We start from the raw sequence: 72,089 nt of genomic DNA on the forward strand, positions 1-72,089 counted from the left end.
AATTTTTTGGGATAGGGCATATGTGACAGGAAGATATTGTGATTTATCTTTACAAGATTTGGATTTAGAGAAAAATTCTATCACAATCTTGAATAAAATTGGTGAAGGAATATTGCATTTGAAAAAAATCTCCGTGGATATCGATTAAAACCCTAATCCATGGCCTATAAATATATTTAAACGCGTAGGGTTTTGGGAGGCCACACAATTGAGAATACACAGTCACAAACGGTGAGAGTCAGCAATTAAAATTCGAGTACGTAGAGATACACGTGAGGAGAAACAAAGCAGAGAGGTCCTGTACATGGATCAAGAGAAATCGTGAGTGCAGAGCTTGAATAATACTCACGGCCAAAACAGGGAGTACACATGTGCTCTGCCACAAAGAAGATGGCCACTTTTTGATCACGTGGAGAGGGAAAAGAAAAGGCTCTGGGGATTTTACCACGTATCTTCCTTAGTCTTAATCTCTCGTAGCGTGTCCAACGAAGTTCCAGCGGGTTCTTCTTTTCTTGAGACAGCACCGCCAATCATCCCACATCAAGAATCCAGTCCAGTGTTGACGAGATCCGTTGCCACCTCGTGGACTATCATAGCTCGCCATCGCAGGGTTAACCCGCAAGTTCACTGACCGTTGCTCGCCGTCCCGAAGAGCCTGTTACCACTCGACACCACCCCGACGAGTTGTTGCTGCCCGCGCTCGCTGCCTCACAACAAACCCAGGAGATCCAGCTACTGCCGAGCGACCTCACCAGCCGCTGCAACCCGAGTTGCTCTGCTTGACGCCGCCTGGAGCCACCCCACTACTCGCCGCCCTTGCCGGAGTTCCCCTTTGCCGGACCGATCGACCCGTTGTCCTTGGCAACCCACTACGAGCGAGCTGTGCCCGGAAAAAAGAACAAAAAAAGAAAAATCAGATTAGGTAGTTTTTCTTTTATTTTATTTTTATTTTTATTATTATTTCTTTAATATTCTGTTTTAGTGGAATTATTCCTTAATATATTATTGATATCCCAACATGAAATAGTCCTTCAAGCTAGCGATTGACAGTCCGATTTTCGTGCCCGAAATCCGACTCGCAATCTCTTACAAAAATCGACAATCTAATCTTAAGCCCGAGATTCGATTCGCGATTTAATTTTAAAATTGATCAACCCGATCTCATATGGGAGATATGGTTTGGATATCAACATTATCTTGCTTGATTTGATGTCGTGGTATTTAAAAATTTTATTTTCGTAAAAGAAAAAATCAAAAAAAAAAATCTTAATTAGGATTAGGTTTGTTGTTATCTTGCATATTTAGGATTGCAATCTTATTACGAATTTTTAAATAAAAAAATCCAAAAAAATAAAGTGCATTCATTTAGGTTGTTAGTTTTTTATTTGAATTGCATGTTTAATTATGTGTTAATTTTAATTTCGAATTTCTTAAAGAAAAACACACAAAAAAAAATCATTGTGCATATTAGATTAGAATTGCATGTTTCATTTTAAATTTAGATCATCTTTTTTAGATAAATTGCATTTTAGATTTTGATAATGTCTTAGTTTAAATTAGGATTTAACATGACTTAATCCCTAGTTTAAATTAGATAGAATCTTAATCTAGCTAGATCATTTCAAATTTCATAAAATTTGTCTTAGGATAAATTAGTTGCAATTTCTAGGATAGATTGCATTTTTAAAATAAAAAATGTCATTTGCATGTCATATAGAATTAGGTTCATGAAATGCACGTCATTTTAGTGATTATTGTTAGGTTCATTTCTAATTAGAAATTGTCCATCATTAGATTAGGTCATTTAATAAATGTCGCGTGACATATAGCTCGCATATTAAATTGTATGTCGCATGTCATTTTAGTTAAAATAATCTTGTACGTCATTGCATTGCATCACACGTCATTAGAATTAAGTCATTTTGGTTAATTTAGATTGCATATTTAATTATTGCATGTTCATTAAGAAATCACAAAAAAAATTATTCATTCATATAGTTTAGGACATATTGCCATGTCATATCATTTCATATTAGATTAAAAGCATTGCATTGCATATGGAGTATATTTTCATTGAAAAAGAGAAAACAACAATTGAGTAATTGCTTGTTAATTAGAAACCATATCTAGGGTTGTTGATGTGGATTTTAATTTAACTCTGCAGATGCTTTCGTTGCTTTGAGATAAGTCCTGCATTATTTAATTGCTTTCTTAGGTGTTAAATTGGTGGTTTGCGCATCTGCATGAACACCTCACATGTTAGGGAAATAGATTTAAAATCAATCCAAATTGCTTGCCAAACATTTTTCAAAATAAAAAGAAAGGTACCGAAAGGGCGTTAGAGAAATCTAACGTAACCAAGTCCCCGTACCCTTAGTCTCTAGTTCGTAGGAGTAAAGTAAATCTCCCGTTACTTTACTAGGGTTTCTAATTGACCCACCAAAAAAGATTATTGGCGACTCCTAGTTAAAATTCAATTGCATGTTAACAATTCAAACCTAAGTCGCGAATTGGTATGAGCTTGGGAGAGCCCGAGTTAAGTCTAGACTTAATAATCCATTAGCCAAACCATAGGTGGTTCACCCCCCGAAAAAAATTGGTCACGACACCTACATTGAACCCATGGAAGACATAACCTTTTTTACTTTCCCACATAAAACCAGAAAACTTCCCCCACAAAGCCTATTTCGCCCGCATCCTTAATGGATGGCTGAAATTGACTGCCCTCCACAAAATCGGTTCGTGTAATCCGTAATCTTTGCTTTGGGTCTTGTTAGCATCCTCATCTTGCCTTTAATCATCTGGGTATTTGCAATCGTCTGGTTTTCTTTCGCTCGGCTAGATGAATGGAGTTTGGAAGAATGTAGTCGAAACTAGTGTTTCTGGTCTCTCCCCCAAAATCTTGCTTCGTTTTGTCCTCTATTTATAAGGCAGAGTAAATGGAAGAATCTGGAGGGACGGATAATCGTCTAGCAATTCTTTGCCGAAAACTGGGTAACTTAAGGACGGAAGTTGATGCCCCACCACGAGAAAAAGTGATTTCTGAGGAGATTCTGGACGAATGTAATCGTACAGTGTTTAGGAAGCTGCATTCGGGAGGAAACATCAACTATCAAGCATTTCTCAACACAATGAAGAAAGCGTGGAAGGTAGATTCAGTTACCTTTGCACAACGGGAATTGGGTATATTATCTTTCACCTTTGATTCTGAGATGGATAAAGAAAGAGTGTTAGCGAACAGTCCATGGTCTTTTGCGAGTAATTTATTAATACTTAAACCATGGGAACCCAACAAACCTGCCCAATGTTATAAATTCAACAACTGTGCTTTTTGGGTTCAAGTTCACGGCCTTCCTATTGAATGGTGTTCTGAGGAGGTAGTTTCCCACATAACTCAAATCTTAGGTGGTGTTTAGGAAGTTAAAGTGGAAAAAAAGAAGGGAGTGGCTTGTCAGAAAGTGGGAAGGGCAAGGGTTGTTCTAGACCTGGATACTCCATTAAGTCCAGGAACCTTATATAACCTAGGAGATGGAAAGGTATGGCTGGATTTTAAGTATGAAAGGCTACCTCGCTTTTGCTACTCTTGTGGTAAAATTGGGCATTTCGCGAAAAATTGTGATGAAGTTCCCTTTGATGAGGTCAAATATGAAGAAAAGTTTTCAAATCGATTTGGGCATTGGCTTAAAGCAGAGGCCAAAGAGACTAGTCCATTTTGGCAAATATTTTATGGTGATAGTGTGGAAGACAACGAGGAAGAACAAGTAGCTACTGATATACCAGCCCAAAACACCCAAATAGTTCTTTTTACAGGGGAGCAGACAGCAATAGAACCCACATTTGAAAGGGCACAAACTAACTTTACCACTCCAGGGCACCAAGAGGAACAACAGCAGCACACTGGAAAATGTCCAATGAGTGTTGAAGTGGCAGAACAACAGAAGTTGCAGTCTCAGAAATTTTCATCCTGGCCAAAACAAGAAGGGTAAAAAAAAACCAACCAGGGCTCTTAAATGTTCACCGGCAAAGAAATTGAAGAGGTACAATCCTTATAATTCTATCCCTACAGAGTTGGCTGACTTTGATGAATCTAAGCTCTAGGAGACACTTGTTAATATTTCGAATTCTACTATGGGATGGGCTTTGGTGGCTAGCCCTAACAAGCCACCGGGTTACAAATGAAGATATTGTGTTGGAACTGTCAGGGGTTGGGCACACCTCTGACAGTCCAAAACTTGTGAGCCATTACGACTCATGAAAGGCCCGATTTGGTTCTGTTAATGGAGACTAAAAACCAAGAAAATGTAATTTCTCGTATTATAAGACAACTGAAATTCAGTCATAGCTTTGTGGAGAACCCAATAGGAATTGCAGGGGGTTTAACGGCTCTATGGAATGAGGAAGTGGTAGTCAAAGTGGAATCAGCTTCCCAAGAAATGCTAAATTTGGTGTGTGAAGAGTATCCCAACCGGAACAAAATGCTGCTCACTTGTATTCATGCTCCTAATAATTTTCGGGAGAGATTAAACTTGTGGGAAAAAATGAGGCAGGTCAGTGTATCAGATGCTTTACCGTGGGTTTGTTTGGGGGATTTTAACGAAGTTCTCTATTACTGGGAAAAGATGGGAAATAAAATGGCTGAAAACTATCGTATGCAGGCTTTCCAAAAGTGTTTAGATGAGTGTTCGTTGATGGAAATAGATTGCAAAGGATGTGCTTTTACTTGGTCAAATAATAGGGAAGGGACTGACCTTGTTAAGGAGAAGCTGGATAGGGTGCTGTGCAATTTAAATTGGAGGCTCTTGTTCCCTCAAGCGGAAGCATATGCTCTCCCAACTGTTGGGTCTGATCATAGCCCTTTACTACTTGCGTATAGTGCTGAACCTGTTAAGAAAAGAAAGAGATTTCGATTTGAAGCCTTCTAGATTGATGATGCTGAATGTAGAGATATTGTAAAACAATCATAGCAATCTCCTAGTCTCAATGAAGTCGGTTTGGGGAACAAATTGAAGGCTGTAATCCATGCATTGTGGGAATGGAGCAAACAGAAATTTCCAAACAGCCATCTTCGCATTAATGCCCTCAAGCAAGAACTATAATCCCTAACAAATTGTGTGGACCAGACTCAAAATTCAAATAGGGCTCGGCTTTTAAAGGAGGAAATTGAAACTTTATGGAGAAGAGAGGAGATGTTTTGGGGGTTAAGATCCATAATTAATTGGTTGAGATGGGGAGATAAAAATACGAAATATTTCCATGCAGCAACTATCCATAGGAGACAAAAAAAAAAAAAAACAGAATTTCTATGCTAAAGAATATGGAAGAGATTTGGATAAGGGATAAACAACATCTTCAGAGTCTCACAATCTCATTTTTCAAAGATTTATACACCTCGGTGGGACCTAGAAATTGTCAACCGGTACTTGATCAATGTCCCACGCTAGTTGGAGATGATATAAATGCATGTCTTGTGGCAGAAGTAACCATGAAAGAAGTTCATGATGCTGTTTTTCAACTAGGTGCACAAAAAGCTCCAAGTCTAGATGGCTTAAATGGAATATTTTATCAACACCATTGAGATGTGATCAGCAGGGACATATTTGAGGAAGTTAGGGGGTTTTTTTGCTCGGGGATCTTAGAACCAATCCTAAACAAAACCCATATAACCCTTATCCCGAAGATACCCAATCCATAAAAACTTGACCAATATCACCCCAGTAGCCTTTGTAACTTTGCATACAAGATTATATTGAAGATTATGGCAAATAGACTTAAAAGATGGATGTTGTTGTTGATTTCAGGGGAACAAAGTGCTTTCGTCAGTGGGAGACAGATTCAAGACAACATATATATATATATATAGTACAGGAGGTGCTACATCAACTAAGAATGAGGAAAAGGAAAAAGCATTTCCAAGTAGTATTGAAATTAGACATGCAGAAAGCCTATGATAGAGTGGAATGGGATTTTCTTGAAGGATGTTTGCGGAAAATTGGTTTTTGTGAAAAATGGATCACCTAGGTTATGCATTGTGTTACTACGGTCACTTTTAGAATCAATTTCAATGGGGAGCCTCTTCCATACTTCAAACCTTCTCGAGGTATCAGACAAGAGGACCCGCTATCACCCTATCTTTTTATCCTAATAGCAAACTGTTTGTCTCATATGATGGGGAAAGCTCTAAATGAGGGGAGTATAAAAGGAATCTAGCTAAACAGGTTTTGTCCCACCTTGACCCATCTTTTATTCGCGGATGACTATATTTTTTCTTGATGGGACCATTCGGGAATGCCAAAATGTCTCAGTTGTTTTAAATTAGTACTGTTATGCATCTGGGCAAGCTATAAACCTGAACAAATCAGGTATTTTCTTTAGCAAAGATTGCCCTCAGTTATTGAGAGACAATATGGCAAGAGAATTAAGAGTTCCAGAGTTGAATCAAACAGGAAAATACCTAGGTATCCCCTCTGATTGGGGAGCCTCTAAGAAACAGATGTTTGCATGGATATTAGGTCGGGTAAACATGAAAATGGAAGGATGGAAGGAACAAATCATATCGAAGGCAGGCAAGGAAATTCTCCTGAAGTCGGTCATACAAGCATTACCACAATATGCAATGTCAGTTTTCAAAATCCCAGCATCAGTTTGTAGAGCAATTGAGAAAAAAAATAACCAACTTCTGGTGGAAAAATAGTGAAACAAGAGCTGGTCTGCATTGGAAAAAATGGGAAATCCTTAAAAACATAAAAGACATGGGAGGAATGGGGTTCAAGGACTACTTATTGTAAACAAGGCTCTCCTAGGTAAACAAGCTTGGAGAATGGTTAAAAATCCAGAGGCATTATGGAGCAAACTCATAAAAGGGCTATATTTCAGTCGAACAGACTTTTGGCATGCAGAGAAAGGTACCAAGCCTTCATGGGGATGGCAAAGTCTAATTATGGGTAGGGATGCGATATCAAACTCAGTGATGTGGTCAATCGGGAATGGAGAAAATGTTAATATCAGAACTGACAGATGGGTAAAGAGAGGACTAATCGGGGGGCCTGAAAACATAAATGATCCAAAAAAGGTTTCTGAATTGATGAACTTCGAAGAAGAGAGGTGGAACGAACAAATTCTAAACGAACTCTTTGACAAACAGACCACTCAGGAGATCCTTGCTATTCCCATTAAACGACAAGCACCAAATGATGAATTAGTATGGATAGGAAGTAAAGATGGGACTTTTACGTAAAAAAACAGCTACAACACTCTTAGAGAAGAGACGACAATCAAGGCAGCAGTTGAACACCCATCTTCCTCCTACCAAACACCAAAAGCACTATGGAAGGCTATATGGAATATGTAGATTAGCCCTAAAATCAAGATATTTATATGGAATGTCTATCAAAACGCCATCCCATCCAAGGAGAACTTATGGAAAAGAAATATATTACCTGATCCAGTTTGCACCCTTTGCCAAACAGAAGTTGAAACAGCTGAACACATTTTTCTCCTTTGTCCCTGGACTGAACTGGTTTGGGATAACCCGGAAATCAAAGTACAGATAGTTAAGCACAGAAACTCGAATGGATGCATGGTTGGTGCATTTTGTAGTGAGAGGCACTAACTTACCTCCCTTGGAAGCGATTTCTAACATTCTTTGGCAAATTTGGAAGGGCCGCAACAACTTTACATTCCGGGGAAGCAAGCCGAATGCCTACAACATTGTAGATCTAGCTCGGTTTCAGCAGAAAAGTTTCGAAAAATGGAGCGTTCAACGTACTCAAGCAAGAACTACAGGGGAAAACGACTCACCTCAGATCTGGGTTCCTCCAGCGGTGGGCACGCTTAAAATCAACGTCGACGGGTCGCTGAGTGAGGACTCGACAGAAGGAGCTATCGCGTGTGTTGTCCGAGATCACACAGGCGCGCTCGTGGATGGCTTCACCAGATCTGTTCGAGCGGTTTTTACCGCTCAATTGGAAACCCTAGCCCTCTTGGAAGCGCTGAAATACATCCAGCGTATGAGATTGAAAGCTGTTTCTGTGGAAACCGACCATCAAAATCTAGTACGATCCCTTAACACCACTGAAGTCTTTAACTGGGAAGCACGTGCACTTTTGGCAGCGTGCAAAGATCTTCTAGCAAATCTACAGCTTGTGGGCCTAGATTTCTGTTCTAGAACAGCAAATTCGATTGCTGATTGGGCTGCACGTAAGCATAGGAAGAAATCTTTACCGCCCAATTGGGTTTCTTTTCCTCCCCCGGCCCTCTGGGCTTTACTTTGTATCGACGCCCCAGTCTTGGGCACTGTTGGAACTACACCAGCTATGATATAAATAAATAAAAAACCATCTTTCGACCAAAAAAAAAAAAAAGTCGGTGTTCTTTTCCAACATGGAAAGTTATGGCCAAGGTCAAAGCAAGTCAAGAATATTGACAAGACAATCTTTTGAATTGCTCGCAATGAGTGTGAATGTTAAAAAGAATTCCGAGTGTTTCCAATTCCTTTTTTCCACGAAAGACATGCCGCTTTTTAGAACAATTGTTAGGGACTTTGAATTATACTCCTTGAAATCCGCATTTATATAAGAAAAGAAAGCACATCCGCATTTCACCCAATAGCAATACTTTGTTCAAACCCAGATGGTTAATCACATTTATTGCAAATCCTTATAGTTCCATCAACCATCTATGCACAGTTCTTTTGTTGAAGCCGTCAAATAAAGAAAAGAGTTGTCTGAACTTTTGTTATTTCCTTTTCTTCCACAAATTCTTCTTTTCCTTTTCTTATCTTTCGCTTATTCTCAATTCCATGAGTAATGCCACTGCCCTCCTCCTTATGTGATAAGAAGGCGAACTTGAGCAAAGATGGGCTGATGCAATGCAGAATCGAAATGTCGATAATGGTTAGGCACGGAAATAAGGCGAGGGTCGTGTGAGTCGTGGTGGAGGGGGGAGGGGGAGAGAGAAAGAGGATGATCCCAAAATATTTTGGATAAGTTGCTGTTAATTAAGCCATCAATTCAGGTGTGAACGAGAATAAGATAAATGGTGACCAGTGAGGATGGTCCCCCATTGGCGTAGTATGGGGGTCATTTACATGGTCAATTGCGTGAGTTGCATTCTCATGTTCAGCGATCACGTTGGTCAAAGACAGTACTTGATGGCCCTTCGAACTCTGAACTTTATGTGGCCCTTTAGATATCGAGGAATTAAGGAAATATGCGTGTAAAGTCGCTTTGCCTTACCATTATAATCAACCACCAACCATCATAATCGAGTAAAGAAGTCGGAGATGCAAAGGAATATATTTGGAGATGACATTCAAGACCTCGATTTCTAATGAATGTGATGGATATAAAGCGTGCAGATTATATTATCACATATCATGAAAATACTATGAGAAAATCATGACAATGAAGTGAAACTCTAGTCCTTTCTAATTAATCATTTCTTCAGATGAGGAAGAACTTCCATTCGTCTAACCAATAAAACCACATATACATATGGATAGATTAATATAGACGACCATCCTTATTGAGAGGATCAAAACATAATTAGCCTCAACGAGAATACACCATGTTTACTCGTTGTTCATTGATGATCACCCAAATTCAGCCCGAGTGATAGACCTCCCGGTGGATTTGTTCGATTCCAGTCTCCCAGTCCTACCGGAGCAGAAAGCCGGTTGTTGGGGCAATTCAAGAGTAACGGAGTAGCTGTTCAACTCATGGACTATGTCCGCCATTGTGGGTCTACGATTTGGATCTTCCTGAGCACAGAGCAAACCAATTCTGAGGCATCTAGCAACTTCGGCAACTGAATACGTCTCTCCAATGGCGGGATCTAACACCAACAATGGCGTACCGTCTCTCCAGTTTTTCCAGGCCTGAAAATAGTTCATTGAAAAAATTTCTCAAGACATCGAATTTGCTTAGTTTAGCCATTTTCATTTTAGTTAAAGAGTCGATTCACGCAACTTACATAGCAAGCGATACCTTCGCCTTTGTCAACCTGGTTGAAAAAACTATTCTTCTTACCAATAATGAGCTCTAGAAGTAAGACACCGAAACTATAAACATCGGACTTCACTGAGAATTGCCCATTCATCACATACTCAGGTGACATGTAGCCACTGCAAACCATTATATATTAGTAATATAAGCATAAATAAGCATAAAAAGCAAAGAACAAAGCACAACAACACTTACTAAGTCCCCCCAATTCTTTCGGTCATTGCTAGTGTTTGGTCGATCCCGAAAATCCTTGCCATGCCGAAATCGGAAATCTTGGGGTTCATTTCACTATCCAACAATATATTGCTTGATTTCATATCACGATGGATGATCCGAATTCGAGAGTCCTCATGTAGATAGCGCATTCCTCGAGCAATCCCACATGCTATGTTGTAACGTATCGACCAATTCAAGTGCTTGCTTTTTTCAGGATCTGCATGAATGCACAATTGAAAAGCAGGTTATTTTTGGTTGATAAATCCTCTTGAATGCATTCTATGCAAGGAACTAACTTTAGGTTGCAAAAGATAGGAAACATTCAACATAATCTGAGGCTAATCACATATTCGCCTCAACAGAAAAAAGCAATAGCTTAGTAAAATCTCAAAAAGATGTACCAAATAAAAAGTAGTCAAGACTTTTATTCTGCACAAACTCATAGACAAGCAGTTTTTCTTCACCCTCTAAGCAGAACCCGAGCAGCTGCACGATGTTTCGATGTTGAAGCTTCGGTAGCAATGTGACTTCGTTCTTAAATTCTTCGAAACTTTGTCTAGAGCTTTGAGATAGTCGCTTCACGGCTATTAGTAGTCCATTAAGAAGCGTACCCTGGAAGGTTAGTATTTTGATGTTTAAGTCCACCTGAGTAGCTTCTGACCACAACTTTTCAAAGTGGCGAAATCAAAGATCTTCAAGTTTTTTTAACAAAAAAGATGTTTCAAGTGTGATAACTAGCTATACCAGGAAAACTTCACCGAATCCGCCATGACCCAACTTGTTTTGACAAGAGAAATTGTTTGTGGCGGTTACTATGGTGGCTAAATCGTACAGCATGGACTGGGAGTTCGTAATTTCTGTTAGGCCTACGCAAAGAAATAACACCAGATGGTCATTTTATTAAAAGAATAGAAAAGTACATCCTGCCTACACAGTTTTATCATTCTGTCCAAGTAGACGGCGGCAGTACATATTTCTTACCGATTCGATCTCCTTGGATGACTTCATGTCTGTTGGTCGCATTCCTCCGACTGAAACGCCAAGCGAGGAAGAGAACCACCGTGGTTGAGATGACAGAAAGGGCGACCACGATGATTATCACAGTAAATATATTGCTTCCGACTGCATATGAGCAACCATATCTCAATGGCATCAGTTTATGGGATATGACTGGATGAGATTTCAAAATTACCATAAGCCAGAGCAAACGTGAAAAATGGAGAAAAAGAAAAAAGAGTACACTATGAGAGCAAATGTCGAGAATAAATGATGTTGAGAGAATGTATAAGAATATGCATTGACAAAGTAAAAGCATCCTTTTACGAATTGTGATCTAAATAATCTAATCTCACAAGCGGATACGAGACCCGCCATGTTCAATAGGACAAAATATTGATTTTTTTTTCTTCGTCCATCCTATAACGATTTTTTTTCCCCAGAAAAATCATGTTGACAGAATGTGTAAGTATTCGTGGAGAAAGATTTGAGGAAGAATATTTAAAAATTCAGCATCATAATCTCATTCTTTCTTACCTTCTACATTTTATTTTGTGCGTTAATTATTTACATTATTAAGGTTATTTTCACTTGTCAATGCAATTTAAAAATACTCTATACTTATTTGTGGGTGTCCTTGTTTGGATTTTAAGAGAGAGAGGAAGACAAAAAGAGAGTATCTAATGAACACGAAAGTATTTAATTAGAATAAAGTTAGATTTTCCTATGAAGTAAAAAAAAAAAAAATCTCATTGATGAACAAAAATGGTCACTTATTTTTTCAAAACATATTAAGGCTTCATTTGTTTCATAGAAATTGAAAAGCTTGGAAAACATTTTTCTAAAAGTGATCGTTTGTATATCTTAAAATAAGTAGTCAATGAAAATTGCTTTTCACTTTTGTGGATGATTTGTTCGTTCATTTTTATAAACAACACAACCGATTTTTTTATTTTTTATAAAGATGCTTTTAGAAATAAATTTTACCAAAAAATAATTAAATGGAGTCTTAATTAAAATGGTTTTTCTATAATACGAGAAGAAGAAGAAGAAGAAGAAGAAGAAGAAGAAGAAGAAGAAAAGAAAGAAGGTGAGAAATGGACTCGAAGGGTACACCTAGGGTATTGTGTGATTGTCGAATATCACCTCAAGGAATTCAATCAATCAATCTCGCTGTTTTCTTTGAAAAATAATTACATAATTTTAGGGTGGTTGTGACCCTCTAGGATCAAATTGATGGATCCGGACATCGATACGTGCTACTTCAAAATCTTGATGCAAGTGGAAGCCAAAAGAGTTGTGAGAAAGACATACGTCAAGTCGAAAAATGATCATTAGAGAAATCGGTTACATCTAGTAAAATATGAATAGATCTGATTTTCCCTGTTAGCAATTTGGACAGATCTCACTTTTCTCTCGCCCTCTCTCTCCCTCTCTCTCTCTCTCTCCCCGTTACCTTTCCATTTCCATTTACCGTCTTCACTCCACTTGACCTTTTTATTTTCTCTCTTTCCTGTTTTTCTCTTTCTCCTTCAGAGTGCCGCCCGACACAATTCGAGGGCCGACGACCCTGCCAGCCTAGGGCGAAGGTCAGGGCGCTCTCGCCAGATCTGGCGAAGCGATGCAACTTCAAAGCTCAAACTCCTTGGAAGCGAGCTTCATCGCGAAGCCACAGACACTGGTCCTGGCACCATGCACTTCCCAATCCCACTTCCTCTCTCCCATGGTGAGGCCGGCCTTGCCCAAATCATGGCAGCCGTGGGCGAGGCTACCTTTGCCCGCGGCTGGTGAGGCCATGGCGAGGCTGGCCAATCTCTTTTCTGAGATCGAAGGAGAAGAAGTATTGGGGAAGAGAGAGAGTCTTTTACTGTCAGTAACGGAAGGGAGGAGAGAAGGTAACGGCGAGAGAGAAGATGGAGTAATTTATACGTGTCGACCTACCTTGCCACATGTCAGACTAATGAATGGAGCATACATGAAAAATCAGACCTAATATAATGAAAATGGAGAGTCTGGACGGGGGAAGACAAGCTAGACACTCACATGTAACTTCAAGTCCAGTCACCGGAGCGGGAGGCGAAGGTGCCAGAGAAGGAGGTGGAGTGGCCGGCGACGGCAGGGCCGAGGCATTATAAAAGGGGTAGAGCTCGTATCTCAAGTTGCAACTCGGAGCGAGCAACCTCCCACCTTGCTTCCCCTGTGACAGATTAGCGCTCGCAAACTGGAGGCACTTGACACAGTCTGACGCTGTCAAGTCCGGCGTACACTGCGCGAGTGCGTACAGCTTCTGTGAGCTAGTGAAGTTTGCCTCCGCTGCCGCAACCTTCTTCTCTGACCCGCCAGCTGAAGCCCTCACGGCGATGTCTCTCAGGGTTTCTCCGAGAAGCTGCATGAACCGGGTTGGCTCAATGACGTTCCCGATGTCGTACAAAACCCGATCTGGCGATTGCTCCATGACGGAGAGGATGGACCAGTTTGAGTACCGCAACATGCACTGGTCGTACCATATTATGGAGACTCGCTGGTTCGGGCATCTTTGGAGGATATCTCGTTCTCCGGCGGCCACGCAGCGGCCGCACGTGGTGCTGTTGAGGTCGCCACGGCAGAGGAAGAGCCCGTAGGCCCGTTCTGGAGGGTTTTGGCCAACGTTGGCATTGGCGAAGCCGTTGGTGCTGCCTGGGGCGGCAGAGGAGAGGGAAGAGAGGAGGGCGTGGAGGTTGGATCGGTAGATGGAGTTGGGAGTGAAGAGGGTGGTGTTTGGGCAATCATGATATAGATATTCGGGTGCCGCCTCAGTACCAAAAACGTGGAAGAAGAAGGAGGAGAGACAGAGGGAGATGATGAAGCTTGAATTCATTTTTGGCTTGGCTGATGAATGGATGGGACTTCATGATTTATAGAACCATTTAACTCGCAAGATCCCAATTTTGGTCTTGCCGCACGTTGACTATCTTTTTCTTAACTTTTCTGCCTATTATATTGGCGGTACGACGGATGGAGAAAATAAGGAAGAGAGGGAGTAAATTTCGGGGGAAAAAACAAGAATGAAGAGGAAGAGAGAGAGAGAGAGCGTGTCTTCTTTATTCATGAAAGGGGAAGGAAAAGGAAAATGAGAGCATGACCATGTAAAACATTTTTCACATGCAACAATGAAAAGTAAAATAATCCATAGACCGTTGCAATTCAAGTGCAATAAGTCATGACCTTTTAATTGTACAAATGACTTTGACTCCAAATAGTTTGGATATAGTTAATAAGATTTGAATAGGTGACTTTTCAATAACTTAGTAATGTCCTCCATAAAAAGAGTGAGCAACAATCCTTTAGTATTTGATAGAATGATTTAGTAATAATTTTTAATCTACTATGAGAATAATAGTCTATTATAAAAAAATCAATTAATAAATTATTATAAATTATTATAGGGTCTATTTTTTCAATAATATGTGACTCTAATAAATTATTATTTTTACAATATGTCAAAAATTACTATGCTAGCAAAATCTTATTTGATATTAAACCATTAGAATTCTAAGCCCTTCTAGCGCGCGCACTAAGACAAACAAGAATGTGGGTCTTGTCCTATTTTGTGACTGCTCGAGTCGGACCTTTGGTCTTCTCAGACCAAGAAAATTCGCTACCAAATATATTATATTTTATTTGCATGCGTTACCCCCGAAAGGAAGCGTACTTTTCAAGCCAGATAAAAATATATATTTGTGTACTAGGAGACAGTGACGGGTATAGCTTGTTTGTGCGTTTGGTTCACTTCGGGAATCAAGTGTATTTTGCTCAAATCAATTGGCATTTGGCTAGTGACTTTTGGTGCAGTGCTTTGCAAAGTAATTTGAAATTTTAAAAAAAATATGGAAAGGAAAAGTAAAGGGCACTGTTTGTCTTCTTCGTTGAAGAGAGATACATGAGATTGATTGCAAATCTATCTCCCATCCACCATTTCTATGCAAATCCTTAATCCGAAAGCTCTAATCGGTCAAAACCATAACTTTCTCATGTTGGCTACTATGTGGTAGTTAAGATTGATCGCATCACACTAGACAATAGGACCACCAAGGTTGCACGACCTCAAAGGCAACCTAGAATTAGCCCTTTGATAGAATTGTCCAAATAGTCATAAATATGTTGCACTTTTGCCAATTGAATTTTAAACTTTTCAATTTTATCCAATTTAATTCTAAACATTTTCACATTTTACTAATTCAGCTCTAAATCCTTTCACTTTTTATCAATTTAGTCTATTTAACTAATTTTAATCAAAAATTGCTAACGTGGATGGGCAGCGCTGATGTGACATTCTTTAAATAATATTTTAATAATATGTTTATTTATTTATTTATTTATTGGGTTTTGGATCTAGCCGGCAAGGGTTGCCACTCAACCCTCGTCGGCTAGGCAAGGGTGTCGTGCCCCTCACCAGATTTGGCTAGGCAAGAGTGGGCGTGTCCTCATCCAGAAATAGGGAGGGCTTGGTAGCCCTAGCCGGCCTAAGGCGAGGGCCCCACATGAGGGCCGCCAATCCCTCGCATGGCCAAATTTGGTGAGGATGTTGTAGCCCTCGCCTAGAACTCACGAGGGTGTGACGCTCTCGCCTAGGGCCCATGAGGCCGTCGGCCTTCACTTGTGGCTAGTGAGGGTTATCGGCAACTCTTGCCAACTAGATCGACCCCCCCCCATAAAAAGCAAAAATAATAATAATAATAAAAAAAATAATAATAATAATAATAATAATAATAATTGAAAATATTATTTAAAAAGTACCACGTCAGCGTCGGCCATCAACATCAGCAATTTTCAATCAAAATTAGTTTGATTAACTAAATTGGCAAGAAGTGAAAGTATTTAGGATTAAACTTGAAAGGTTTATAACTAAATTAACAAAAGTGCAATAGGTTTAAGATTTCTTGGATAGTTTTTCCCCACGATGCTAGGCGAGGTAACATTGAGGTTGCGTGACCTTGGCGACCATCGTAGAAGGGTTGTAGAGATAGATGATGATAGGGTTTAAGAAGACGAAGGGTCGATCCTTGACTTACGCAACTTCGACATCGACCCTCGACCTCGACCTGCGGGATCTCAATCTCTGGCATGTTTTATTTGCATGACATCGCATCTCTCTAGCATGTTGCACACTCTCTCTCTTTTTAGGACAAAAGCATGTTGTCTACTTGGGTTGGTGATAGTAGATACACGTGATACGTGATGGAGTCGTAGAGTCTCGTGGAGAAAAGTAATACCAAGGCTCAGAACTTTTCCTGTTAACAGAACCCTCGCTCGTATTATATTCGGAAGGCAATAACTGTTGTAGTTGTGAACTTGTAACTTGAAGCTTGTAATTTTAATATTGATGCTGATACTAAAGAGATTGACTAATTGCAACATCGCGGTTTTTTTCCCTTTCTGATTTTGAAAGTGTCTAGTACATAAAAAAATCAGTGTATTTTCTTTTCTATATTTTTTCACTTTGAACATTCGCATTCCTAACAACATATTAGATGACCCAATGCATGAGGACGACATATATTAATTTTGTAATGTTTTCGAGGGACCTTTCATATAAGAAAGAGTTCACTACGCATCAGCTAGACACGATTGCCTTGGTGTAACCGATTGGTTACAATATTCATGTGATAAATTTATTAATCAATTTTCACCACGTTCGTTTTTCTTGTTGATAAACAAATACCCGTCCGTTGCAGACACGGGAAAAAGTGTCGGTCAATTCCTGACCACATAAACTTACTCTATTGGGAGTTAAAGATATATTGTTTTGCTCATTGTTTATTAGATTAGAATTCTCAAGGTTTGTTCCGTTTATGTATTATTGCTATAACTGTATATTATACGAAACAACGCATATCATTTACATGACTAATATTACAAAATAATGTGTAAAATTTCCTCACCCTAGCATACCACTAGCACTAAATTTTTTGCTATAGTCATGATCACCTAATGCACACTTTCAAAATATGTGCTTATTAGTTTGAGATTTTGGAGAGACTAGCTACCACAACCTAAATTAAATATGAAAACTGTGTTTATGTTAACTTTTGTTCTGTATAGATGTTTAATATTGTGCCAAATAATGAGGTTCTTTGTTTTTTTTGTTTTTTTTTTTTTTTTTTTTCAGTTAGCTTTTATGGCTTTGCGGCATTAGTGCCAATTTTGGCAATTAATTTTGGAAGCTTTATATTTTGATTGCCAAAGATGAGATCCACAAGAGCATCGTTACAAATATAGCGTAAGAATAGCGCTAGACTAGCTGGATTCTTATTACAAAGATTTTTCTTCTCTAATGAAATCTCAATGCGATGTAAATAATTTTGGATTTTCTTTCACAAGGACATAAAGGCTTTCAGTGGTCTTATTGGTGCATACTACAATGGGGTCTTCGAGTGGGGTGAAATTGTAACAAGGTAGCCATAGGCGAACCTATAATTGAATCGAATCATTCAAAATGGAAATGTCCTCTTCCGCCACAAGCACCTGCTCCTAACAAATTGAAAAGAAGTGAACTCCCCAAACAAATTCAGAGCTAGTTGGTCCCCCAAAATGCATTGACGCACAGCAATTGACTGGAAAACTTGGTGTAAAGCACTACTTCTGTGCGGGATGGAATAATATAAATAAGGTTTTCTTGGGGGTGACAGTTGTACACAGTACGGTGGTTATGACATATTGCTAGAGATGGTATTCGTACTCTTTGACCGACCTAACTTTAAGGCACTGGATGATGTTGAATGCAGTGCTGATTGAGGGACTAAATGAAGTACTTTCTATCAACATCAGTTCCAACTTCTCAAATGCTAGCCCAAAATAGAAGGCAAAACAAAACTTTCCAAGGGAGGTTCTTGGCAGGAAACTCTTTCTGACTTGCTATATCGCGTGGAAATATAATACTCGAATTCGTGGTTAACAATGAGAACAATTTTTCAGACGATTCTCCCTTTTGATTCAACAAAACTGTTTTTTGATCAGAAGATGAATATGTCAAAAAGTTAAAACCTTAAACCATAGGTTTAGTTTATTAAAACTAGTCTATGAAGCTGTCTTACTAGGAGATATGTTAAATTGCAAGTGATCTTTTATATAATCGGTTATATACCAAAATCAATTATAGTATATATCATTTAAGAAGTTGATTGTATAAACTAAACCTTAGTAAGTCTAGTATTTTTCTAAAACAACACTCTATCATGTTATATTAGCAGTTGAGAATTTGGCTTGTGCATAAGAATCAGACAGATAGAATTAACTCAGTTCCTGCAAGATTTATTGATTCACATAATATAAATAGACTTTTACGTCGTTAAAAAAGAAAATCTCAAAACCAAAGAAATAATGATTTAACGATGTCACTGTCTCTAAATAAAGTCGGATCTATTTTTAAATGAAGATGTACATAATTTTCTATTAGGGCATAGTGGAAAGGAAAATAAAGTGACGTGAGAGTTCTCTCATCCAAAACGATTCCGAGCACGACCCGTTGTTTAGAGATGCAAAGTCGGATTTTTGCACGCTGTTGAATGAATTGGTCTACTTCTTTTGTCTTTAAGCTACTTTTCTAGGGGAATAATTTGACTTGAAGTAAAAAAAAAAAGTTTTTTGAAGCCGAGTCAGGACTGGTGATGCTGATTTAAGTAATCGAGAAGTTGCACGAGTTTTATGAGGAGATATTGTCAGGGGCATAAACCATTAGAATCCAGTGCTAGATTTACCAAAACTGATATTAAATTTGGTATCTTTTAAAGGGTCAACCAAAACCATGCGCGCGTCCATGGTTTGTCCCGTATATTCAGGCCAGCAATCGTCTTCTGAATGTATATGGCAGTTTAGTCATGTGATGTCAAGTCACATTTCCAGCTACCTTATCAGATCAACGAATTACTCAAATGAGATGAACTCATCTGCAAGACGTCATCCTCTTGCTGAATCTGAATACGCAAACACAAAGTCCATGATGAGAAATCAGCCGATAAGGATGAACCAAGAAAAGTCATTGCTTATGAATTGATAGCTTTCGATTCTCGTTTACAACGTGGAAATAGGAAAGTCGAGACCAGATTTTCAAATGCTGGCTCCAAAATAAAATAATACATAAAGACAAAACAAACCAAAACAAAATTTTCTACCCCAGGTTCTTGGCAGGAGACTCTTGCTAACAGGCTATATCAAGTCGAAATATAATACTCAGAATTCGTGGTCAAACTGGATTAAGGAGAGTCCAGGAATCTTAGACTGGGACTATCTAAGATAATGATTCTGGTCCAATAAAATAGAGCCCTAATAACGGAAAAAAAATCACCAAATTCAGGACCAATGTGTCCTTGTGGTCGTCCAAAAACTTTGGACTGCATTTTCAACCACGACCAGAAACCTACGCATAATAAAGAAAAAAAAAATTCAAGTATGAGCACACCGCGGGAAAAAAGAGGCAAATTTCATGTGCTGGTGATTTTTGGTTCTTGGAATGGTTTTGGAGAATAAGAAGCTTATTTTTTCATGTACCTACATCTGGTTTTTCTTCCCTCTATAATTTTAGGGGAAAAAAAATAGCATTGCTAGTTGATATGTGAGACAATTAAGATAAGGTTAGGAATTAGAATGATAGCTATTTGCCATCTTTCTACAAAAATATAATTCCCGAGTTTAGGAATTAAAATGATAACTTTTTTCAGAATAGCAAGAATGCAGACCATATAAGAGACGAAAATGCATCTAACTCTATATAAAATCGTGTATGGTTTTCCATGTGGATATGCCATAAAGCAAAAGAAGGTAATGTGAGGAGATCATACTACTCACAAATGACACTGAATGTGACACATTGCCTAGGGATGCAAAGTTTGCAACCTAGTGTATTTATTAATATCTCAATATAAAGTTTTTAGATGTCGCTACTTTATGTCTTAAATTACAGAGAACATGTATATATTAAATATTTATTTTAATTATTTTATTTTAATTAATTTTATATTAATATTTAATTATTATTTAATATTCTATTCTACGGACAGGTATTGGTCATTTCATTACTAAAGAAATATTCCGGCAATGTACAGCTTTTTGATTGATTAAACTGATCGACTTCATTCATCTTTGAGTTATTGCACTTTGTCCAAAACAACTTTTCATTTAGGTTTTGTTTGCTTCACGAAAGAAGAATGATTTGCAAAGCATTTTACTAAACATGATCTATTTTATCACTTGAAATAATTAATCAATGGAAAATATTTTCAATATCGATAATAATTATGCCTAAATATTTTCATAAATAATGCAAATATTTATTATTCATTCATTATTGTAAGCAATATAAACAATCGTTTTTAGGAAAATATTTTCAAATCATTCATTCTTCATGAAATAAATGGAATTTTTTATATTAGGATACTTTTAGCCCCAAGCATAATCTAAAGCCTTTTAAAAGGAAAATTGTCTGAAGAGTCATAAATCTATTCAATCATAAACTTTTTAATCATATAAATTTTTTTTACTAAAATTTTTTTGTCAATTTGATCCTGAATAGTTTGACGATTTGTCAATCTAATCATTCCATATTTAACAGGTTTATGAAAAAATTAACAAATTATCAAAAGATTTAACACTATATTTGCACCTAAGGATTAAATTGACAAATCATTATAATGTTCAGAATTTAGTTGACATAAAAAATTTTAGAGCTCGATTTTTTGGATAATTATTTCACTATTTAGATGAGGTTAAATCAATATTTTGAAGGAGGGGCAGGCTGGGTGACGCTGTGGGGCGCGTCACGTGGTGATACTAATTGGAGAAATAAAGATTCTGTAATGCCTAAATAAGTAGTGCCAATCATATTTAATTGATTGTCGCTTTGACTCAGTCAAATATTCTGAGCTTCTGGCGGATTGCTGTTGTGATGAAAAAGGGAAGGAGTCACGACATCTACTTTGATATTAAGGCTCTATAGGTTTATTTCTACAAATTGCATTAATTTGCTAAAATATCTTTGCTTATAATATTATATATATATATATATATATATATATATGTATGTATGTATGTTATGTAAAATATGTCTTCGAAATGGGTTTAACAATGAAATCGGATCGAGTAAAAACAACTCGGACTTTGAGGCGTGATATCACTTTCTTTAAGGATTTATTTGCCCCACAACGTTGCTAATGGTCACTGGAAAAAATCCTCCAGGATACAACAAAGTCTCGAGATAAGAATACTAAATAGCAATTTTAGTACTTCTCTATAGTCTCTCTAAGAAATAATTGAAAAATTGGCTGCAGTTTTTCAGAAAAAGGACTCGAAAATGACAACACACTTTCTTTCCGAAAATTACAAGTTTATATATGAAACAGTATTGCAACTCTTTGTGAAAATTGCGAACAAACACGTCTTTAGAAAACTGTTCGGATAAACCAATGCGACTCTTCGGAAGAAGTCGAATAACGAACAATTGCAATCCTTCGGAAAAATTAAAACCGAATAAGTAATTTTCCAACGGTTGTCTTGAAAAGACACAAATAAAATTCGGAATATATATATTTTAAATAGAATTTCGAATTTTCATTTATATTTCATTTCCGAAATTCTCAAATTAAAAGGCAACCTTTGAACTAAAAAAATAATAATAATAATAAATAATAAATAGCAATGGATTAATGCTAATTAAATCACGGGCGTGCAAAGTGCTAAGTGCACCAAATAATCGCGCAATTATCCACGCACCCGCACGCGGACCCCACCTAATCACTCCTTTAACTACAAAAGGGAAATCCCACATTAATAAACCGACCCTCCTGCTCCCACATTTTCTATGTGGGACAAAGTAAAAGGCACTCATTTTGTTTTAACAAACAAAATTCCAACATGTATGTATATTACATATATCAGAAGTGAGTAAAGGTCAAGAGATTGAGCCACATGGCACACTCACATAGGAGCTTTACACAGAAATTTACCTTTACACTCACTTTTGCAAATCCAAATCTTAACAAATTTTTAATTCTGCATCTCTAATTTCTATACATATTTGTTAATAAATCTCTAATTGATCGACAAGAAATAATATTTTGGTAATAAATATTTAAAAATAATCATCCATTTACAAATCAATCTATTGTGTATTATGATGTGACTTTGAAAGAGATTAACAAAGTCGGACACCTAGTATGATATAATATCTAATTCTTTATTCCTATTTGACAAATAATAATATTAAGAGATGAATAAAAAAATCCATCTTCACGAAAAACACGATTATGCAACATAATTATTAAATGAATATAATAAAGTTACCCATCAGTAAATATAGAAGGACAGAACATATGTTTAGAGGGCTTTGTCACATAACTGCACATACTTAAAAAATGTGATGACTTTTTGTGATTGAGAAGTTCTATGCTACACATTATGACATAATATATGGTCGTATTTCATGAGTAAACAACGAAAAGTAGTATATGTTGGCAAGTTAAAACCCTAAACCATGGAGCTATATTTATTAAAACTAGTTTACAAAGCTACTAGAAAATATATCAGATTCTTAGTGATCATTTGGTTATATAAAAAAAATACTAATAGCCTAACATATCATTTAATTAACTAATTGTATAAAATAGCCTTAAGAAACCTATCATTTTCCTAAAAAACCCCCCATGACATTGGCTTTGCGATTTAATTTGGGCTGTGCATTTGAATTAGACGTGTAGAGCAAACTCGATTCCTTGCACAGACTTTTGAATGACATTATCATAAAGGATCTTTTCGTACTTGAAAAAGGAAAAATCAAAACCAAAGAGATAATGTCAAGAATGAGAGGAGTCCCTAGACACAAGGGAAGCCCGTCAAAGATTCCAGAATAATTGTCTAAAAAATGAAAATTGTGCTTCAAAGTCTTGGGGAGACTTTTGCGTAGTTTAGGAGGATAAGTTAGCTTATTTGCCAAAATCAATTATTAAAATATGAATTTCCTTTCGTTATCTTCCATTAAAAAGACTTTTGGGTAGTTTAGGAAGCCACAATCAAGATATTGAAATTGTGCAATCGAGAAGATTGATCTAGAAAAAAATTTCCAAACTTTATTGCAGAAACCTAAGAGTTTGTTCAATTTTAAACACAATTTTTTTATCAAAGATTTTTGCACATTTTAAGAGAAAACTACTCAAAAACTAATTTTTAAGCTTTTTCTTAATTCTGAAAAAGACAAACCTAGAAAGCATTTTTGACTTTTTTTATTTTTTAAACTTTTTTTCAAAACTTTTTTAAAATAATTTTTTATACTGAAAATGGGGACCCGGGCCGGGCCTTGGGGTCCAGCCCGAAAATGGGCTGCAGCAAGTCACACTAATCTGGGCTGAAGGACGCGAAATCGGCTTCACACATTAAGAGGCTTTAATTGATTGAAAAACGAATTGGGCTCAACTCATAGAATTAAGCCCGATTCCTCCAGCATTTGACTAAGCCCAATCCCAATGGACCAAGTTCAGGCCCAATCTAATTTAACAAGCCCATCTATCCTATCTAGAACCCAAAACACACTAAGCTCAAATAAGCCCGAATTCGACAAAATCCAACTTCAGCCCCAGAACATGAATACGTGAATTTTTAATTATCAAAACTTGGGATCAACAAAAGAAAGCGTCGCTTATGGACCGCCATCTGGAGCATTATACGAAACCTCACCGTCGTTTACCACCAGCTTGTCACTAGACCAACGCCTCCGAACATTACAATCACAGCTCCAAGAATACTCAGAAGGACAATATCAAAGCACCAGGCAAAGGCAATGGAAAGTTTTAAGAGATCCGAACTCTTATGGAAACAAATTTTTTTATTGAAAAAGCACTAAATAATCAAGAACAATCTTGCACTGAACATAAAAATTTGAATGCCTCTCTTAAACAAGTCGGAATTTGAGACTAAATTGAATGGACTTTGTTCAAGCATTTCTTCGAACATGTAGTGCGCGTTTGGTAACAATTCTGTTCCCGGGAGTAGATTCTGATCATAAATTATTCTTTTTTATTATATTCCCGAGAATAGATTCTAAGCATTTTAAGCCATTTAGTAACTGTCCAAAATTTCTGATTTTGGAATAGAATTGCATTTGATACCGCGTTTATTGATTTTGTTCCAAATCAATTTCTTTAATTTTTAAATAATTTTTTTTTTTTTACTTTTTCCTTTTTTTTTTTTTTTCCTTTTCCTTCTTCTTCTTCTTCTTCTTCTTCTTTTCTTCTTTTTTCTTCCTATTCTTCTTCTTCTTCTTGTGACTAGTCGCTAGACCGGGTGACCGGCCAAATGAGGGCCGACCCTCGTCGGCCGAGCCTCACTGGACCTTGCCTTGGCCTGGCAAGCCTATGGTGAGCTCGTCGAACCGGGGACGGTGACCAGCGGCAACAGGCGGCAATGGGTGGCGGCGAACGGTGGCGGGCGGTGGTGGATGGTGGCCGCGAGATGGCGGAAGGGAAGAAGAATAAGAGTTGGTTTTGATTTTCAAATTTGTTCCTGGAACAAAAATCAACTTTTTTTTAATTCTTGATTCCACTCCAAATCTGTTCTCGGGAACAAAAATTTTACCAAACGCAATTCTATTCCAAAACTACTCCCAAGAACAAAAAATCAGAATCGGGTACTGTTTGGCACGTTACCAAATAGCCCCGTAGTGGGCAGCGAGTTGTATAGCAAATATGGACCTACCCATAGCTCAAATTCACACCCAAACTCAAGAGAAATTAGCAAGCAACATTCAAACTTAAAAAAAGCCGAACGAAGAAAAACTGACTCGTTTGATATCTAATCTTGTTCATTTCATAAAGATGTTTGTCAAGTGTTTTAGATTGATTTTAAACATATCCACTAATATATGATGCGATCATGCGTTTGCGCAATCATTAAGATAACAATCATCAATTAAGGAAGCATTGAATAAATTGCAAGGCAAAACAATAATCTAGCACTAAGAAATAAGGAAAATATCATTCCTAGCCAAGCTAAAATGGAAAGCAAATCGATATATTGAGAGCATGCAATCATTTAATAATTGAAATAGCAAAGTGTGAACAACCTAGCACTCATCTTTAAAAACATTTGCACCTTATTATAAAGCCCTAAGGGCTTGTTCAATTTTGGGCGAAAAGACTTTCAAGGATATTCACACACTTTAAGAGAAAACTATCCATTTTTTTTAAAGATTTAATATTTTAGAACAATAACAAAATTTTGGAATTTTTAATAAAAAATAATTTTTAGTCTAAAAATAGGGACCGGGGCCGGGCCCTTGGGCCCAACCCAATGTGGACCGCAATTGGTCTCATGAAACTAGGCTCATGGCACAATTGGATTTTCAAATTGAGCCATCCTTTCAAAGACCTAAGCCCAGCTCATTAAAGAACTAACTTAGCCAGACCAAATCATACTAAGCTAAGCCCAAGCTCACCAAGGGCCACAATGAACCCAAATTTGAAATCAATAAAAGTCCAAATTTTGGGTGAAGAACACTTCTAGTGTTAAAACTTGACATGAGTGGATATACAAGTATTAAAACTTTTAAAGGGTACACTTAAGTGTCAAAATTGAAAAATGGAGTAACACTTAAGTGGCAATGATTAGAATTTTTGACCAAATAGCTAATGTGGAATTTTCCATCGAGAATTTTAGATGATGTGGCATTTGTTCAAAAAAAAAATTATCCATGTGATGCCAACGTGGTTAGATAAGCCCAAAACGACATCATTTTAATCAAATTTGATTTTTAATATAACTTTTAATTAAATTGAATTAAAAAACTAAATTAAAAAAAGGAAATTAGAGAGGGCATTAGTAGCCTTCATTGCCACCACCTCACCATCGCTGCAAAGGGTCAGTAACAGTGGAGTGAGGGTCAACCGGGGTCACTAGGCCTTGACCTATGGCCGGCGTCCCCACTCTTGCAAGTGACAATGACCCCTCTAGGCAACGGCTGTCAACCCTCATCAGATCTAGGGAAAGGCCGTGGCCCCTTGCCTTAGATCTATGCGATGGCATATAGGCCATCACCTATGATTAGCCAAGGTTGTCGACTCTTTCTAGCTATCGTCCCTCGCTAATTTCCCCTTTTTTAATTTATTCTTTTAAATTTAATTTAATTAATATTTATATTAAAAATCAAATTTCAGGGCAAAATGACGTCATTTTGGGACAATGATTGCTGAGTGAATATTCTAGCAAGCGATAAAGACAACTTTCCATTTTGTCTCTCGCCTCACTCGTCTTGCGGCCTCACCTCCATCTCTCACTCTTATTCTTAGTGCCTTTGGCCTCATTGCTCCCTTTGTCACTCTCACTCTCAGTTGCCTCTGACCTTTGATCTAATTGCTCACTCTCAAGTCTCACACCTCTTTTGAGGTGTGGATAAATCGATTAGTTCTATGGACCCACTCGCGAATCGAACTGGATTGGCGGTCCAATCCTAGGGTGGCTTCTTAGAACCAATGGGCAGTTCTCAGTTCCAATTTATCAGAACCGGTCCTTAATAGGTGGTTGTTTGACCATCCACCTAGGATTCGATCACCCAAACCCTATTCTAATCAACAAGTTAATTCCTATTTGAGTTTACAACATATTACATTTGTAAAAAATAAAAGATAATTGACATTGACAAAATGAGGAGTTTGGTGTGAATTCTTATTGTGGAAACAATAAAATTTGAATCCGTCGAAAAGTTCAATTAAAAGAATAGAGAGAAAATCTGTTGATGATTTTTTTCCTTCATACCAGTAGGCTCTTTCTCTAAATACATGGGGAGATCATCAAGAGAAGGGGGAAGTCCGAGCCCATCGACCACTGGTATTGGCAAAATGGGTCCCCTAACCCATTTTTCTACTGATATATGAGGTTTTGAATTAAAATGAGTCACTCCCAATTTATGGAAAGGTTCAAATGAATTGTAAAGAACGAAGACCAATCAAAAAATGGGTTCATGTATGTTTTAATTCAAATCCATCTTTGACCTATTCTAATCAAGTTGATATTGAGATATATTGGCCGTTTTTTTATTTTTCCATTTTTTGAGCCGTAACAAGTTGTTGTCTCCTTTATTGCGAATCTGTGCCCAATATTTCAAAGTGATGATATACGAATTAACATTGACTTAATGCTAAATAAGTAGACAATTACTGTGGTAGTTTGTTTTGCTCAAACGTCTATTTCGTTGTAGACATTATATTAGTTGCGTGTGTAGATCAAACGCTAGAAGACATCATTTTCGCTGACCTTTGCTCGTATTACAGTCAATATCTAAAACAACTTTATCGTGTTGGAAGGAGTCTTGCGAAAGGGATGATGCTCTTTGGGCCCAAAAAAATAGATGGGAAACATTAATCCTTAACATATCTTATAAGGTTGTTGAAAGAATTCGTTTCAGTTTGTAAGAAAAAAACTCAACTTGCATCTCAAGAAAAATAATACAAATAAATATAGCCTCTTAGAGTTGGGCCACATGAAAATTACATGACCTCTTATTTAATGGCAACAATTGTTAAGAGTTGGGTTTGGTTTGGATATGAATCATTAATGTTGTATGACGTAAAAATGAGTTAATGCAGATAGAAACCATCTTGCACCCACTTACCACCTAACTTCAACCTTATCCACCTGATTAGCAAAGAAAAGGACACGACAAGTGATATAACTTGAGTGCCATAACATTTTTTTTTCAATTATTTGACTATCATAACTTACATACAACATTTACATAGGTATCATAATTTTTTTTTTCCGATTACTTGAGCACCATAACTTTTTAAAAACATTCATCATAAGTATTATAATACGGTGGATTTTTTACACTTAGGTGAACGTTTTTCAAATTTTTTGACACTTAGGTGCCCTTATCCATCGTTTGGCAAAATCTACCATGTTTAACTAGTATGAGATTGAGATAATTGCCAGATCCGCTTGGGAAAGTTGCACCTGAAATGTGCCTCGATTCTTGGTGACGGGAGACCTGTCATTGAAGTTCGGAAAACATTAATAAGAAAGCACTCCGTGAAAAGAAAAATAAATAAGAAAAGAATGTAAAACATGTACATAAACATTTTAGAAAGACAATCCCGTTTTCTTTATGTTACATTGATCGTACATTGTCGTGCTTCTGGAAGACTCAATTCAACTACTTCTCGTCTAGACTAAATAATCAAATGGGAGTGTTAGTTAAATTACCAATATATTTACTCTCATTCATCAAAGGTTGCTCATGAAAAATCTATATTCAGTTAAAAGAACAAAAACCAAAAAATTCAAATTTTCCACAACTAGTGAAAGCTTGAACGTATGATTTCTTGCAAATGGTACTTTCTGCACATTAGAAGGTTAAACTGCAACAAACCAAATAAGAAGTAATCAAGACTTTTATTTGCACAAACTCATAGGTGAGTAGTTTTCCATCTCCCTCTAAGCAAAATTCGAGCAGCCATACAAGGTTTATGTATTGAGGCTTCACGACCAATAGAACTTCATTCTTGAATTCTTCCTCACCCTGTCTTGAGCTTTGAGATAACCTCTTCACTGCGATTTGTTGTCCATTAGAATGTCTACCCTAAAGTGTTTTGTACTTAGCGTCTATTTCCTAATCACAATGTCTTATAAGCAAACATAAAAAAGCTTTACATGTTTCTTTTTATTCGACATCATTATGTTTAATTCAAATGTAAAGCATTCTTATTATTTCTAACTAATATGTAATTTGCACCTAAAAATTTCACCGGATCCACCTTTACCTAACTCGTTTTCACGAGAAAAATTATTTGTTGTGGCTAGTATTGCAGCCAAGTCATATTGCAAGGACTCCATGGAATTAAGTTTGTTTGCACCAACATTACAAAACAACTCAAATTGATTATAAAATTACATCAATAATGTTGATTTTGATCTATAATAATGGATATAGGGAGGGGTGAGTGGTTTCCATTTCCTACTGTTTAGGTCCTCAGGCTCTTAATTTTATCTCGGAACCATACTCACCTCTAGATATGAGGTTGCTAGTGCTTCGGGACATTATCAGAAGGAAGAGTATTAGTTAAATTGGCATGTTGTGTCTCCTCACTGTAAAGAATCTTTCCTGTCTTGATTGGTCATGAAGAAAAGCAAAAAGAAACAAAATCATTAATACTATAAGAAAGAAATGGGATTAATATTGTATCACCATCAGTTCTTCATGCTAAGGGAAATGTTCATTGTGGTGCAGGTGTTACCTATTCTTAGCAGGAATCCATAAAGGTTAGGAATATTTTGAGGCCTCATAGTGTGGTTAGTGACGGTGAATTTATATCACGTTGGCATGTTGGGGCATCTGAAACGAGCCCACGTGAACGTTTATCTTTCTTTTCTTCGTTTTCTCATTTCCTCCACGGACAAGCTCACTTTCACTTTGTCCTTGCATGAAATGTCACCACCTTCACTGACTTCATGCACATATCTGTTAAAGAGACAAAACAAAGATTAAAAACACAGAACAAAGAAGCTGATAGAAGCAGAGGAGCTGAGCAAAGTGAAGATGATAAAAGAAGGGAAAGATGAGTTGCAACTACAGCTGAACAAGGCAGTTGAATAAATCAAAGCAGAGCAAGCTCGAAGTGAAGCTGAAAGATGAGTTGGCAAGCTATAAAGAAGTCGAAGAAACAAAACCTGAGCTGGTGATCCGTAGAAAAGTTGAGCTGGCAATCCCTGTGAAGAATCCGACTATACAAGAGATTAACAAGAGATTAAAACTAGGAACAGAAGTTGATCAAGCTACTGAAGGAGCTGCACGTGTGCCAAGATTAATCATTATGTTACTAAAGTTGAAAATCTGTTTTGAAAGAAAGTCTAAGTAGTTAAGCTTTAGTATAAAGAGATTGAAGGAAACTGATGAGCCAATGTGATACATTTCTGAAAACTTGAATCTCTCTGTTCTCTTAATTCTCTCTGTTCTTCTCAAGTTCTTTCTCTTTGTATTTTTGTTCTTCTTCATATAGTAAAGCTTTGTAAGGTTGAACAAGAAGAAAGATGAAAAGAAATGTTCAACTGATGTATTGCAATTGATTGTTCAGCAACTACAGAATACATTAGTCTCTCATATACAGTTTATCTTCTAGATTCTATTTCTTCTCAATATCTAGGGAAGCAACTCTGAAAGTGGCTGAATCCTGGCTATTGAACCATGGATTTGGGCTTTAGGAAACATGAGCTGTGCCCATCTGTAACAAATGTAGATTCAATTGGGCCAATCTCGACTTCAATGGTAACACATGCCTTGAGAAAATATTAGGTAGGTTCATCATTCCACGTCATCAACGAGAGACTCCATTAATTGGCTGCCACTTCTCCTAGTGAATTCATTAATTTCAATTTTTTTGTCAACCTGATTTTTCTCTGTCCTCCTCTTACTTTTGTACCACACCATAAATCAAGAAATGCTTACACTTCATTAACAGGTTCTGCAAACAAAGATGTGCACAACAAGATGACTGAATTTACGAGGAAAATTCCCATGCAAAATCCCTTGAGCCTTTTTACAATTCATTAGGAATCAAAGTCAAAATAAAGCTTAGTTAAATTGCTTTTCCAATTCTCTATTTCTTTTGCACATAAATCTCAAGGTTATTGAATGAAACGGAAGGTGAACCTGCTTCAAGTTGCAGAAACCTTTGTAAACTCACACCCAACCTTGAAAAACACAAATACCTACACCTCATAGAAACCCTAAGTCCGAGCCTTCCTCTCTTACTATCATTCTTGAGAACATGAAGCGCAACGACGCAATCGCCAGGTTCGATGACCTTGACCAAAGCGCACGTCAGCAGCTCCCTACTCTGCAAGCTCAACGCCAACCACCATCGCCTGGGCTCCATGAACTTCAGCTGGAGGCTCTACGACGACGACCTTGATTAAAGCAGTACTACTTTGATGCCATGAGTGAGAGAAGAGAGAGAGAAAGTAACGGAGGATAGGGGTTAACAAAAGTGAGAAGAAAATTGACACTAATGAAATTTCCAGAGGATATTGTACAATATTATCTTATGTATGACAAAGGAGAATGGAGTAGATAAGACACCAGCAAAAGTTAAAAATAAAGAGTTCAAAGTCGGTGTTTTTTTCCAACATGGAAAGTTATGGCCAAGGTCAAAGCAAGTCAAGAATGTTGACGGGTGAAGATAGTATACTCAATCGCTCGCAATGAGTGTGAATGTTATAAAAAAAAAATTAAGTGATTCTAATTCCTTTTTTCAACAAAAGACACGTCTCTTTTTTAAAATAATCGTTAGGGACTTTGAACTATACTCTTGAAATCCACACATTTATATAACAAAAGAAAGCATATCCACATTTCACCCAATAGCAATACTTTGTCCAAATCCATATGATAAATCACATTTATTGTAATTCCTTATAGTTCCACCAACCATCCATACACAGTTCTTTTATTGCAGTCATCAAATAAAGAAAAGAGTTGTCTGAATTTTGTTCTTTCCTTTTCTTTTACAAATTCTTCTTTTTCTTTTCTCATCTTTTGCTTCTTCCTCAATTCCACGAGTAATGCCACCGCCCTCCTCCTTATGATAAAAAGGCGAGCTTGAGCAAAGATGGGCCAATGCAATGCAGAACCGAAATGCCGATAATGGTGAGGCACGGAAATAAGGCGAGGATGAGGGGAGGGAGAGAGAGAGAGAGAAATAAATGGTGAGGATGATCCCAGAAAACTACTAATAAGTTGCTATTGATTACGCCATCAATTCAGGTGTGAAAGAGAATAAGATAAATGGTGACCGGTGAGGATGGTCCCCCATTGGCCTAGTACAGGGGTCATTTGCAAGGTCAATTGTGTGAGTTGCATTCTCATGTTTAGCGATGATGTTGGTTAGAGACAGCATTTGTTGGCTCTTGAAACTCTAAACTTTCCGTGGTCCTTTGAAGATCGAGGGATTAAGGAAATATGTGTAAAGTCGCTTTGCCTCACAATCATAATCAACCACTAACCATTATAATCGAGTAAAGAAGTCAGAGATGTAAAGGAACATATTTGGAGATGATATTCATGACCTTGATTTCTAATGAATGTGATGGAAATAAAGCGGTGCATATTATATCATCACATATCATGAAAATACTATGAGAAAATCATGACAATGAAGTGAAACTCTAGTCCTTTCTTATTAATCGTTTCTTCGGATGAGGAACAACCTGCATTCCTCTATCCAATAAGACCACATATACATATGAATAGATTATGATAGATTACCTTCCTTATCGAGAGGATCAAAACATGATTAGCCTCAACGAGAACACGTCATATTTGCATATTGTTCATTGATGATCACCAAAGTTCAGCCCCAGTGACAGACCTCCCAGTGGAATTCCTTATCACAACTTCTTAGAAGCTAACATAAAGAGGCTTTACATCAACATCATTATGTTAAATTCAATTCATATGTAAAGCATTCTGGATTGTTTCTAACAAACATGTAATAAGTACCTACAAAACTTCACCAAATCCACCTTCACCCAATTTTTTTTTCACGAGAGAAATCATTTGTTGCAGCTTGTGTTGTAGCCAAGTCAAATTGCAAGGACTCCGTAGTGGTAAGTTCATTTGCATCAACATTACGAAACAACTCAATTTGATCAAAAAATTTAATCGATAGTATCGATTTTGATCAAAAGTAACGGGGTTGCTAGTGCTTGGGGACATTTATTACAACGAAGAGCACCAGCTAAACAGGCATGTCATGTCTCCCAACCATGAAGCAATCTTTCCTCTCTTGATCGGTCATGAAGAAAAGCAAAAAGATAAAATCATCAATACTATAGGAAACAAATGGGATGTATCTTGTATCACAATCACTTCTTCATGCTAGAGGAAGTGTTCATTGTGAGGCAGATGCTTACCATGCTTGGAGAGAATCCTCAGAGATTAGGAGTATTTTGAGGCCTCATTATGTAGTTGGTAATGGTGAATTTATATCATGCTGGCATGTTAGGCTACCCAAAACGTACACACGTGAAAATTTCTCTCTTTTCTTAGTTTTCTCATTTCCTTCACGGACGAGCTCACTCTCTCTTTTTTCTTGCATTTCTCACCACCTTCACTAACTTCATGCGCATATCTAGGGAAGCAACTTTGAAAGTGGCTGCATTGTGGCTATCATTTCGACCAAAAAGAAGGAAAAAGAAAAAAGAGAACTGCGGCTATTGAAACATGGGTTTGGGCTTTATGAAACATGGGCTGGGCCCATCTATAACAAATGTATATTCAATAAGCTAATCTCAACTTTTGTGATGACACACTGCCTCAGAAAATATTAGTTGAGACCGTTTTGCCATGTTGTCAATGAGACACTCCGTTAATTGGCTGCCATGTGTCCTAGGGGACCCATTAATTTCAATTTTGTCTCACTTCCGTCACTTCTCTCGGCTCTGTTACCCTCTCTCTCTCCCTTCCGTTCGGTGTTCTTCCTCGAGCACCACACCATAAGTCCAAAAATGCTTAAACTTCATTAACAAGCTCCACAAACAAAGATGTGCACAACAAGATGACCAAATTTATAGGGAAAATTCACAAGGAAAATTCACAAGCAAAATCCCTTGAGTTTTTGTAGTTCATTAGGAATCAAAGTTGAAATTAAAGCTCATTTAAATTTTCCAATTCTCTATTTCTTTTGCAGACTAATCTCAAGTTTGTTAAATGAAACCAAAGGTGAACCTACTTCAAGTTGCAGAATCCTTCATGTATTACACACCCAACCTCGAAAACACAAACACCTACACCTCTTAGAAACCTAAGCCCAAGCCTTCCTTTCTCTCACAATCGTTCATGAGAACATGAAGCATGTCGACGTGATCATGGGGTTCGGCGACCTTGACCAAAGTGCACGTCAGGAGCTCCTTGCTCTATGAGCTTGACACCAACCACCACCATATCTTTGTCAAAGACCAGTCCACTAGACAATTGGTAGAAATTTCCAGAGGATATTGTGTAATGTCATCTTATAAAAGACGATAGAGATTGGAGTAGATAAGCACAACAACGAAAGTAAAACATAAAGTGTTCAAAGTCAGTGTTTCGATCCAACACGGAAAGTAATGGCCAAGGTCAAGGCAAGTCAAGAATGTTGACGAATGAAGATAATGTATTCAATTGCTCGCAATGAGTGTGAATGTTATAAAAAAAATTCGAAGTGCTTCCAAGTCCTTTCTTCAATGAAAGACATGCCTCTTCTATGGAGCAATTGTTGGGGGCTTTGGATTATACTCCTTGAAATCCACATTTATATGACAAGAGGACACATATGCATATTTCACCCAATAGTAATACTTTGTCCAAACCCAGATGATTAATCACATTTTTTTTTTTTGTAAATCCTTATAGTTCCACGAACCAACCATACACAGTTGTCCGAATTTTCGTTCTTTCCTTTTCTTCCACATATTCTTCTTTTCCTTTTCTCATCTTTCGCTTCTTCCTCAATTCCATTAGTAATGACACCGCCTCCTCCTTGTGTGACAAGGAGGTGAGCACAAGCAAAGATGGGCCGATGCAATGCGGAACTGTAATGCCGATATTGATGAGGCACGGAAATAAAGGCGAGGGCCATGTGAGCCATGGTGGAGGTGAGAGAGAGAGAGATAAATGGTGAGGATTATCCCAAAAACTTTTTAATATTGCTATTGATTAGGCCATCAACATTCAAGTGTGAAAGAGAATAAGGTAAATGGTGACTGGTGAGGATGTACCCCATTGGCCTCGTACAGGGGTCTTTATATATCAATGTACAGGGTCATTTACAAGGTCAATTGCGTGAGTTGCCTTCTCTTGTTTAGCGATGATGATGGTCAGAGTCAGCACTCCAAGGCCCTTCGAACTCTCAACTTTCCGCGGCCCTTTGGAGATCGAGGGATTAAGGAAATATGTGTGTAAAGTCGCTTTGCCTTACCATCATGATCAACCACCAACCATTATAATCGAGTAAAGAAGCCGGAGATGCAAAGGTCATATATGGAGATGACCTTCATGACCTCGATTTCTAATGAATTTGATGGAAATAAAGTGGCGCAGATTATGTTTTGACACATCGTGAAAAGTACTTTAATAAAATCATGACGATGAAGTGAAACTCTAGTCCTTTCTAAGTAATCATTTATTCAAATGAGGAAGAACCTGCATTCCTCTATCCAATAAAACCACATATACATATGAATAGACTAAGACGATCTTCCTTGTCGAGAGGATCAAAACATGATTAGCCTCAACGAGAAGACACCATGTTTGCTCATTGTGCACTGATGATCACCGAAGTTCAGCCCCAGTGATAGACCTCCCAGGGGATTTGTCCGATTCCAGTCTCCCTGTCCTGCCATGGCAGAAGGCCGGCTGTCGGGGCAGTTCAAGAGTAACAGGGTGGCTGGTCAACTCACGGACTATGTCCGCCATTGTGGGTCTATGATTTGGATCTTCTTGAGCACACAACAAACCGATTTTGAGGCATTTAGCAACTTCGTTCACTGAATATGTCCCTCCTAGGGCGGGATCTAACACCAACAACGGCGTACCGTCTCTCCAGTTTTTCCAAGCCTGACAACAGTTCATTGAAAAGCATTTCTGAAGACATCAAATTTGCTTAGTTGAACCATTTTCATTTTAGTTAAGGAGTTGATTTGTGCAACTTACGTAGCAAGCAATACCTTCGCCCCCATCTACCTGGTTGAAAAACCATTCTTCTTACCAATAATGAGCTCTAGAAGTAGGATACCAAGACTATAGACATCGGACTTCACCGAGAATTGCCCATTCATTGCATACTCAGGTGACATATAGCCACTGCAAACCATTATACATAAGTAATATAAGCATACGTAAGCATAAAAAGCAAAGAACGGAGCACAACAACACTTACTAAGTTCCCGCAATTCTTTCGGTCATTGCTAGTGTTTGGTCAATCCCGAAAATCCTTGCCATGCCAAAATCGGAAATCTTGGGGTTCATTTCACTATCCAACAATATATTGCTTGATTTCAAATCACGATGGATGATCCGAATTCGAGAGTCCTCGTGTAAATAGCGCATTCCTTGAGCAATCCCACATGCTATGTTGTAACGTGTTGACCAATTCAAGTGCTTGTTTTTTCAGGATCTACATGTATGCACAATTGGAATGTAGGTTATTTTTGGTCGATAAATCCTCGTGAATGTATTCTATGCAAGGAACTAACTTTAGGTTCCAAAAGATAGGAAACATTCAACATAATTTGAGGCCAATCACATATTCGCGTCAACATAAAAAGCAATAGCTTAGTAATATATGGAAAAGATGACGTACCAAATAAAAAGTAGTCAAGACTTTTATTCTGCACAAACTCATAGACAAGCAGTTTTTCTTCACCCTCTAAGCAAAACCCGATCAGCTGCACGACATTTCGATGTTGAAGCTTCGGTAGCAACATGACTTCGTTCTTAAATTCTTCAAAACCTTGCCCGGAGCTTTGGGATAGTCTCTTCACAGCTATTGGTAGTCCATTAAGAAGCGTACCCTGGGAGGTTAATATTTTGATGTTTAAGTACACCTGAGTAGTTTCTTATCACAACTTTTCAAAATGGCCAAATCAAAGATCTTCAAGGGTTTTTAACACAGGATCTTTCAAGTGTGATAACTAGCCGTACCAGGAAGACTTCACCAAATCCGCCGTTACCCAACTTGTTTTGACAAGAGAAATTGCTTGTGGCGGCTAGTATGGTGGTTAAATCGTACAACATGGACTGGGAGTTTGTAATTTCAGTAAGGCCTACGCAACAAAACAAAACGGGATGGTCATTTCTGTTAAAGCATAGAATAGTACATCCTGCCTACACAGTTTTATCATTCTATCCAGGTAGACGGCAGCAGTACGTATTTCTTACCGATTTGACCTCCTTGGACGACTGCATGTGTGTTGGTCGCATTCCTCCTACTGAAACACCGAGCAAGGAAGAGAACCACCACAGTTGAGACGACAGAAACGGCGATTACGATGATTATCATAGTAAATATATTGCTTTCGACTGCATATGGGCAACCATATCTCCATAGCATCAGTAATGAGATTATGACTGGATGAGATTTCATAATTACCATAAGCCAGAGCAAACGTGAAAAATGAAGAGAAAAGAGTATGCTTTATGAGTAAATGTCCAGAACAAATGATGTTGAGAGAATGTATAAGAATAACCATTGATCGAGTAAAAGCCACATTTTACCAATTTTGACCTAAACAATCTAACCTAATAGGCAGATGTGAGACCCACCATGTTCAACGGGATGAAATATTATATATTTCCATCGTCCATCACATAAAGAATTTTTTTTCCCGAAAAATCATGCTGACAGAATGTGTAAGAATAAGATGCAAATCTATATTATTCGTGGAGAAAGATTTATCTTAATTTCTACATTTCATTTTATGCGTTAATTATTTACTTAAGGATATTTTCCTTGTCAATATAAAAATAAATAAATTTTATTGATGAATAAGAAGAAAGGAGCATTCAATTAACATGATAGTCTTCAATTAGAATAAAGTTAGATTTTCCTATGGAGTAAATAAATTAATAAATTTCATTGATGAATTTGATGAACAAAAATGGTCACTTATTTTTTCAAATTATATAAAGGTTCTGATTATTTTGTGGAAATTGAAAAGCCCAAAAACATTTTCTTAAAAGCGATCGTTGGCATGTCTTAAAATAATTAGTTAATGAAAATTATTTTCATTTTCGACAACAATTTATATTTAAATAATTTAATGGACGACAAAAATATTTTCATTCGTTAATTTTTATAAATGATATAAGTAATTGTTTTTAGAAAGATATTTTTTAAAATAAATAGGGCCTAAAGTAAATAAGGTTTTTCTATCAAACAGGAAATTTTTTTAAGAAAGTAGGAAAGAAAGGCGATTGGAAACGGACTCCATGGGTACCACCTCGTAGGCACTCTGTGATCCTCAATTGTCATCACCTCATGAATTTAATCAATCAATCACGTCGTTTTCTTCGAAGAATAATTACATAATTTTATGATGGCTGACCCACGATGACCAAATTAATGGATACAGAACATTGATACGTTCAACATCAAAATCTTGATGCAAAAGGAAGCCAAAAACGTTGCGAAAAAGACATACGTCAAGTCGAAAAGTGATTATTAGATGAATCGGAAATATTTGGTGAAATCGGTTATATTCGGTGAAATATTGAATATATCTGATTTTCCATGTTAACGATTTTGACAGGTCCCATGTCATAATTTTTTGATGTGCCCTCCCTCTTCATCCCCACTTCACCTTCACCTTTCTTCTCCTTTTATATATATATATTTTTTTCTTCTCTTTTTTCCTTTAGAAGTAAAATTCCTCGGGAGCTCCCACGGCGAGGCTGGTCGCCCAGATCGTCGTGGCCATGGGCGAGGCCGCCTTCACCCACGGCCAGTGAGGCCATGGCAAAATCAGACTTAATATTATGAAAAAGGAGAGTCTGGATGGAGGGAGACAAGCTATACACACACATGCAATTTTAGGTCCGGTCACCGGAGCGGGAGGCGGAGGTGCCGGAACGGAGGTGGAGGGGCCGGCGACGGCAGGGCTGAGGCATCATAAAAGGGTAGAGCTCATATCTCAAGTTGCAGCTTGGAGCGAGCAACCTCCCGCCTTGCTTCCCCTGTGGCAGATTAGCGATCGCAAACTGGAGGCACTTGACACAGTCTGACGCCGTCAAGTCTGGCGTACACTGTGCGAGTGCGTACAACTTCTGTGAGCTAGTGAAGTTTGCCTCCGCTGCTGCAACCTTCTTCCCTGACCCGCCAGCTGAAGCCCTTGTGGCGATATCGTTCAGGGTTTCACCGAGAAGCTGCATGAAACGGGTTGGGTCGGTGACGTTCCCAACGTCATACAAAACACGATCCAAAGATCGCTCCATGGCAGAGAGTATGGACCGGTTCGAGTACCGCAACATGCACTGGTCGTACCATATTGTGGAGACTCGCTGGTTCGGGCATCTTTGGAGGATATCCCATTCTCCGGTGGCCACGCAGCGGCTGCACTCAGTGCTGTTGAGGTCGCCGCGGCAGAGGAAGAGCCCATAGGCCCGTTCTAGAGGGCTTTGGCCGGCGGTGGCATTGGCGAAGCCGTCGGTGCTGCCGGCGGCGGCGGAGGAGAGGGAAGAGAGGAGGGCGTGGAGGTTGGATCGGTAGGTGGAGTTGGGAGTGAAGAGGGTGGTGTTCGGGCAATCATGAAACAGATATTCGGGTGCAGCCTCAATGCTTAAAATGTCGATGAAGAAGAAGGAGGAGGAGAGACAGAGGGAGATGATGAAGCAAGAATTCATTTTTTGGCTTGGTTGATGAATGAATGGGGACTTCATGATTTATAGTAGCCATTACTGTTGCTCCACTCGCAAGATCCCAATTTTAGTCTTGCCGCACGTTATTGGCGGCACGACGGACGGAGAAAATAAGGAAGAGGGGGTGTGAAATTTGGGGAAAAAACAGAAAGGAAGAGAGAGAGAGAGAGAGAGAGAGAGAGAGCGTGTGTCTTCGCTATTCATGAATGGGAAAGGGAAAGGGAAAGGAATATGAGAGCATGAGAGCATGAGAGCATCACTATCGCAAAACATTTTTCACACGGGCAATAATGAAAGTAAAATAATCCATGGAGCATTGCAATTCAAGTGGAATACGTCATGACTTTTCACCTATACAAATCACTTTGACTCCAAATAGTTTATATATAGTTAATGAGATTTGAATGGGCAACTTTTTGTTTGTGAACTAAAAATATCTCGATACCTAGATATATTAACAATAGAAAGAGAGACTAATTTGTATTTAATTGAGTAATGAAGAATTTTTTTTGTTTTTTTTTTGTACATAAATATATCATAAATTTTTAGGATTTTTGGTGGCCTTCATCGAATAGAATATTTTGCTAAATTTGCTTCTCAATGGTCACCCTCCATATTTCTAAACTTTTCGATTCCAAATTATCTACAAAAAGAGCACTTATGGTAGAATTCACCATTATCCTCTAGGAAGGATGGCGCTGTTAGCTTAGCAATGTCCTTCATGAAAAGAGTCAACAACACTCCTTTAATATTTTTGATAGAGAAATGATTAAATAATAATTTTTAATTTACTGTAAGAATAACAGTCTATTATAGATTATAAAAAATTAATTAACAAATAATTATAAATTATTATGGAGTTCGGTCCTTCAATTATATGTAGTCATAACAAATTATTATTTTTATAGTAATCCAAAATTTGTTATACTAACGAAATTATATTTGATATTAAATCATTAGAATTCTAAGCCCTCCAGCGCACACAAAAAGACAAACAAGAATGTGGGTCTTGTCCTTTTTTGGGAATGCCAGAGTCAGACCCTTTGTCCTTTCAGATCAAGAATATTCGCTACCAAAATAGCGCGTTTTATTTGCATGACGTTACATCCTTAACCCCGAAAGGAAGCGTACCTTTCAAGCCAGATAAAAATGTAGAGTTGTGTACTAGTAGACAGCGACGCTTATAGCCTTTTTCTGCGTTTGGTTCACTTCAGGAAAATGCATAGTCATTTCGCCAAAGCTTCTTGGCTCAAGTGTACTTTGCTCAGAGCAATTGGCGTTTGACTAGTGACTTTTGGTGCAGTGTTTTGCAAAGTAATTTGAAATTAAAAAATAGAAAAGAAAAATAAAGGGCGCTGTTTTTCTTCTTCGTTGAAGAGAGGTACATGAGATTGATTGCAGGCGTATCTCCCATCCACCATTTCTCTGCAAATCCTTAATCCGAAAGCGCCAATCGATTAAAACCATAACTTTCTCACGTTGGCTACTGTGCAGTAGTTAAGATTGATCGCACCACATTGGATGATGGGCTGCTGAGGTTGCACAACCTTAGGGCAACCTAGAATTGTCCCTTAGACGATTGACACAAACTAGGCAAGGGCTACAAAGGATGCGCGATGCTAGGTGAGGCAATGCTGAGGTCACGCAACCTCAGCGACCACACTGTTGAAGGATTGCAGAGATAGATAAAAATGGAGTTTAGAAAGATGAAGGGTCGACCCTCAACGTACATGACTTCGACATCGACCATTGACCTCGACCAACGGGGTCTCGATCTCGGCAATCGGCGACCCCAACGATTGCATCTCTCTAGCATGTTTTACTTGCATGACATCGCATCTCTCTAGCGTGTTGCGTACTCTCTCTTTTAGGACAAAAGCATGTTGTCCACTTGGGTTGGTGATACACGTGATAAAGTTGTGGAGTCTTGTAGAGAAAAGTGATATCAAGACTAAGAACTTTTACTATTAGTGGAATCCTAAACTCCTATTATATTCGTAAGGCAATATCTGTCGTAGTCGTAAACTTGTAACTTGAAGCTTGTAATTTTGATATTGATGCTGATACTAAAGAGTTTGGATAGTTGGGACATCATGGTTTTTTTCCCTTTTGGATTTGGAAAGTGTTTTCTATGTTAAAAATCCATGTATTTTTTTTCTATATCTTTTCACTTTGAAGATTCGGATTCCTAACAATATATTAGATGACTCTATGCATGAGGACGACATATATTAAGTTTGTAACGTTTTCGGGGCACCTTCCATATAAGAAAGAGTATTCTATGCATCAGTTTTACGTGGTTAACTTGATGCAACTGATTTGGTTACGCTATTTGTGTGATAAATTTATCAATCAATTTTCACCTTTTTAATTTTGTCACGTTTCTTTTTCTTGTTGATAAACCTATACCCGTCCGTTGCAGACGCGGAACTAAGCCAAAGTCCAATTTTTCATCTTCTCCGGTAAAATTCAAAATGAGAAGACCGTCCTATCACTTGATAAAAAGTTTCGGTCAACTCTTGACCACAGAAACTTACTCTATTGGGAGTTAAAGGTATATCGTTTTGCTCAATGCAAGGTTTGTTCTGTTTATGTATTATTGCTATAAACGTATATCATATGAAACGACATATAATCATTCATATGATTACCATTACAAAATAGTGTAAAATTTCCTCACTTGAGCATGTCACTAACACAAAAATTTTCGCTCTAGTCATGATCACCTAATGCATAGTTCCAAAATATTTGCTTATTAGTTTGAGATTTTGGAGAGACTAGCTACCGCAACCTAAATTAAATATGGAAAGCTAGGTTTATGTTAACTTTTGTTCCGTATAGGTGTTTAATATTGTGCTAAATGACAAGATTCTGATTTATGTTATTCTTTTAAAGTTAGCTTTTGTGGTTTTCCGGCATAAGTGCCAATTTTGGCAATTAATTTTGGAAGCTTTATATTCTGATTGCCAGAAATGAGTCCCACAAGAGCGTCTTTACAAATATAGCATAACAATACTGCTAGGCTAGTTGAACTCACATTACAAAAAAAAACTCTCTTCTTTGATTATCGTCTTTAGGAAAAAATCTCAATGCGATTTAAATAGCTTTGGATTTTCGTTCACAACAAGGACATAAAGACTTCCGGTGGTCTCATCGGCGCATACCACAATGGGTCTTCAAATGGGGTGAAGTTGTAATAAGGTAATCGTAGGTGAACCGATAGTTGGGTCAAATCATTTGAAATGGAAAAGCCCTCTTCCCCCACGAGCACCTACTTCTAACAAAATGAAAAGAAGTGAACTCCCCAAACGACTGGAAAATTAGGAGTTAACCACTGTTTCTGTGCGGGTCGAAATAATATAAATAAGGTTTTCTTGGGGGTGAGGGCTATATACATACAGTGGTTATGGTATATGGGATTGCTAGAGCTGGTGTTCGTACCCTTTGACTGACCTAACTTGAGGCACTGGATGATGTTGAATGAAGTGCTGATGGAGGGAGGGAAGGATTTTCTATGAACATCAGTTCCAACTTCTCAAATGCTGGTCCAAAATAAAAGGCAAAACAAAAATTTCCAAGGGAGGTTCTTGGCAGGAAACTCTTGCTGACTTGCTATATCGAGTGGAAATGTAATACTCGCATTTGTGGTCAACAATGAGAACAATTCTTCAGACAATTTAAAACCTTAAACCAAAGGTTTAGATTTATTAAAACTAATCTACGAAGCTGTTTTACTTGGAGATATGTCAAATTGCAAGTGACCCTCTATATAATCGGTTATATACCAAAATCAATTATAGCCCTATATATCATTTAAGAAGTTGATCGTATGAACTAAACAAGCCCATTATTTTTCTAAAACAAAACTCTATGATGTTATCTTAGTAGTTTAGAATTTGGCTTGTGCATAAGAATTACACGGATAGAACCAACACGGTTCCCACTAGGCTTATTGAAATATAAATGGATCTTTATGTCATTAGAAAAGAAAATCTCAAAACCAAAGAAATAAGGATTCAATAATGTCACTGAGTATGGATAAAGATGTATTTTTTTAAATGAAGCCGTACATAATTTTCTATGTGGGGATAGTGGAAAGGAATAGAAGGTGACGTGAGAGATCATAATACTCTTGCATTCTTTCATCCAAAACAATTCCGAGCACGACCCGTTGTGTAGAGATGCAAAGTCAGATTTTTGCACGCTGTTGAATGAATTGGTCGGCTTTTTTTTTGTCTTTGAGCTACTCCTCTAGGGGAATAATTTGACTTAAAAGGGGTTTGGATCAAAGTACTATATCAGATAATAAAGAAATATAAGAGATTGACAAATCTATGAGTATGAGAAAAGCTAAAGTTAAACTTAATCTAAACGTCCACGTTTCTTTGATCTATTTATTACATGGAAAAAATTCTAAAGGTTCTATGTCTCTAAAATAATCAAAGAACTTTGAGAGTTTTGTGAAAGTTTGTATGATACGGTATTCAAAGGTTAAAGTAATTATAGAAAGAAAATAAACTAAGTAAAGGAATGATGTATATCTGAAGATTAAATTAAATAAAATCTCGAACACTATAAATAATATGAAGAGCGAAAGCAATGTATAAGATATAAAGTAAGAGTATGCAAAAACGAAAATCAACCATATAGGTGGTATGAACTTATATTATAAAACTGCAAATTACAAGTATTGAAAAGTGTAGAAACTAAAATATCAAGTCATCCACTAGGGCGATAATCCATACTCCAAGAAGTATTGATATTTGTATTATAAGAAAAAATGTTAACCAACTATGATGCAAGTTGGTAACCCTTTATAAACTACACTAAATGTATTTGAAAAACAAACTTACTTTGTAACAAGGGATATAAGGTAAGAAAGCTTGAGGCTTGAAGGGATGAGAGATTACAAGAGGGAGTGAAGAGGAAGAAGAGAGAAATATGAGATCTAGGTCATGCCCCCTTCTTCCATGCTAAAAAAGCTATTTATAGATGTCGCTACAGTAAAAGTGCTACAATGCTAAACAATGTAAGTGAATAGTATTTGCTACTGTTGGGAATGACTGATCCCCAAAATTGGATTCGATACTAAATCGAACCCCTAAATCAATGCGGAAGACGAAGCCCGGGAAAACACGTATCACCGATCCTAAAGCACACCACGGATTCGAGCGTACCTTGTTAGCCACAGATTAGACACCGACGCTGATAAGAGGAAGAAAATCTGGCCCCGTTCGATCCGATGAAGCCTTGAAGGGTCAGTGTCGCCGTTTGCTTACTGTTCGTTTTTGTTGGAGAGAGAGCGAGGGAGAGAACGTACGTACGTTTTGCCAAAACGTTATCTTCTCTCTCTCTCTCTCTCCTCCCTTTTATACCTTCCCCTTCCACAGGCCATATTCTCGTGGGCCGGGCCTTTTGGGCCCAGCATGGGCGGATGGGCCAACTTAGGCCCATCACTAATTAAAACCATCATCTCCCACTCGCACATGGTGGGCCGAACAGAATTCTCTTTACCTCTCTTCAACATTCATACCGGTGAATAATCCGTGCGACCAGCATACTTTGAGAGCTCGTTGCCATACATCTGTTAGGAATATATAGCAGCTCATAATGGGCATCACACTCCGAGTAGATTTAGTATGCAGTACCCTAGATCGATCGATCACATTTATATCTCTCTTGATCTCTTTTAAACAATGATATATATATATATATATATATATATATATATATATATTGTATTCACAATTATGATTATCCCAAAGATAGTCATAATTGGTTAACAGTGAATACAAAACTACAATGTGATTCTCCAAAATCGATATTCCTCTTTCCTTCAAACTCTCAATTTCAGTTCAGCTTGCTTTTCTAGAAATGCCCCATTAGATCGAATCAAACTCATGACCATTGGCAACATCCTAAGATAGCAAACACTAAATAGAAATCTCGAGAGTAAGTAAGAGTCATGAGGGACTAAAAATTGAGGAACTCTTTTCCTCAAGAGTCTCACACGACATAAAAAAAAAATTGAGATCAAACTTTTGCCACTCTTATTGGTCGTCTCATGCATACGTAGTATGAAATACGTATTACGGTATCAACTCCTTTCCCATGGAGCGTATGTCTACACCTTTCAATACCGTACAGATGATAGTTCAGACATACCCAATGTCTAACTTGAGTTCACGTATCTACTCATTCACTAAATTCATCAGAACTCACATCTGGCATCATAGATAGATAAAGTAAAATATGTGGGGTATTTTACTCTCGGACATAGTAAGTATTATGTCCTCATCTTAACACCCAGTTAAGGCGACATACGTGTTTTAAGCTTGAGCTCTCGATTATCATCTAGATAATAAGCTAAAAAACAGTCTCATCTCTATTTATCACATAGTAAATAGAGGCGATTACCCGTGTGAGTGGACTAATCTCATATCTATCCGACATACTTTCCTAAATTAAATGTAATGCACTAAGCATTAAGATGCATAAAGATCAAACAAAGATTCATAGGCATTAATGATGAAAAACATAAATTCATCATATGTGAACACTTAGGGAAAATTATAATATTCAGTACATTAGCCTCTACGCAGTCCTAGAGATTTCATATGGCCACAAAACACATCTCTAGGTGCGGCTTTGTCATAGGATCTGCTACCATTCTATGCGTAGTATGTACTCTAAGTTCACATCTTTTCGTGCAATCATATCAATGACAAAATTATACTTGGTATCTATATGTTTGGTCTTGCCATGATATTTTGGATCTTTGGTGTACGCTTTTGCTGCTTGGCTATCATAATTAACCAACAATTAATTTGCAGCACTTCCAATAACACATAAATGATCCAAAAAATCTCTTAAGCCAAACATCTTCTCATACTGTTGCTGATAATGCCACGAACTCAGTTTCCATCGTGGACAAGACTATACACTTTTGTTTCTTACTACTCCAACATATGGTGCCATTATTCGGTAAGAGAACAAACCCAGATGTAGATTTCCTTTCATCTAAATCTCCTTCTCAATCAGCATCATAATAGCTTTAGAGTCGCAGATCCTTTCCTCAATGACTCAGCATATAATCAGCAGTTCCCTTTAGATACCTTAGTATTCTTTTAACGGCTTTCCAACGTGCTTGACCTGGATTGGATTGGTATCTGCTCACCATTCCAACTACATAACATATGTCAGGTCTTGTACACATCATAGCATACATCAAGCTCCCAACAGCACTAGCATAAGGAACATATTTCATTTGTTCCTTCTCTTGTGGAGTCCTTGGATACAGTTTATGGCTCAATCCTTCACCTTTTGCAATAGGAGTGTCTATGGGTTTACAATCCCATATCCTTCAATTCAAAATTGGAAGAGAACCAACTTTTGACAGTATTGACAAACTCCATATTACTTCCGGCAATTAGTATATCATCAACATATAATGATATGATCACAAATTGATCCTTGGATCTTTTGATATATACACAATGATCCTTATCAATCATTGTAAAGTCATATGCCATTATGGCATTATGAAAGCGTATATATCATTGTCTTGACGACTGCTTAAGGTCATATATCGACCTCAAAAGTCGACATACATTTTCTTCTTGGCCTTTCACTATGAAACTAGCAGGTTATTCCATACCTATTTCCTCATCTAATTCTCTATTGAGGAAAGCAGTCTTTACATCCATCTGATGTAACTCAAGATCCATACTAACCATTATTGCCAGAATAATGCGAATTAAGGTAAATCTCACTACAGGAGAAAATGTATCTTCATAATCAATTTCTTCCTATTGATTATACCCCTTTCGTCACAAGGCGAACCTTATGCATTTCTATCGAGCCATCAGCCTTTCGCTTTATTTTGAGAACCCACTTGTTCCCAATAGCTTTGTGTCCTTTTAGAAGATCAACCAGTTCCCAGACTTAGTTTGATTTCATTGACTCCATTTCCTCTTTCATTGCATGAATCCATTTTTCCTTATTAGGGCAATTCAGAGCCTTATTAATATTTCTTGGCTCATACTCATCTTGTGGAGCAACCATAAAAGTTTCCCTTTCAATGTCAAAACATCGACGGGGAATACTTTGGCGACTTGTTCACCGTATGGGAGATTGTACACTTAGCACATCATTCCCCATTATGCTCCCACTTGGATTAGGTAATGATGATGTCGTCATATCAAGTGGTTGCAATTGAGAATGAGTTGAATTCAATTTATCACATCTCATATTACTCACACTTGGACGAACTCAACCAATATCATTATCTAGATCCAAGGTTTCAAATAGGAAGTAATCTTTACCTATTTCGCCCTTCTTAGGAAATTCATCCACTAAGAATGTGACATCTTGTGATTCAAATTCAGTTATTCTCCCACTTTCCTGCTCACCTACGAACACATACATTTTTGAGTGTTCGGAGTATCTCATTAAAAATACTCTTATTTCCTTTAGGACTAAATTTTCCAAACTTGTGAGAGAACTCATGAGTATAGACAGCATAACCCCATGGCTTAAGTAAACTTAAGTCCGGTTTTCTACCTATCCATAACTCATATGGAGTGGAACTAACCGATTTGGAAGGCACCCGGTTAAGTATTTAGGCAGCAGTTAACAACGTATCACTCCAAAAAGTGATATGTAAGTTAGCATACGCTATCATGGACCTAACCATTTCCAGTAGGGTTCTGTTTCTTCTCTCTGCAACACCATTTTGTTGAGGAGTATATGGAACAGACAACTATCTTTCTATTCCTTTTTCATCTCATAATTTTCTGAACTTATAAGATAAATATTCTCAACATCGATCGGATCTAAATACCTTTATTTTCTTGTCTAATTGATTTTCTGTTAGGTTCATAAACCTTCTGAAACAACTTATGCTTCAGATTCATGAGAAATCAAATAGACACATCCGAATCGAGTATAATCATCTATTAAAGTGATGAAATAAACAGCCCCATGCCTTCTTCTCACATTCATTGAACCACAGACATCATAATGGATTAAATGCAGATGAAATTCAGCTCTTTATCTTTTCCAAATGGTTTCCTTGTCGTTTTCCCTTCTAAGCAATACTTACATATGGACAAATCGACTTTTTCAATATTGCCCAACAAGCCCTCTTTGGCTAGTCTTTTCATATGTTGTTGGCCCATATGACCAAGTCTAGCATGCCACCGTATTCACATCATTATCATATAAAGTAGAAGACGTGAAACAAGGGAATAACATATTGACATCACAACAGTCAACATTTAGTACAATAAAACCATCCAGAAAGTGACCAAAATCATAGTAGTTTGTATCCAAATACAAATCTACACATCTATTATGGAAGTTCATACTAAAACCAAGCTTAACCAACACCAAAACAGACATTAAATTTCGACGAATCTCTGGAGCATATGGAACATCATGTAGGAACAAGGTGTGTCCACCACGCATATTCAATTGGCAGATGCCAATCCCTTTAACTTCAACTCTGAAATTATTTCCCACATAGATCCACATAGTTCCAGTTGGTATCGTCGGAATTTCACGAAGGATCCTCTCTCCTTCCTTACAGGGTCTGTCATTCCTGAATCTACAGTCCACAAAGGATTGGATTCAGCCAATAATTTAGAACTTGACACATAAACAAAGTTCTCAAATGTACAAGAGGTGTTTACTTTCTTTGGCTCACGACAATCGCGAGCATAGTGACCTCTTTTGTCACAATTGTAACATCTCACCCTTGACATTTTCTTCACTTGAGGACGTTTTCCTCTCTTGTGTTGGTTAACTCTTGATTTCTTGCAATAAGGACTTGATCCTTTACATTCCCACATATTGACCAAATCAATACACTTGCGCTTAGAGCACAAAGCCCTTTATGAGCTAGAACTAGCATTGAAAATATCTATTTTCGGCTCAAATGCCGTCAAGCGGTCCTCTACCAGCTCAAGGTGGCGCACATCATTCTTAAGATCTTCCATAACATGGTCAAGAGCTTCTAGTGCTTCTAACTTTTCCAGCACATATTGAATCTTAGTACTCAATATTCCACAATTATTGCCGTTCATATCAGCAATTACGTTCTTAGTTGCTGAAACTATCGATCTGAACACATCAGACTTATATGCATGAATAATTAATGCCTATCATTTATGCATCCCTATTTGCATAGACCCATCATATTAATGAATAATTTCAAGTAAGGCTTTAGAATCAAAAGGTCACTATGTTTCCAATCATCCTCCAAAAATCCTAACTCAAAATTATTATTAATATAATTGTCTTATGCAAATAAATTCTATGAAGTTACAAAAACTTCTATTACTACCCACAGCTAATTATCCACAGCAATCAGCAATAACAGAAAGCAAATAAAATCTAACATCCAATAAAATAACAATGCTTTCACATGATACAACTAACATATCGGTTGCTACATCAACAACAATCAAGTAGTAAGCATTACATAATTAATCAAAGAAATAAATAGGGAATGTCCCTTCTAATCTATCAGTCAAAAACATCTGAGAAAACTGAAGGCACATTTGCCAACCATGGAAAAAACTTTTGGAGAGCATTCATGTCGCCACCAAGGCGCATTCACTTTGCGCCATGTGTTTGCGCCTTGGTGGCGCTCAACCTAAGGATTGAAGTTTTGCTTAACTCAATCCTATAGTGCTCTCTTACAAAAGTTTCCACCAGCCTCCTATAACCCGGGACCACGTTGACCTCACATAGCCGATCTAACACGCTACCATTCAGGTGGAAGAGTGTTCATCAAAGTCGGCACCTTCTCAAAATCCGGCATAAGATAACCATTACTGATGATTTCTTGTATCATCTGATTGACCTTGACCATATGTGATACTAAATCACCGTTATCTCACGGATAATTAGCTAAATCTTACATCAGCTTTTTAAGTCTTGCATTTCCCTCGTCCGTTCTCGGGATTGCAGCTATCCGTGCATAACGCATCATAGTTCTTGCAACAAATGCAGAACTAAAAATGGATTACTCATAATCCATAATTTACATAAGGGAAAATACATAATTTTCCAAAATTCATGCAACAAATGCAGAATAAATTATTTTGATTACATATAAACCACATAGGCATACATGAAAAAGAAACAAATTCCTTTTTTTTTTTTTTTTTTTTTTTTTTTTTCGGGTCAACGGTCAAAGTCAACGGTCGGTCAACGGGTCAACGGTCGCCGGATGGACCGGGCGGACCAGTCAGGACGGAAAAAGCCCGGTCGGGCCGGTTCGGGCGAACCGTCCGCACGTGCCGCTGTGCGTGCGCGGGATGACGTCACGCGAGCGTCACCCCGGCACGTCTTTAGCGCGTGCGGCGTCACGGTTGGTCGGGTCGCCGACCGGTGATCGCCGGCGAAACGTCGTCACCGATGACGTCATCCAGCGGTTACCGACCGTTGGATGACATCACGGATGACGTCATCACGCGTTGGTCCGCGACCGGTGCGTGCCGTTTCGCCGGTCGCTGGCGCGCACGTGCCGATTCGTCACCGGCGCGTGTGGTGCACGCGCTGGCCATTGCCAGCGCTTCGGGCTCGTGCGGCGTCTCCCGGTGACGTGCGACATGTCGCCGGACTCGTCGCGATGTCGCCTTTCTCTCCATGTGTTTAGAAAACTATTTCGATGTACGAAAACTCAGAAAAATAGCCGAACAACGCTCGAGTGTCGGGATTTTTCGCCCCGATCCGTACGGCCGAAGTTCTTCCGCGAAAAATCAATCAAAAACATCAAATTGATCGGGACAAATGTGAATTAGGGCTCTGATACCAATGTTAGGAATGACTGATCCCCAAAATTGGATTCGACACTAAATCGAACCCCTAAATCAATGCGGAAGACAAAGCCCGGGAAAACACGTATCACCGATCGTAAAGCACACCACGGATTCGAGCGTACCTTGTTAGCCACGAGATTAGACACCGACGCGATAAGAGGAAGAAAATCTGGCCCCGTTCGATCCGATGAAGCCTTGAAGGGTCGGTGTCGCCGTTTGCTACTTGTTCGTTTTTGTTGGAGAGAGAGCGAGGGAGAGAACGTACATACGTTTTGCCAAAACGTTATCTTCTCTCTCTCTCTCCTCCCTTTTATACCTTCCCCTTCCACGGGCCATATTCCCGTGGGCCGGGCCTTTTGGGCCCAGCATGGGCGGACGGGCCAACTTAGGCCCATCACTAATTAAAACCATCAGCTACAATATGTCTGCCATTTACTATAGTGTATTGCTTTTCCCCCGTTACAACAGTGTTAGCATGTGATATTCTATCTTATTTCTAGGGAAGATTGATCCCGTAGCAATCATTTTCATTAGTGTTTTCATTGTAATATGACTGTGGGGATCCATCTTGGTTATCTTGTAATTTGGAAGATCCAAATTGTGATTTTTCCGCTTCTAAAAGTATTGTTTTGAGGACATTGAAGTATTTCTCTCTATTATGGATTGAAGTGAGTGTTGCACTTGTAATGGATTTTTTCAGCAAAAATATTGTATTGGATGGGAATGTAGTTATCTAGGTATTTTGGCTATTTAGCCAAGTCTTAACCGCAGCTTCGGATCCCCATTCATGGTATTTGAATCCATCCCACCGTTTTGTTTTGTATCTTCGAACAAGTATGGGTACACTAGATTTGGTGGGAGATGTATTATAATCAAATTCCCATGCTATTACCCATGAGATTATAAATATTATGCAAAAGTGCATAAGGCATGGGAACCTTGTATTATGTTACGTTGGTGTAAGTATTCATGGAATATTCGGTATTCTTGTTTGACTATAGGGTGTAGTATTACATCTAAAGGACCAAAGAGATCCTACTAGAAATCAAACCACTTCGGTAGGTTTTCCCTTGGGAAATTATCTTTGAAGAATACTAGCCAAGTGTGTTGGAAATTTATATTTTGACAGAAGAAAAAATTCCACCAGGCTTGGTCATAGTCCCAGTATGTGTATGGAGTAGAGTATGGTAGGTTTTCGATAACCCTAGCTTGGAATTTTCTAAGTGTATGAGGTGAGATTTCCCATTGTGAGGGGTGTATAACCTTACTGATAGAAATAGCGGAGTATGGGATATTATCTATATCAGACTTATCAACAAAGTGGGTGAACTTTGTTAATTCTGTTTCCACTAAAATTTGCTCATAAAAAGCAATAGTTTTATTTATATTGTATGGTTTGAAAAACCAATATTTTGAAAATATATTTTTTACAAATTTGATTGGATATTTATCAAAAAATTCATCTTCAATAGTTAGTATTTTCTGAAATGAGGTTTTTGGAAAGAATTTGATTTTTGAGAATGAGGGGTTGCTTGTGACCTAATGACCACTTCATTCAAAATTCTTTTATATTCAGCTTGTTTTTGTGTGGCAAGTAAGGAGTGATTGTTTCTTACCTCAATGGCACTAGAAAATTCTTTTTTTTTTTTAAATTTATTTGTAAAGATTGAGCAAGTATTTCTAGTGTTTCTTTGGGCAATATGACAGCTAGCTGGGCTAGAGTTGGTATGGTTTTTTTTTCTTTGAAGGGGTATTTGGTATTGAATGTTGTTAATTTTTTTTATTATTTGAAACCATAACTTAATTGGTGTCAAGCCTTTTGGCTTTGGTAGTGTATTGGAAGCTTCGGCAATGCCTTTATTTTTGTCTTTTTTCTGGGTCTTGACATAATTGTATTCCCTGTAAAAAGTCTCTTGTGAGAAAATCGAGTAATGAATTTGAAGAATCATTTATAAATTCAATGTGTGTGTGTGGAGCTAGATTTACTAAAACTGATTTTTAATATGGTATCTTTTAAAGGGTCAACCAAAAACAAGCGCGTCCATGGTTTTGTCCGTAAATTTAGGCCAGCAATCGTCTTCTGAATGTACATGGCACTTAAGTCATGTGATGTCACGTCACATTTCCAGCTAACTTCTCAGATCAACAAATTACTTAAATGAGATGAGCTCATCTGCAAGACGTCATCCTCTTGCTGAATCTGAATACGCAGACACAAAGTTCATGATGAGAAATCAGCCGATAAGGATGAACCAAAAAAGTCATTGCTTATCAATCGATAGCTTTCGATTCTCGTTTACAACACGGGAATAGGAAAGTCGAGACCAGCTTTTCAAATGCTGGCCCCAAAATAGAATAGTATAAAAAAACAAAAACAAAGCAAGACAAAATTTTCTACCCCAGGTTCTTGGCAGGAGACTCTTGCTAACAGGCTATATCAAGTCGAAGTATAATACTCAGAATTCGTGGTCCAACCGGATTAAGGAGGGTCCAGGAATCTTAGACTAGGACTCTCTAAAATAATGATTCTGGTCCAAGAAAATACAGCCCTAATAACGGAAAAAAAGAAGAAGACCAAATTCAGGACCAATGTATCCTTGTGGTAGCCCAAAAACTTTGGACTGCATTTTCAACCACGACCAGAAACCTACGCATGATAAAGAAAAAAAAAATTCAAGTATGAGCACACCTCGGAAAAGAAGAGGCAAATTTCATGTGCTGGTAATTTTTGGTTCTTTGAATGGTTTAGGAGAATAAGAAGCTTGTTTTTTCATGTACCTACATCTGGTTTTTCTTCCTCTGTAATTTTAGGGAAAAAAATACCATTACTAGTTGATATGTGAGACAATTAAGATAACGTTAGGAATTAGAATGATAGCTATTTGCCTCTTTCTATTAAAATAAAATTCCCGAGTTTAGGAATTAGAATGATAACTTTTTCCAGAATAGCAAGAATGCGGACCATTAAAATAAGGGACGAAAATGCATCTAACTCTATATAAAATCGTGTATGGTTTTCCATATGGATATGCCATAAAGCAAAAGAAGGTAATGTGAGGGGATCATACTAATCCGAAACGACATCGAATGTGACAAATTGCCTAGGGATGCAAAGTGTGCAACCTAGTGTATTTATTAATATCTTAATAAAAAAGTTTTTACATGTCGCTACTTTATGTCTTACATTACAGAGAACACGTATATATTAATTATTTATATTAATTATTATATTAATTATTATATTAATATATTGATTATTTTTATTAATATCTAATTATTATTCTATATTCTATTCTAAATTCCACGGACAAGTATTGGTCATTTCATTACTAAAGAAATATACCAGCAATGTACAGCTTTTTGATTGATTAAATTAATCCACTTCATTTGTCTTTGAGTTATTGCACTTTGTCCAGTACAAATTTTCATTTAGGTTTTGTTTGCTTCACGAAAGAAGAATGATTTGCAAAGCATTTTTACTAAACATGATCCATTTTATCACTTGAAATAATTAATCAATGGAAAACATTTTCATTATCAATAATAATTTATGCCTAAATATTTTCATAAAAAATGCAAATATTTATTATTCATTCATTATTGCAAGCAATATGAACAATCGTTTTCAGGAAAATATTTTCGAATCATTCAATCTTCATGAAATAAATGGAATTTTTTTATATTAGGATACTTTTAGCCCCAAGCATAAGCTAAAGCTTTTTAAAAGGAAAATTGTCTGAAGAGTCATAAATCAATCAATTCATAAACCTTTTAATTATATCAATTTTTTTTACTAAATTTTTTATCAATTTAATCCTAAATAGTTTGACGATTTGTCAATCTAATCATTCCAGAGTTAACAGGTTTATGAAAAAATTAACAAATTATCAAAAGATTTAACACTATATTTGCACCAAAGGATTAAATTGACAAATCATTATAATGTTCAGAATTAAATTGACATAAACAGTTTAGAGCTTGTATAATAAGTGTAGGTTTTTTGGATACTTATTTTGCTTTTTAGATGAGGTTAAATCAATATTTTGAAGGAGGGGCAGGCTGGTGACGTTGTGGGGCGCGTCACATGGTGATACTAATTGGAAAAATAAAGATTCTGTAATACCTAAATAAGTAGTGCCAATTATATTTAATTGATGTCGCTTTGACTCAGTCAAATATTCTGAGCTTCTGGCGGATTGCTGTTGTGATGAAAAAAGGGAAGGAGTCACGACATCTACTTTGATATTAAGGCTCTATAAGTTTATTTCTACAAGTTGCATTAATTTGCTAAAATATCTTTGCTCATAATATATATATATATATATATATATATATATATATATATGTGTGTGTGTGTGTGTGTGTGTGTGTGTGTGTGTGTGTATTACATATATCAGAAGTGAGTAAAGGTTGCGAGATTGAGCCACATGGCACACTCACATAGGAGCTTTACATAGAAATGTACCTTTACACTCACTTTTGCAAATCCTAATCCTAACAAATTTTTAATACTGCATCTCTAATTTTAATACATATTTTGTTAATAAATCTCTAATTGATCGGCAAGAAATAATATTTTGATAATAAATATTTAAAAATAATCATCCATTTACAAATCAATTCTATTGTGTATTATGATGTGACTTTGAAAGAGATTAACAACGTTGGACACCTAGTGTGATATGATATCTAATTCTTTATTCGTATTTGACAAATAATAATATTAAGAGATGAATAAAAAAATCCATCATCACGAAAAACACGATTATGCAACATAATTATTAAATGAATATAATAAAGTTACCATCAGTACATATAGAAGGAAAGAACATATGTTTAGAGGGCTTTGTCACATAACTGCACATACTTAAAAAAATGTGATGACTTTTTGTGATTGAGAAGTTCTATGCTACATATTATGACATAATATGTTGCCGTATTTCATGAGTAAACAACGAAAGTAGTATATGTTGGCAAGTTAAAACCCTAACCATGGAGCTATATTTATTAAAACTAGATTACAAAGCTACTAGAAAATATATCAAATTCTCAGTGATCATTTGATTATATAAAAAAAAAAAATACTAATAGCCTAACATATCATTTAATAAAATAATTGTATAAAATAGCCTTAAGAAACCTATTATTTTCCTAAAACAAACCCCCATGACATTGGCTTTGCGATTTAAAAATTTGGGCTGTGCATTTGAATTAGACGTATAGAGCAAACTCGATTCCTTGCACAGATTTTTGAATGACATTATCATAAAGGATCTTTTCGTACTCGAAAAAGGAAAAATCAAAACCAAAGAGATAATATCAGGAATGAGAGGAGTCCCTAGAGACTGGGGAAGCCCGTCAAAGATTCCAGAATAATTGTGCACTTGTAACATTAAATATGAAAATCGTGCTTCAAATCTTGGGGAGACTTTTGCGTAGTTTAGGAGGACAGGTTAGCTTATTTACCAAATCAATTATTAAAATATGAATTTCCTTTCTTTATCTTCCATTAAAAAGACTTTTGGGTAGTTTAGGAAGCCACAATCAAGATATTGAAATTGTGCAATCGAGAACATTGATCTAGAAAAAAATTTCAAACTTTATTGCAAAAACCTAAGGGTTTGTTCAATTTTAAACACGATTTTTTTTATCAAAGATTTTTGCACATTTAAGAGAAAACCACTCAAAAAATAAATTTTAAGCTTTTTCTTAATTCTGACAAAGACAAACCTAGAAAGCATTTTTGACTTTTTAATTTTTTTAAACTTTTTTTCAAAATAATTTATAAAAAATAATTTTTTATTCCGAAAATAGGGACCAGGGCCGTGCCTTGGGGCCCAGCCAAAAAATGGGCTGCCGCAGGTCACACTAATCTGGGCTGAAGGACGCGAAATGGGCTTCACACATTAAGAGGCTTTAATTGATTGAAAAATGAATTGGGCTCAACTCATAGAATTAAGCCCGATTCCTCCAGCATTTGACTAAGCCCAATCCCAACGGACCAAGTTCGGGCCGAATCTAATTTAACAAGCCCATCTAACCTATCCAGAACCCAAAACACACTAAGCTCAAATAAGCCCATATTCGACAAAATCCAACTTCAAGTCCCCAGAACATGAATACGTGAATTTTTAATTATCAAAACTTGGGATCAACAAAAGAAAGCGCCGCTTATGGACCACCATCTGGAGCATTATACGAAACCTCACCGTCGTTTATCACCAGCTTGTCACCAGACCAATGCCTCCAAACATTACAATTATAGCTCCAAGAAAACTCAGAAGGACAATATCAAAGCACCAGGCAAAGGCAACGGAAAGTTTTAAGAGATCCGAACTCTTATGAAACCGAATTTTTTAACTGAAAAAGCACTAAATAATCAAGAACAATCTTGTACTGAATAGAACAAATTCGAATGCCTCTTAAACAAGTCAGAATTGGAGACTAAATTGGATGGACTTTGTTCAGGCATTTCTTCGAACATGTAGTGGGCAGCGAGTTGGATAGCGAATATGGACCTACCCGTAGCTCAAACTCACCCAAACTCAAGAGAAATCAGCGAGCAACATTCAAACCTAAGAAAAACCGACTCATTCGGCTCCGACGTGGGTGAGGACTAAAGAAATCGAGCTTGCTTTGCTCTTTTAAAATCAAGTGGGACGCAGAAAAAAAAAAGAAGAAAAAAGAAGGAACGAGCACTCAATCGTGGGGCCCCACCCGGTTTGGTGGTGACGTCCGGAAGCTAGTCTTAACACACATTGAGCTATAGCAAAAAGAGAAAATGGGCCGGCCCACACGGGAAAGAGAAGAAGGAAAGAAAGAGCCGGGCTAGCCCTGGACCTAGCCCGGTCTTGCTTCCACTAGTTAATAATAATAATAATTTTTAAATTTTTGAAATGCCTATTTAGAAAAATTATATTACTATCAATGCAAAACATGTTATGCAATTTAATTCAAATTATTTTTGTTTAGGTTTAAAAATTATTCTCCAATTTTTTATGCAATTAAATCCTAAATGAACAGGTAAAATTTAAGTGTCAACAATAGTATAGTGGGTTAGTTAACAAACACTTCAATTTGATTACAGACAGGAGAAGTAATATTGAGCCTTATAGAAGCACAATAATGTACAAATGCGCTGAATTATAGTGGATTGATGTATGATTTAGCCTCAATTATTAACACAATTAAGAAGAATTATAATAATTAAGATGGATAACATGTGCAGTCCTCTTTCAAATGCACACGATCCCATTTGAGCAATTAAAAGCTTATTCTCCAAATACATAGATTTTTGCTTATGGTTAGTTAAAAATCATGGTGGAAGGCCAAACAAATCTCACTGTGAATCCATGATAACTATTGTGGTCAAGTTGGGTCTAATAGCCGGATCTTCTTGAATGTGCAGGCAAATGTGCAGGCATCAAAAGGACTAAGTTTTTACAAAGAAATTTCAATTTCTCTTGACCAAAATAACAAAGAGTATGGTGCCAATATTTGTCACAGTAGCATGATAAAATTCATGAAACTAGCAAGATACTAGCCCCCTCCAATTGGTGGTAGAAGTTATTCCTCTCGGCACGAGATGATCTCTACAAGTAGTATACCAAAGTTATAATCGGATTTCATTGGGAACTCTGTATGCATTTCATATCCTGGAGACATGTAACCACTGCAAAAATAAGCATTAGCCACATTTATATTGCAATTTTAGATTCGTATCACGTAGCATCCTTGAATAGATAACATGAGAAAGTCCAGCAGTTAATCACAAAGTCATCTATTCAAAAATTAAGACTTACAAAGTCCTCACAATTTTTTTGTGTTAACCTATATTTGATCATCTCCAAAAATTCTTGCCATGCCAAAATCCGAAATCTTGGGGTTTATTTCACTATCTATCAATATATTATTATGCTTTAGGTCACGATGGATGATCAGGACACAAGAATCTTGAGCATTTCTCTAGTGATCCCAAATACTATTTTGCAATAGATGGCCAATTGAATTGTCCTCATTTTTTGGGATTCACATCATACATTAAAATTCATTAATGTATTGGGATGTGGCACCTATTCAAAACTCAAGGCCAAGTTCATCACACAATACCAAAAATATATTTACTTTCATCAATCAAAGGTAGCTTAACAAAAAAACTATAATAAGTTGAAAGAATGGAAAACCTTTTAATTTCAAGGCTTTTTAGCCAATGGAAGCTCGGGCATATGATTTCAAGCAAATTATAAATTCTCCATGTATGAAAGTTAAACTGCAACTTACCAAATAAGAAGTTATCAAGGCTTTTATTTGGCACAAACTCATAGACTAGTTGTTTTTCATCTCCCTCCAAGCAGCTGTACAAGGTATCTATGTTGAAGCTTCGCAATTAATAGAACTTCATTCTTGATTTCTTCTTCACCCTATCTTGAGTTTTGAGATAGCCTCTTCACCATGATTTGTTCTTCATTAGGAAATCCACCTTCAAATGTTTTGTGTTTAGCATTTGATTCCTTACCACATGCATCTTGTTTCCATATTATCCGATTGCACAGATATATGTACCATATGCATCTCATTTCCATATTATTTGTGAATATTAAATTTACACCTTTGTTCTCCACAGAAACGAATCCTTTTTGCGATGGAATATTCTCTTTCAAAAGTTTGCCTCCTAAAACTTCTTGGAATGGAAAATGTGACAGAAAAGTGATCCAATAATTTTATTTTCAAATGGTTTCGTATATACGTGAAAATTCTTTTGCAAAAGTTATGCAAAGTCGAAAAAAATGATGATAATCAAGCTATTGATTGACAAATTACAGAAACCAGGCATCGCGGCAAAAGTCAAACTACGATACGAAGGCCACGTCGGCTTTGAGAGCAGGTGAGGGGCGAGTACTCGTTAAGCATAAATTCTTTCTCTCTAGTCATGATCACCTAATGCACAGTTTGAAAACGTGAATAATTTGAGATTTCAGTGAGACTAGCTACCGAAACCTAAATTGCATATGAAAACCTAAGTTTAGGTTGATTTTTTGTTCTCTATAGGTGTTTATATTGAGCTAAATGATAAGATTCCGTTATTTTTCTTGAAAGGTTTGGCTTTTGTGGTTACACAGCATAAGTGCCAATTTTGACGATTAACTTTGAAAGTTTTATATTCCGATTGCAAAAGATGAGTCCCACAGAGCACTGTTACAAATATAGCATAACAGTACCGCTAGTCTAGCAGACTCTTATTACAAAGAATTCTCTTTTCTAATTTTCATCTTTATGGCAAAATCTCAATGCAATGCAAAATGGCTTTCGATTTTCGTTTACAACAAGGAAATTGAAATGTCAGTATCAACTCTTCAAATGATGGCCCAAAATGAAGAGGAAAACAAAATTATCTAACGAAGGTTCTTGACAGGAACGTCCAGCTAACTAGGTATATCAAGTAGAAAAATAATTCTTGAATCCGTGGTGCCACAATGAAAATAAATTTTCAAACGATTGTCCGTATTGACCAAACAAAATCAAAAGATGAAAAGTAATATGTATCGACAAGTTGAAACCTTAAACCGGAGTTAGATTTATTAAAATTAATTTACAAGACTGTTTTACTAGGAGATAGGTAAGGTTGTGAGTGATTCTCTAAATAATCCATTATTTACAAGAATCAATAATTGCTGAATACCTCATTTAATAAATTAATTGTATAAACTAATCTTAGTAAGTCTAGTATTTTCCTAAAACAAAACCCGATGACATTGGCTTAGTGATTTAGAATTTGGAGACGTATAGAGCCATCTCTGTTTGCACAAGGGTTATTGATTTGCATAATCAAAAGGGATCTTCTTGTCGTTAAAAAGGAAAATCTCAAATCCGAAGAATTAAAAATTCTACAAGACTTACATCAGTATTACCAACTCTGAATAAAATCGGGTCTATCGTTAAAGAAAAAAGCCTAGCTAACCGCACAGTTAGCTTGGAAAATAGATGGTGAATTCATACATTTTTCATGAGAGAGGGGGAGATCTTTTTTTTTGGGGGGGAAACTTCGACGTGCTTTTATTTGAGAAAGGAAACTGCTGTGGCCATCCTTCCCTTCACATAATTTTCTACGTGGAGACCATGTAGAGTGACGCTGTGCGTGACCTGTTGCGTAGAGATGCAAAGCTGGCAATAAGGAATAATTTGACTCTTATGTATTTTGAAGGCAGCTGGTTGAGGTTGTGGGTGTCACGCGGTGATATAGATTTGAGTGTCTGACTTTTTAACTTTAGCCACACAATTGAAAATAATCTTCTTTCTATCAAAATAGAAGTTGTAATTTAATGTGTAAGCCCAAACAAGAAGCATAGGCACTATTGATTGACCATGTCACACCCCGAACCCGAGCGCGCCAACATCCCGCCATGGTCATACAAATGCGACATTCCTAGGTAGTGTCATCGACCCCATTCATTTATTATTGCGCAAGTGGAATGTATTATAAAACCCTTGACAAAAACTCACGGGATAGAAAAGCAAGAAACCGACATTCATAAACAAACATGCTTTCAAAGGTAACCACACTAGGGCTTACACATAGACCAAAAAGGGTAGTCTACAGAAGGGATTGGTCCTATGACCACTAGTCGGACTTGTTCTTCGATCCCACTTTTGATTGATCAGCATCCGAGGGTTCCACCATCTACGATCCTAAAATTTTGGCCTACAACGGGGTGAGACATTGTCTCAGCAAGTTCAACCACCTAAACCCCTATTAGAAAGAAAATATGCCTAATGGTGGCCTAGCCATACCACATAGAGAACTTACCTCGCCTCAGTTCCTTCCTACGGGTTAGCACAATTCAAATCATTCAATCATAGATAGTAATAGGAACTTAAACCACTGGAACGCCAACAATATCATTTCGAACGACCACAGAAGTCCGGATTATATGACCAAATCATTATGACATGTCCCATACCATGCTACACGATTTCGTCCCCATAATCCGACCCGTCAATAACACTCAACATGGGATCCAATTGTTATTCATTGCCACGTAAGGGCATAGCCTACTCGTAGTTCGACTATCTACTGACATTAATGCCAGGCATCGCCTCCCCCCTTGGAGTGCGGCTTCGTCACTACGTCGACCGCATTCCCGAAGGAGCATGGTCCAGTTGGCTTAGCCTCTACTATGACCTGCATCCGTTGTAAGGGGCATCCCATATAGGGGCAAGTTCAGCTCAACAGCCCTGGACAACTTCCTCTTAATTATCACACCACAAAATCATACTTTGCCGTAGGACACTTTGCATTTCACTCAATGCTTCCACTTAAAATAGTGATTCCAACCATTTTTCTTTATATTAAAAACATCTGAGAAAGTAGCTGTGTGTGTGGATACACAATCAAATTCGAACTAGAAAAACTAACGCCATTCTTTTTCAAACCCCATTACTTGATATAATACTTAAAATCCATTTTCGGTATCAAACCCGACACTCGGGATTTTTTCAAGAAATTATATATTTTCACAATCACCACTCGGTTTCACAATTCAGCAATCAATTGCACAAATCATCACTCAATTTGCAATATCCACTCATCAAATTAATAATCCGAGTACACAATAGCGATCAGCACGAAATTCTGAGAAAATAAGGTCCCGATGAAATTTTCGAAATTTAATAAATAATTAAATTTATTCCGAAAACTAATTAAATAATATTATTTTAATAATTTTAATAAAATATTTATTATTTAATTTTCAAATAATTTCGAAATATTCTAATTAAATCAAAATTCCCTCATTTAAGTCAACTCACCATTAAACTAATATAAACAACAATTTGGCCTTAATTAAACCTACTTTAACTTAATCATACTCTTAATCTAATTAACATTTAAATAAACTAAACTAACCACCTAAGCTTAATTTACTTAAGCTAAGCACAACTAAAGCATAATTAACCCTCTAATAAAGGTTTAGTGAGTTAAACTCACCCGATTAACGAACCGATCGGACCAAAATGACGGGAAAGCCACAGTGGAACAACTTTCATCAAAGCGGGTCAAGCATCCGGGGTTGGGAAGCCGCCAAAACGAGCCAAAACGAGCTGGAATACCCATTTTTCTAGCTACTGCTTTTGGGGCCGAAAAAGGGCGAAGTCGGCATCGGATTGGGTCGGAACAGGCGGAGGAGAGGGGCGGCAGCTCTAGCGGTGGCTGGCAGAGGCTCCGACGGTCTCCCGGTGGCCTTGGTGATGGCAGCAGTAGTTGAACGGAAGTGCTGGATGGTCGAACGAGCGGGTTGAGGCTTGAGCAGAGGAGGACCGGCGGACGGCAACTGCAGCTTGCATGGGTCTCCGAAGAGCTAGATGGGACCTCTGGTAGGTCTTTGTTGGTTCCAACGATGGTTGGCGACCTAGAGCAGTGACAGATGGAGGTGGAGCTACATGTTGGCCGGCAGGTGAGCAAAGGCGGAGTGGCGAGCTGGCTGGTCGCGCAACGAGTAGGCACAAATGGGCAGCGACAGCAGCGACGGACTTCAGCGACGGGCGTGCGGGTGGCCGAGCAGGTGGTTGAGCGAACGCAGCTCCTCCTTCAAATTTGCACAGCTTTTTCCCTCTCTCTCCTCTCTCCAACTTCAAGAAGACTCAAGCTTGAAGATGATGGTGATGGGTCACCATTTTGGAGAACAAATCTCCACCTTACACTGGTCAACATCCTAGCCACTCTTGCCTCACACCATGACATCACTTGTGATGTCACAATCCACTATCTCTATCCTCCACAATCTCTTCTAATAGGTTCAATTTCATTTTCCGCCGAGGTATGAAATCTTGTACATTAATTTCTTCAATTTTATTTAATTCTTTTCCAATTGATTCCAATTGAAGTCCATAAAATTAATCCACTGTCAGCACACTTCAATTCACATATTTACTTGACCATAGAACCATCTTGATCTAAATAATACCACCAAAAGGGGGCCTACCAATTTTCCTAACCAAATTAACCATACTTTGATTATTTTGCTGAAAAAACTCGGCTTGCATGAAAAATCTTCCAAAGATGAGTTAGTGTTCCTAAAATGATTTGTGACACATCAGGACTTCTAATTTCTGAATTCGATCTCAATTTCACGGTTGATTTCACTTTGACACAATATTAGAAATTTTCGTGCATTTGACCTATGGTTGATCAAGCCACAATGTACCTCTTTGACACATTGGCGACTCTCGGTTATCGGGGTAATCTCAATATTTCAAATACGGACACGGGGTACCCAATCAACAAAAATTCGGTCAAGTGCCAATCGACAAGAATTGTGCGATTTGGTGGAATCACTCTCACTTGATCACATGCCTTTGTCAACTCAACCTATCTCTGGTCTCTAATCGATTTTTAATTGTGTCGTAATGACCCTTATAGATTAGCTTAGTCGAAAGGTCGCTTCTTGGTCAAATTCTCAAGTGTGATGCATTATAATCTCTTAACGGCTTCACCTGATATATTAGTTTTCACATGAGTGGCCGACTCAAGGAAAAGAACTATATGCATGCCAACGAAATGCCCGTCTCAATTTATTGAAAATAGAATTGGAAAATCGGGATGTCACAGACCACATAACAAACATGAAGGGGAGGGTTTTCTATGATAGCATGAACATGATCAAAATAGTTATTTCAAGTTTAGAAGATCATTGTGTTGAATGAAAATAGGAAATTAGTTTGTTTCTTCATTTCCACTCAATTGATTAGTTAAAGTTTGCCAAAAAGATGAGATCGATAAGTTGCGAGAGGTTTCCAAAGTAGGGAAAATTGTCCAAAAATCTTAAATTTATTGCACTTATACAAATCAGTCCTAAATCTTTTAATTTTGCCAATTCACTCCTAAACCTTTTCACATTTTTGTCAATTGAATTAATTTGATCAATTTTGTCTTGAATTTACTTATGTCGACACCGGCGACGATACATGGTATGATTCTTTGTTGACATGGATAATTTTTAATAATATTTTAATTTTTTTGAAATTCTTATAATTTTTTTTTTCCTTTTTACTCTTTCCTTTTCATTTTCTTCTTCTTTTCGACAGTGCCCAGCCACTGGCGAGCCCCGACTAGGCTTGCCCTTGTCAAGTCGAGACCTAGCAAAGGTCGGCCTCGTTGGGCGTCAATCGGAAAAAGGCGATGCCAGGTGAGGCCGCTTTGGCTTGGGTGAGGGATGGCCTCACTAGATCTAGTTTGGGCAAGGCCGAGCCCCGAAGAGGGCTCCCACACTAGTGTGGGCAGAGGCGATGCCTGATGAGGTAGCCTTGGCCTATGCAAAGTTGAGCTCTCTTAGTTTAGGCAAGGCCAACCCTTTCTAGGGCTCGCCCTCCCCCAATTAGACCTTGCCTATGGTGGATGGGCTACCTCGGTGGCCATGGTCGATGGCTAGACATGGGGTAAGCTCGCGTTGAATTGATTAGCACTAGACCGGTCGAGATTCTAGACTGTCATCTACGTGTAACATGAAATGTGGGTTCACCTTCTAGAAGTTTGGGAGGACCACTTACTGTCTTTACCAAATCGATCATTAGAATATAAAATCGCCACTTAATGGTTTGCTATCTAATTGATTGGGTAAATTTTGGTTCAAAGGTTAAGGAGAGGAGACATGTATGAATAAGTGCGATTTGATTGAATTCTTGTGCTAATTTATCGAACATGATAAGAACAAAACAATGGGTAAACCAACCAACACTCGGACCGTCTTCTTGCCCCTATTTCTCCAAAAGTCCTTGGGGCTTTCCGGCTTCAAGCTGCCCAAAACTTACTGTGTCATCGCTGGTATGGTCATTCCATAGGTGATTTTTAATGTTTGAATACTTAAACGTTTTGTCAAGTGGGTGCTAGGAAATTCAGAAAATGGATAGCTTATTAAATTAATGGATACCGTGAGAAGATAATTGTATTTGGTATAAATTGATTCCCAATAATCTCATGCTTGAAAAATTTATGTATTGATACTTGAACACAACACGTCCACAATGTGAGTTGACTTGCTTCATGTCTTCCTAAAAAAGGTATTGTTATAGTTACATAGATGAGCTAACATTACTAGAAGAAACCGATAGCCGATGAGCAAAACAGTACAAAAAAATAAGTCAAAATTGATTTTAAAACTCTCATTATAGATGGCTTGTAGATTAGTGACCGTCGTTGGTGAGGGTTTTGCAAACTGTCGCCAAGAATCATTGGGAAATGACAACAATTAGACACTCGTTCGGTCAACTCCATGACAAGATATTGATAGAGCTAATATAATTTAAATACCGTGATGGTAAATGAAAAAGTTATATCAATCAATGAAAGAACTAAGAAAACACAATTGCAACCAATTTATTCCTGATTTTGTAAGAGAAAGTGCACTCACAAAGCATATAGATAATCTTCGTCTCGAGCTATAAATATTGTCAAAGAGTACAAACACTTTTGGTTTGTTTTTTTCCTGATTGAAGGGATCACTTTAGTTTCTTCAACTAACAATTTCCGTACACAAAGAACACTTTTGAAGAAACGATCGCTCAAAAGGACTGAGATGGGCTAGGCAACCAATTACAAGGGAGGGCTTCAAGTTTGCTAACTGATTGGCCTCACGATAATGGTGGACAACTTGGACTTCATGGAGATGGGCTAGACAAAATTGACATTTGGCAATAGGGGCTCGCAAAGTCCCCAAGGTTGATCAATGCCCAAGAGAAATCCTATTAGATATTGAGCACCTATAGCCTATAGGTATAGTTTTAACAACACCAAAGCCCAACTAGTTTCACAAGTGAAGACATGTATAGTCTAACAAGCACTATTTTGTCTAAAAAGAGAAGTAATATTCATCCTAATAGATGGACAATAATTTACAAATGTGCAATATTACAAAGGATTGACGTATGATTTAGCTTCAAATGATAATAACAACTTAGAAATAACTATGATGAATAACATGTGTAGAGTATTCTTTTTAAATGCACACTACCCCCTTAAACAATCAATAGCTTATTATCCAAATACATTGATTTTTGCTTATGATTCATAACAAAATCACTATGGAAAGTCAAGCAATCTCATCATGAGACCATCCATGAAGAATACTTTCACTTACGTAGCCATTCATTAGGGTACAATTCGGTAACCGACATGTCATTGGTCGACGAAGGCAAGGTCCTACTAGTAGATTGATTCAATCCAAGCTCTTCCATTGGGATGCTCAATCCCCCGATCTACTTCGGACAAAGAAGGCCGGATGTCGAGGCAATGGCGGGTTAAAGTAATTACTGCGAGCATGAGAACTATAGTTGCCATGGTGGGTCTAGTGGCTGGATCTTCTTGAATGCATAGTAAGCCAATGTGCAAGTAAGCAGCGAAGGACTTCATCCCTTGAATATGAATCAACAATAGATGGGTCCAACACTTTCAAGGGTGTGCCATTCCTCCATTTATTCCATACCTGCAAGAATAATTCTAGAAAATCTTCACAAAATTGTGGCATTAATTCAATGACTCATCATGCAAGACATCCGAATCTTGCAAATAATCATATATGACTAAGGAAAAGAACCACAAGTGTTTTTTTAAGGCTAAAGGACTAAGTTTTTACAAAGGAATTTCAATTTCACTTGATCAAAATTATAGAGAGTGCAATGTGAATATTTCCTGCTCTAGTGCAACGAAACTTACATAACTAGCAAGATATTCTCCCCCATCCAATTCGTGGTAGAAGTTATTCTTCTTGCCGCAAATGATCTCTATAAGTAGTATGCCAAAACTATAAACATCAGATTTCACTAGAGAACTCTCCATGCATTGCATATTCGGGAGACATGTAACCACTGCAAAACCAAACATTAGCCACATGTATATTGCAAAATTAGATGTAGATCAATGAGCATCCTTAAATAGATAAAATGAACATGTTTGGCATCTAATTACAAAGTCATCTACTCAAGATCTAAGACTTACAAAGTCCCCACGATTTTATTTGTGCTAGCCTGAATTTGATCGACTCCAAAAATCCTTGCCATGCCAAAATCTGAAATCTTCGGGTTCATTTCACTGTCTAACAAGATATTACTACATTTTAGGTCACGATGGATGATCCGGAGGCGAGAATCTTCATGTAAATAGAGCATTCCTCGAGTAATCCCAGATACTATTTTATAACGTACTGACCAATTCAATTGACTGCTTTTTTGAGGATCTGCATTATTACACCAAAACTCATTATGTGCTAGCATGTGGCACCTATTCAAAAGCTCAAGGTAAATATATTCTCTTATCGATTAAAGGTAGCTTAAAAAAAAAACTATAATTAGTTGAAAGAACAAAAACCTCTTAATTTCAAGTTTTCCATAGCTAGTGAATGCTAGAACATTTGATTTTAAGCAATTGTACATAAGAAGGTTAAATTGCAACATACCAAATAAGAAGTAATCAAGGCTTTTATTTGGCACAAACTCGTAGGCGAGTAGCTTTTCGTCCCCCTCCAAGCAAAATCCAAGTAGTCGTACAAGGTTTCTATGTTGAAGCTTTGCAACTAATAGAACTTCATTTTTGAATTCTTCATCACCTTGTCTAGAGCTTCGAGATAGCCTCTTCATGGCAATTTGCTGTCCATCCGGAATTCTACCCTAAAGTGTGTTGAATTTACCGTTTAATTCCTTATTGCAACTTTTTAAAAACTAAACTAAAAGAATGTTACATGTTTCTTTTCTTCTTCTTTTTTTATTTCTTTTTCAGCAACATTATCTTTCATATGTAAAGCATCCTTCATTGTTTCTAACTTATATGTAATATGTACCTGGAAAACTTCACCAAATCCACCTTCACCCAACTTGTTTTCAGGAGAGAAATCATTTGTCGCTGCTTGCATTGTAGCCAAGTCAAATTGCAAGGACTCCACAGTGGTAAGTTCATTTGCACCTGCATTACCAAAAAATGCAATTTGATTATCAAATTGTATCGACATTGGCTCTAGTGGAGTTTATTGGTTGCCGGTACTTGGGAACATTATCACAATGAAGAGCACCGGATTGGGCTGGCATGGTTATCCCTTAACCCAATGGAATCTTTCCCCTCTTGATTGGTCATGAAGAAAAAAATTATAATAACATCAATACTGTGGGGAACAAAATAATGAAATGAATCTTGTATCATGATCAATTCTTCATGCTGAAGGTACTGCTAGGTCTGTTAATTGTGGTGCAAATGCTACCTATGCTTGGAAGGAATTGATAAATGTTAGGAGCATTTTGAGGCCTTGTTTTGTGATTGGTCATGTTGAATCTATATCCCTCTGGAATGACTCATGGCATCCAAATGGGATCTTGCTGGACCTATTCCCAAGGAGAATACTTTACTATTATGCTCATCTCTGATATGATTTATACTCTAAATGGAAAAGGCCCAATGTGAGGTCTAAAGACAAGGTATCATTCTAGGTAGCTATTTGTGGTGTAATTTGTCTGAACGCTTCTTCGGAAGACCAAGATTCTTGCACTGCTGCTTCCTGTGACATTCTCACCTCTACTTCAGCTTTGGAGATTGTGAGCAAAAGAGCCATGAGTCAAATGGTATCGGCTGATTTGATTTTCATCTAATTTGCTAAGGTTTGGATTCATGTTTTGTTTGCAATATAAGATAAGCTGCCTATATTTCAAGGAATTGACAGATAGTCTTCTAAGCAAGGTCGAACTCTCTACTTTTTGTGTCATGAAAGCACTGAGATTGTTTAAATTTTCTTGATGCAGCAGGCTATAAAAAGGAGAGATTTTCATTGGTGTTTGGGAAAATTTTTGTAGACTTGCTACATCTATTTATCTTTAAGGCCAGAAATGAGGTGTTACATTTCCAAACTTATTGATGGCATTATGATTGCCTGTGCAGTCATGTAGTTTTCAAGGTTTGAAAGAACATGAAGAATCTGATCTTTGTCCTTGATCATTTCCATTATATGTGCTCCGTTTATATCAAACGGACTCTTAATTCATCTAATTAACATATATGATTCTTTATGAAAAATCAAGAAATATCATAATATGCTCATTTATTTGGCATAGACAGCTTAAAAAAAAAAAAAAAAAAAAAAAGGCAATTAGTCAATTTACCGTCTTTTCCTTTGACGACTTCATGTGTCTTCTTTCTCTTTCTTCGAAGCAAACAACAAATATAAACGACAAGGACCATAACACCTCCAATAGGAACGGTAATGGCGATGGTTATCACGGTAGATTTGTTGCTTTTTCCTGCACAATTTCCGTATTGTTTATGAGACAACTGCCAAATAAATCTAAAAACATTTTAGATGAAAACGTGAATAATATGTAAACATTCCAATATTGTGCTTTTTCTTTTTTCTTTTTTTGTTGTTGTCAGAAACGCTGTGCTTCACTAGGTAGGAATATGGCCTAAGACTGACGCGTGAAGATTGGCAATTACGCACACAAGAAGGGGCTTGAGAAATTTGAATAGAGAGGCTCAAACAGAAAGTCTGAACTTCTATTGCAATTCTAGCATTTATAAGTTTCAGTTTTTGGTAAATTGACGGAGACGAATAAATGAAGAATATTAAGAAGCAAAAAAAAAATTCGGATTAACAACCCACGTTTGATCACCTACGAAGTCCGGCAATAGGGAATTATTGCCGCTGCTGCAGCACACGAGCACTTGGGTCTAAATCCCTCTAAAAAAACCCTATTCACATTAGCCTTATAAATATATCAACCACCGCCACAAGAAGTCCAATTTTGGTCTTCTTTATGAACCCCACACACGAAATTAGAGGGAAAATTACCCAATGAGTCCTAATTCTATTGTATTGTATGTATACTAATTCACTTTTGAAATTTTCAAATTTACCCAATTTAAAACTAGATCTTGATGAAAAATTCGAATGTAATCTTTCTAATCAAGAAATCGATGACAAAACAATCCATTAATCTCCAATTGTCCTATATGACATACTGCCATGGCAGGGATTTCTAGCAAAAAGTGGCCAGAAGGACTACATTAAAATCTTACACAAAAGTTTGACATCCATAAAATAGGTTTAAGGATAATTGAACCATAAATTGCCTTGTTGTTGCCGGCACAGCTTTTAGGCATATGTTTCCCATACGGTATTTCTTGCTTGGCTGATTTTTATTTTTTTATTTTTGGTCAAAAATACGGATGAGATGCATTAATTAACCGAGTTATTTGTGAATACATCAAGAGCATCAGCACATAGCAGATTTAAAAGTGCAAATGGGGGTTGAGTAACTTGCTTGGATGATCTAAGCTCGACAATTTGTCTTACCATTTTTAATTTTTGTTTTGGACGATTAGCAGTGATCACCACCAACAGTGTGACCTTAAAGGTGGTTGATATGGACTCTAAGCCTAGATCAATTTAGATGTCGATCTACTTCTCTTATTGTTGAAACCCTTTTGTGTTTATATCACTACACAAACGGTGGTGACTAAATGAGGAGAATGAACATCTACTAATGATTAATTACCCTCGGCCTAAACTCACTTTATTATTAATTTAAAGATCTCACATGACGGCTTGCGAGCAATGATTTCTGTAACTTTTGATTCAATGAGAACTCACCGTGATAGCTGACTATTAGCCATGTCCATGC

The 72,089-nt window shown here is 37.3% G+C and overlaps 2 protein-coding genes, 1 long non-coding RNA gene and 1 pseudogene across 5 annotated transcripts in view; all 4 read right to left on the reverse strand.

Moving 5' to 3' along the window:
- Nucleotides 1-2,614: 2,614 nt before the first annotated feature.
- On the reverse strand, nucleotides 2,615-8,087 carry LOC120293202. 3 transcript variants are annotated; one of them, XR_005550916.1, is made up of 5 exons: nucleotides 7,798-8,087; nucleotides 7,615-7,699; nucleotides 7,437-7,513; nucleotides 3,164-3,964; nucleotides 2,615-3,086 (listed from the first exon to the last, which is right to left on the reverse strand). It is a non-coding gene; the product is annotated as an uncharacterized LOC120293202 (long non-coding RNA). The 3 variants fall into 3 exon arrangements; XR_005550917.1 differs by having other exon boundaries at nucleotides 2,615-3,964; nucleotides 7,615-7,715; nucleotides 7,798-8,077; XR_005550915.1 differs by having other exon boundaries at nucleotides 2,615-3,964; nucleotides 7,798-8,070.
- Nucleotides 8,088-9,554: 1,467 nt separating this feature from the next.
- Nucleotides 9,555-14,070, reverse strand: LOC104447656 (cysteine-rich receptor-like protein kinase 25). The gene is made up of 8 exons (XM_039313932.1): nucleotides 13,172-14,070; nucleotides 12,905-13,017; nucleotides 11,199-11,339; nucleotides 10,962-11,083; nucleotides 10,619-10,829; nucleotides 10,197-10,434; nucleotides 9,970-10,120; nucleotides 9,555-9,874 (listed from the first exon to the last, which is right to left on the reverse strand). Exons 1-8 carry the CDS (start codon nucleotides 14,068-14,070, stop codon nucleotides 9,590-9,592), a joined length of 2,160 nt encoding a protein of 719 aa, XP_039169866.1. The 3' UTR covers nucleotides 9,555-9,589.
- A 21,462-nt stretch (nucleotides 14,071-35,532) lies between these two features.
- LOC104431207 lies at nucleotides 35,533-39,600 on the reverse strand (annotated as a pseudogene).
- Nucleotides 39,601-67,635: 28,035 nt separating this feature from the next.
- Nucleotides 67,636-72,089, reverse strand: part of LOC104445752 (cysteine-rich receptor-like protein kinase 10) — a 5,566-nt gene continuing 1,112 nt past the window's right edge. Inside the window, 8 exon segments of the mRNA XM_010059678.3 lie at nucleotides 67,636-67,821; nucleotides 67,823-67,915; nucleotides 68,146-68,253; nucleotides 68,255-68,297; nucleotides 68,428-68,665; nucleotides 68,885-69,095; nucleotides 69,266-69,387; nucleotides 70,572-70,709. Coding sequence (XP_010057980.2) covers nucleotides 67,636-67,821; nucleotides 67,823-67,915; nucleotides 68,146-68,253; nucleotides 68,255-68,297; nucleotides 68,428-68,665; nucleotides 68,885-69,095; nucleotides 69,266-69,387; nucleotides 70,572-70,709 — 1,139 coding nt within the window.

This window comes from Eucalyptus grandis, chromosome 5 (assembly GCF_016545825.1).
Source record: "Eucalyptus grandis isolate ANBG69807.140 chromosome 5, ASM1654582v1, whole genome shotgun sequence".
Lineage (NCBI taxonomy): Eukaryota > Viridiplantae > Streptophyta > Magnoliopsida > Myrtales > Myrtaceae > Eucalyptus > Eucalyptus grandis.

Excerpts from the sequence above, each read along its gene's own strand:
- LOC104447656 (XM_039313932.1), bottom strand. The coding sequence starts at position 14,070 with ATGAATTCAAGCTTCATCATCTCCCTCTGTCTCTCCTCCTTCTTCTTC. Across the intron at positions 10,830-10,961 it reads GATTCGGTGAAGTTTTCCTG|GGTACGCTTCTTAATGGACT; the intron begins GTATAGCTAGTT and ends CTAACCTTCCAG. Across the intron at positions 10,121-10,196 it reads GAAAGAATTGGGGGGACTTA|TGGCTACATGTCACCTGAGT; the intron begins GTAAGTGTTGTT and ends AATGGTTTGCAG.